Below are 72,089 nucleotides of genomic sequence, written 5' to 3'. Positions count from 1 at the left end.
TGGAAAAGATGCTTTACTGTAGCACACCTGATGCAGAGGCAGGCCCCTCGTTCTCTGCCCCCCCCCCCCCCCCCCCCCCCCCCTCATGTCTGACTCATCTGTTTCTATCTTAAGCTGCATTTCCTCCAATGCCGTACTCGCATGAGTCCATGCCAAAGTCTGCTCGCACCAGAAGAGGGCCATTTTTAGATCGCCGTGATTCATTTCCAGAACGGAGACTGCACCAAAGGAGCCAAAATGTGCAACTCTAACACGCATCCCCCTCCTGCGCCACGGACTCGCACGTTTAGACCACTCGTGTCCTGCAGCTTCTCCACCTTAATGGTGTGAGTGCAGCGGCGTGCTGAGTGCCGGGCCTGCTGCAGACTGGCCTCCCACTGCAGAGGAAGGTGAACCTGAGCAGCAGCCACCATGACTCTGCAGTCTGCTCTCTGCCTGCATTCTGATCACATAGGTAGATGGGAGATGAGGATTCCAAGAAGAAGTGAATGTGTTCAGAGTTTCCTGCTGACATCATGGATTTAGCCACTGCAGACCAAGGTCAGCTCACTCTGCAGAAGCACTGGAAAAACTTTCACTCCGTGTTCCACTCTCTGTTAAACATGATTATTTATTGATAAGATTTCCTTTCTGCCATAGTTGAGCTGCACTACCCTATGCTGCCTTTGCAGTGTACATTAAGGTGCTTGCTATATTAATGTCTGGATCAAAAGATATGATCTGGGGATTGAACAGGAGTCGTATCTCTCTCTAACGGTTCCATTCGTATTGATGAAAGAGTTGCAGTGGTGGGAATGAACCCACTCGGTGCTCAGATGGATGACATTAGAATTCAATATGTTGGTTCATAGAATGTTAGGGGGACCAATTAGAGTTGAATTTAATAGAGCAGGATCAAGGACACTGTTCTCACACTTCACCGTGTTCCTTTTTCTGTAAACTAGCAGTTGCAGCATTATGGGATTAGCCGACTTTGTGAATCGGCAGCCAGGTAATGAGTGAGGGAGAAGGCAGAGAATAAACCTCTCATGCCTTCAATGCTGCTAAGCTGGTTAAAAATAGAGGCAGAAGAGAGGGATTGAGGCAATCGGGGTGGACAGAAAAGATTGGGGGGGGGGGGGGGGGGGTAGAAACGGCTGATTTGCCTCCAAGCGAAGTAGGTGAGGCGACCTTGACTGTCAGTAGTACCAAACCATGCATCACGGGTCCACGTCGAACTTGTGCGCTGCAGCAGCGGCCTGATGGACAAACACTGGCAGCCTCATCATGTGCATGACGATGATAAGCATGTTTGGTTGCATGCTGTTGGCGTGGATGGTGAGTAGAGACACCCACGCGTTTATAACACAGGCCTGTTTCAGCTCAACGAGGCGGAGGACACCTTGAATGACCTTGAACATCGATTTGAAGAGCTAGAAAATAAATACACTAAAGCTCCCTGTTAGATTTAAATAGCAATTTGACAAACCATACTGACATGAAACATATTCAGTTCAGTGTGGCAGCACCTTTAACCTTTAACAGCCTATAAGGGGATGGAATGAATACATGACCCATGTTGTTTATTTTAGCTGCTGATATTCAGGAAATAAAGTGTGAGTTGTTTGAGAAGACTACAAATGATGTATCCATGATTGTGGTGTTCTCATTGTGACTTTCTCACCTGGTCTCTGCTTAATTTCTCCTCATCTCTCTATCTTCTTTCTTTCTTTTTTTTTGTTTGCATGCCATCATCTCTAAACGGGTGTAATTCTGTAAACACCAGGCCAGAAGGACAAACTGTGTGAGAGGAGAGCCGGAGCACGAGGGAGGCCAGAACACTGGCACCATGCTGAATGACACCGTCAAGACGCCCTCGCAAGAGGGGAGGCATGTGAGTCTGGAGAGGAATGGAAAGAGAGAGAAACTGATAGAGCGGGTGAAGTAGATAAGGGTCACAGGCTGTGAAGGAAGCAGAGAGAGAGAGAGAGAGAGAGAGAGAGAGAGAGAGAGAGGCTTTGGGGATTAAAGAGGAGATGAAGGTAGAGGGCAAACAAGGCCAATGGACAGCTGGGAGAGGCCTGGCTCAGCTCAGATTGGTTCAAATGTTACTTGTTTCCCAAAGTTACACATTGGCTCACTGCTCTGATTAGTTCCATACATGAGGAGTCCGCCCAATGGGCAAACCTGACCGTTTGCAATGACATTGCAGTATTTCTTTGCAACAGTAAAAGGTGATATTTAAACGGAGTACGATCACATGATGTGTGAAGCAACGAGCAGACAAACGGTGTCATCCAACAGACAGATAATGGTGCTCCAGTGGTATTCAATAGTACAGCACTTTGCTGTCTACATGCCCGAGGCCTCACCAGCACTGACGTATAGTGAATTCAGCTTCAGCGTGTTGTCTATTTCTCTACAGAGTGAAGTCATTTACAATATCACATGCTAGAGTCCGAGTTTGAACCCCATTTCAATCGTTTTGTCCAGGAAAAGGTGACGACCATGTTTACAGAATGATTGCCGTCATGAAAGAATCCTTCTCAAAAGTTGCACAGATTCACTACTAAAGTCAAGCACTTCACATCTGTTTTATGAAATAGATATTTGAACAAAGATGACCAGGATAAATTATCTCTAATGGACAATAAAAGTGAGCCAATAAAAGGAGCGCCACTCTGGCCACAAATGGTAATTACAGAAAAATGGCAAACTCTAGGATTTATTCAGTAGCATAAGTAGGCCAGAGTCACAAAGCTAGTGATCTGTCTAAGTAAGTTAGTTCCAAAGAACATTCCATCTAAACTGAGGGAACAGTAGCCAACATAAGGTTGTACCAGACCACGTTGCCTGAGCAACCAAAGCTTGCGTGTGTTGAATTGTTTAAATGTTGATCCATTAAGCTTTGACGTTTTTCTAAGAGGCAGAATGTGTCATTTCAAGTTCCATAGTCACCCATTAAAATTATCATTTTTTTCAGTTACAAAAAGTTTTTTCAGTGGAAAGTATTACTTATGTATTAAGTAACATCAAAGATTATGAAAACATTGAATCCAGATCTCAATGTTGAGCGATGATGTTGCAGATAGCAGAGTATTGTGGATAGGGAGTGTTTGCTGGTGCAACCATGTGTCTGTGTGACATTTGCAGCCGTTATTATGCCAGGTGCTTTAAAATGATGTTTACTATTTAATGCTGACAAGTCAAGTTGCATCATGTCTCTATCTTCTGGGGGACTCTTAACCGTCTCCACATGTCTTCATATAAAGGGATGGGCTGTCCATCGACTTCCTTGCCGGGCTCACAGCCAACCCACAGAGGATTCTTCCTCTAACTCGCTGCTCAGTTGTTGTCAGCGTAGTGCTGTTGCTGTGTGCAGGACTCCATCGTCCCGTGTTGAAGTGTGTGAGAGGATCGTGTGACAGATGGAGAGTGACGGAGAGGTGGCTGTGTTACATTCCACATTCTTCGCCTCACTCTCCTCTGTGATCTGGAATGTACCAACAGTACTTTCTCCTAGCACCTCCCAGTTTCCCTCTCTGTCTTTCCATTGTCTCTTTTATTTGTGCTTGTGTTTACTGAAACAACTGTTATTTTCCTTAATCTGCTCACGTTGTGCTGAGTCCTAGCTCTTGTCCATTCAAACAGAGGAGTGTCCTCTCTCTCCTCCAATTCCAGCCTTCAGGGCTGCCTGCAATTGGAGGCAGTGGGGTGCAGCGCACACATGTGGACGTCCTTGTGCATGGCTGGCAGGAGACCTTTAGTCCTCATGACGTACACACATGTACGATGAAGATGTCGCAGCTTCAGTCAGCGGGATGAGACGGCAAACGACGGGGTCACACTGCTCCACTTTAGCTGTTCAGAACCTGGGACGGTAATTCATCCTTGTATGATGATCAGTCATATGCAATAAAACCTGACACATGTGCTAAAGTGCCATAAACTCTGGACTGATCCAGCATAAATCATTGGTGTTCTGTATATTGCAGGATGCTAACATTGTCCAGATTTACTGGTGGCATATAATCAGATAATGGCCACCGCACTGTAGTGAGGTACCATTTATTAAGATTGAAGTTTGAACTAACGGCTTTATAAATGCTAAATAAATCCTTTTCTGTTGTTGATGTTTGAGCTGCTAGGCTCCTGCTTGACCTTGGGAACACGTATTTAACTCTCAGCCCACTTTAAAGCTTTTTCCTCCAGAGCTTTGGGTCGTATCGCACTCCTTAAGAGAACTCTGGGTGTAAAACCGCAGCATGGAGGTTCATAGTTGGTCATTGTGCTTGTTGCATGTGGATCTGTGGATGGAAGCTATATCTCTGCAGTAATGTATTCATCCTCATGGAGCTAGGTAGACGAATAATCAAAAGAAAAGCCACTGGAATCAGGACCCAAATCAACTTCTACACCACAGTCCATCGTGGACGAATAAACGCTGCAGTGAATCTGTGAATATAAAAAAAGTTGTGTATAATGTAATCAGGACGACTTCCAATAGAGGTAACCTGCACGTCGACGTCACTCTGTGCTTCATTATGTGTGTTTGCGATTGAGTGAGTAAAACCAGCACAGAACTAGATGTTTCATTCCCCGGTGATGATGACACAACATCGAACAACCGAGTGCCTCTTGGGTACTCATCCCCCCTCCCCCTCATTTGATTCAATCCAAAATCACATTTTCTGGGCACATGTGCGACCTCGCCATCTCATACGCAAACACACACACACATTCAAGCGGCTGCCGTGAAGAACGAGTTGCTTCCTCTGAGTGATGAGTGAAGAGTCAGAGTGAACACGCTGTGATTTAGGAGCAGGACGTGTAGCATGTTGCATGATAGCGTGCTAACACGTGGCATGAATCATGACTTATTTGTGTGTTAGAGCTACTCAGGTTAATGAGGTGTGTGTGTCCAGATGTTTTGTTCCTCCGTAATCCTCTCAGCTCACGATGTTTGAAACATCAATGAAATCTAGAAGCAAAGTCTGCAGATGTCACAAGGACACATAGACTTCTATCCTCATCACATTCCTGTCTGTCCCTCAGTTCTATTGTCAAGTAGATTGAGTTCAACCTCTTAGCATTAGTAGTCTGTAGATCAACAGTATGTAATACGGCAGTGCTTAATCCTAATTGACCTCTCACCTCTGCCTCAGGCTGAGTAATGTGGCTGACGCGTCACCATGAGACAAACAGCTGGATTGTGGCGAAGTAACTGTTGCCAGGCGCGCCACACGGGCTGCATGCATAGGTCCAGTCTGGAAAATATGTTTTGTAATGTCGCTTATTAGATTGGACCTTTCATTGGTGTCGTATGGTCTTCATGGAGATGGCTCTGTTGTCTCCTCAGCTATTTCCAAATCCAAAATGAATTGCCATCATCATCATTTAAAGACTTTCAAACTACATTGCAGTAAAGCCATAACAATGGCACAATATGTTAATGCTCTGATATTTGGTTTAGAGCTGACAATGCCAATTATCTTTGAAATGAAGTAATCTGTAGATTTTTAATTTAAAGTTGTTTATGGTCATTTTAGATTAGTCAGAAAATGTCCAAGAAGAAGTACAAGGATGAGTACAACCATATGTTCAGTGATCATGTTTGAGAACATTGAATCATTAAAAATGATTAAATAAAGATATTGCTATTCTTAATAATAACTATTGTTATTATTCTTAATTGATTATTTCAAAAGAGGGCTGCACGGTAGTGGGTAGCACTGTCGTCTCACAGCGAGAGGGTCCCGGGTTCAATTCCCGGGTCAGACCCAGGTTCCTTCTGTGTGGAGTTTGCATGTTCTCCCTGTGTAAGTGTGGGTTCTCCATCCGGGTTCTCCGGCTTCCTCCCACAGTCCAAAGACCTGCAGTATGAGGATAGGTTCATTGATGACTCTAAACTGCCTGTAGGTGTGGATGTCTGTCTCTACATGTCGGCCCTGTGATAGACTGGTTACCTGTCTGTCTCTACATGTCTTTAAAATGCTGCATTATGCTGCATTTTCCATTATGAATGAAAGGAATGGAAGCCATTTTTCACTGCAGGGAATCGCGCATGCGCACTGGCGTCATTTCGAAAATTCGAATAATACGTCATAATACACAAAAAATGTTTACATAACTTTTCGTACGTTTCCATACGAAAATTCATGAGAATACGTTGGTTTGGGAGACGGCAATGAAGTAAATCGTTGGTGAGGGAGCGTGTCCTATTTCCAAGTCCGGACTCCCTTACCGATGCAGGATACTTGGCAGCCCGGTTCTGGAAAGCTGCAGGCCCTCGGTAGATCGCCTCTTCCCGGAGCTGCTCCGTAACGGGCCCCCACAGTGCAGGATCCCCAGGGAGTAGAGGCGTTGAGGTACAGGGGCTGCTCGCAGATTGACGAGCGGCTCAGATGGCAGTGAGACTCGAGACCCATCACCACTTCCCTCAACGGTCGCACTCGCAGCAGAATCTGGGCCGTCGGTTGAAGATGCTAGCTCTTCGCTCTCCAGGCTGTGAACATTAGCTAGCGCCGGCAGTGAAGAAATGTCCTGGCTAGCTGAGCTGTCCTCGTTCACGGAAGCTGCCTTAGCAGAACAGTTGGTAACTGGAGTGAAGAAATTACCTATTTTCGGTATATACATTACATTTTCTGCGTTTTTGATGTCCTTCTCCTTTTTTAATTCCCGTTTGGCGCTCCCACTTAGCTTCTCCATGTCTGCATTTTTTGTGTTGCGTAGAGAGGTGCCTGACGTCATGCAACCCGCTCAGTGCACGTTGATTGACATCACCTTTGACCCGCCTCATACGGGCTGACTGTGACTGTGACAGGCAGGGGCAGGGTCTCTGTGCAGCGCAACGGCTCCGGCGGACAGTTTAACAGCGAGAGATAACCAGATATTTTGCTTGTGCCCTCACTGCCCTGGGCCCTTTAGAGGTCGTGGGCCCCCTGGGCAATTGCCCAGTTGCCCATATGGTTAATCCGGCCTTGATTACGGCAGGTAGGTAATCAGTCAAGTCAAGCCAGCGGAAACAACAAGGACCAGTAGTAAGACAGGAAACCACAAAAACTACAAAATAAAACAGGAAATTAACCAACGGAAAACACAGATCATGACAATGGCAGTCTTAATGTCTCTACATGTCGGCCCTGTGATAGACTGGTTACCTGTCTGTCTCTACATGTCGGCCCTGTGATAGACTGGTTACCTGTCTGTCTCTACATGTCGGCCCTGTGATAGACTGGTTACCTGTCTGTCTCTACATGTCGGCCCTGTGATAGACTGGTTACCTGTCTGTCTCTACATGTCGGCCCTGTGATAGACTGGTTACCTGTCTGTCTCTACATGTCGGCCCTGTGATAGACTGGTTACCTGTCTGTCTCTACATGTCGGCCCTGTGATAGACTGGTTACCTGTCTGTCTCTACATGTCGGCCCTGTGATAGACTGGTTGCATGTCTGTCTCTACATGTCGGCCCTGTGATAGACTGGTTGCCTGTCTGTCTCTACATGTCTCTCTGTGATAGACTGGTTACCTGTCTGTCTCTACATGTCTCCCTGTGATAGACTGGTTACCTGTCTGTCTCTACATGTCTCCCTGTGATAGACTGGTTACCTGTCCAGGGTGTACCCTGCCTTTGCAGCTGACAGCTGGGATCGGCTCCAGCCCCCCCCCCCCCACCACCTTAATAGAATAGCCCTGAATAGAGGATAAGTGGTAGACAATGGATGGATGGATTATTTCAAAAGTGATTAATTAATTGGTGTTTCAGCAGCATTTTGTTCAATACTCAAAAAATAATGTTTTTTTGTTTGTGGTTTAGTCCCAGCATCCTCTCTGTTCTCACCTTGTTGCTCTGAGGATGTTAGTAACCTGTGATTTACCGCTATAACATGTCTGCAGCACTTTATATGGAAACATGATGGTCCCCCGGGTTTTCTCAAGGATACCATTTTGCGTGTGTGCGTGTGTGTGTGCGTGTGTGTGTGTGTGTGTGTGTGTGTGTGTGCAGTTGTGCGAGCTGCATATCACCCCCATGTGATGGCATGCATAACCTTGGGAGTCTTCCCTTCCTCTAAGCATCATGGGACGGCTCAGAGGACAGGGAATTAGCCAATGAGCTGTTAGGGTCACCTCAGTCACATTATGCCACTCGCACACACACACACAGATGTTCAAAGTGGAAATGCATATGTAAGACGGAAACATCTAGGGCAGAAAAAAGTCGAGTGTAAGTGACGCGTTACAGCTAAAATTAGACCATTGAGTCGGCATGCAAGGGAGGAAGAAGGGAAGGATAGAAGAGAGAGAGAAGCCAAGGAACGGAAACATGGGAGTGTGTTGAGGACAGATGTTGTAAAAAGGACTCGTGTGTTGTGTAGCATTTCTGCACAATCGATATTTCTTCTGGGGACTCTAACAATAATAATAATAATAATAATAATGTAGGCGACATTTAACTAAAAGTAAAAATGTCAGTTATTTTAAGAGCAAAATAGTCAGCAAAATAAATATGCAATTAATATAATTAAGCCTGTTCCATAAATAATGCCCTCCTAAAAACTGCTACTGCTGCTCATAGATGTGAGCATGTTCATTTAGCTCTCCTCACACTTACACATCAGTAGTCTATAACAGTTATGGCCGAGTTATCGGAGGAGATCGTGGTGTACTCTGATTAGCATCCAGGCTGGGGGCTGGGGCTGGAGGCTGGGGGCTGGAGGCTAGAGGCTGGGGGCTGGAGGCTAGAGGCTGGAGGCTGGGGGCTGGAGGCTAGAGGCTGGAGGCTGGGGGCTGGGGCTGGAGGCTGGGGGCTGGGGCTGGAGGCTGGGGGCTGGAGGCTAGAGGCTAGAGGCTGGGGGCTGGGGCTGGAGGCTGGGGGCTGGAGGCTAGAGGCTGGAGGCTGGGGGCTGGGGGCTGGAGGCTGGGGGCTGGAGGCAGGAGGCTATGGACTGGGTGCTGGGGGCTGGAGGCTGGAGGCTGGGGGCTTGGGGCTGGAGGCTTTGGAGTGGGGGCTGGGGGCTAGGGGCTGGAGGCTGGAGGGTATGGAGTGGGGACTGGGGGCTGGGGGCTGGGGGCTGGAGGCTGGAGGCAGGAGGCTATATGGACTGGAGGCTGGGGGCTGGAGGCTATGGACTGGGGGCTGGAGGCTGCGGACTGGGGGATGGAGGCTGTAGGCTGAGGGCTGGAAGGTGGAGGCTGGAGGCTGGAGGCTGGGGGCTGGGGCTGGAGGACGGGGGCTGGAGGACGGGGGCTGGAGGCTTGAGGCTGTGGACTGGGGGCTCCTGGCAGTATTCTAAAGCCATAGTACATTGCAGTGACTCCAGCCTTAAAGGAAAACACCACCGCATTTCCATACTGAACTATGTTCTGCTCTGATCTTAGACGAGGTGATACATACCTCCCTCTCCTCTGTGCGTGCACTCAATGGCTCTTGCGCGCACTCCGCGCAGCGCTAATTTGCTAGCATGTAGCTTGTCCCAGTATATTCCTTAGGATCCAAAGGGGGGTGAAGTTAGAAGCGACCAAGCACTTCCACTTTGTCCCTATTTAAATACGGTTACGTGAGTAGTTACACGACCCAAGTTTGGTTACACAAAATGAAACATGCCAATTTTTCTAAGCGGATAACAAGGATAACTATATAGTATGGCGGAATAACAACTGGAAGCACTTCGACGTCGGCGCAGTAATATCATCACTCCCCTCCCCCTCTTACTTCTGTCAATAGAACCTACGTGACCTGCACGCCGTCGCCTGCACTACCTGTAGTAGTTTGTGCACAGTTGAGGAAGCATCAGGTTGTAGTAAGATAGTTTGTGAAAAATCAAACATCATGGTTATAACGTGCATCGTACAGGGTTGTGAAAACAAGCAGAAGGTATATAGTCCCGTCATGTTTTGAGTGATGATATTACTGCGCCGACGTTGAAGTGCTTCCAGTTGTTATTCCGCCATACTATATAGTTATCCTTGTTATCCGCTTAGAAAAATTGGCATGTTTCATTTTGTGTAACCAAACTTGGGTCGTGTAACTACTCACGTAACCGTATTTAAATAGAGACAACGTGGAAGTGCTTGGTCGCTTCTGACTTCACCCCCCTTTGGATCCTAAGGAATATACTGGGACAAGCTACATGCTAGCAAATTAGCGCTGCGCTGCGCGGAGTGCGCGCAAGAGCCATTGAGTGCACGCACAGAGGAGAGGGAGGTATGTATCACCTCGTCTAAGATCAGAGCAGAACATAGTTCAGTATGGAAATGCGGTGGTGTTTTCCTTTAAGGAGACAAATGGAGCCACTTCTCTGCATCAGGGAGAAACACGTTGGAATCTAGTTTGTTCTTGAGATGATAGAAGAAGGTTGCACATAAAAATTTGATGTGAAATGCATACATGATCAACATCACGCCTTCCCTCTCCTTTCCCCTCTCTTTACCTTGCAGCTGGAGGTTTGGGGGTTTTACTGACTGTACCTTCCATACCCGTATCTCACACACAACCCCCGGTCTTGTGCAGATGTGTGTGGCGTGTGTGATCGATGAGTAATGTGACGAGGAATGGAAGGGGGGAGGGAATGAGGGAGGGGAGCTGCTAGTTGCCAGGGCGACCTGCTGCATTCTCCAGGGTCACTTGACGGGGGTGACTGACAGCTAGCATTCCCTTTATTATTCAGTACTTCACCTTCTGTGGATGTGGAGTAACGAGTGTTTGTCTTATGATCGATGTCATATCCTACAGTACCTGTCATACACAGGACACAGGACACACTCACACACACCAGCACGCTCACACACACCAGCACGCTCACACACACCAGCCACTTCCATGTGGGCTGCAGCCTGGAACGGTATGTGTGAGTGCACACAGAGGGAGCAGAGCAGTGGCCAGCGGAGAGCTTACCCAGTCACACACACACACACACACACACACACACACACACACACACACACACACACACACACACAGGGAACAATGTCTGCCAGTAAGGAGCACACAGCCTTCTCTTTCTGTCAGAATGGAGCTAAGGAGAAGGGCACGGATACACATCCAAAAGGCCAAGCCTGTGGGACGGAAGGCACTGAAACACACACGCACACGCACATACACACACACACACCCACACACACACACTAAGCTAAGCTAAGCTAAGCTAAGCTAAAATAAGCTAAGCTAAGCTAAGTTATGCACGCCCAGCTGACATATGCTCAGAAGACAAATTAACTGCTAGAATTAGCGTGTTGAGGCATATTTCTTTTTCTGCATTCTTCATCTTTTAGTGTGTGTGTGTGTGTGTGTGTGTGTGTGTGTGTGTGTGTGTGTGTGTCACAGTAGAGAGGGGCGGTGGGGCGAGCCTACGTCCCACGTCTGAGGTGACTGGGTGCAACGATAATGAAAACATTGCTGAGGTTGCCGAGCTAGCATAGCGTCGGGCTAGCACTCCATCACACTGACTCATTGGGCACAGCAGCAGGAGCCGCCGCCCACACACACACACACACACACACGCACACACACACACCCACACACACTTCTAGTCCCACAGCTGGATGGTGCACACAGAAATATGCTGACGCACACAGATGCCAACATATTAAGAAACACTGGAGTCTTTATTTCTTTGGTACTGGTCTCTCACTTAATATAAAGACACACACACACACACACACACACACACACACACATACACACACACACACACACACACACACACACTTGTGCGTACTCTCACTCTATCATCTTGAACAGAATGGGTCCTCAGGCTTTTGTGGAGATGATCCAGGTTCTAATCATACACGAGAGATTTTGGCGTTGATGCCTAAAGTATATTAAGTGCTGTCAATCTTCTCATTCAGCTCTCAGCCAGACAGTTGATAAGAATATTCCAGTTTCACAATTTCTCCAGTCCCAATACATCTGTGACTCCCTTCTCTCCTCTCCCGACTTCAAGCACAATATTTCGCGGCCGCATTATTTCTGCACCTAAATCTGGGCCGCCTGCCTCTCTTTCATCCCTTTCAGAGAAATTCTTATGCAATGTGAGAGCGTGGCGTGCTCTCAGTTTAATCTGGACAGGATGACGTCTGCACGTCTGTCACACGGGAGAAAGAACGAGACCGAGGTGGAGTGAGGCAGAACTACGCAGCTGAACTTTTAATCCTCTTAGTGTCCTCGACTATCTGTCTCTCATTCATCTGTCTGCATCACACTATCTCTCTATTTATTGTATCATCCGTCTCTTACATGTCTTAGCAAATATACATTTGTGGTAGAGATACATTTACATTGCTGTGATTCTTCTCTCACTGCTTGCGTCCTCCATCTTCCCTGTGCTCTCTGTACCAGCCCCCTCTCTTACTCTCCTTCACATGCCCCTTCAGTGCGCTCTTCCCCCTCTACCCGGTCTCCATCTCTTGGCCCCCCTGCAAGGTCGTTCCCAAGGACGGCCTGCTCCCAGCATCCCCTGCTTCATTGGCTGACGGTTATTAAAGGGCCAGTTCCCTCGCAGAGCACATGGCTCAATTCCAGCTCCACTTCCTCACTCACCGTTCCCGTCACTCGCCAGGCTGCTGGTTGTACTTGCAACGCACACGTTATCAGCTCACATGGACATGCAGCGGCCAATCGAAAAGCCTGCTCAGCTAACACACGGATGCTGACAGAATATGTGAAACATTCATAGAATTTCCTGGGTGCTGCTCGCCGTACTCTGCATGACAGGTCACTTCTCTCAGTGGTAAAAGACTTGACCCGCGCTGCGAGCCAGCACGTCTCAGCCTTTCACCGTCAGTGAGCGTGACACACTACGAGCTGGCAGACCGACACAAACGGAGCAAAGCGCTTCAAAGCAGCTCGGCAGATAGACAGTCAGTAAAATGGCTACCTCAGCGAACACTGGTGCTCTCTGGTCTGAAATGACGATTTAAAAGATTAAAAAAACAGGTTTTACAGAGCCCATCAGTCCCCCATTTTAGGTGAAAAGCTAATCTGCTGAATATCATCGTACTTACAAGCTATTCGTGCTCATCCTAGTGACCTCATTTCTAAATCAGTTTGACATCTGGGCATTAGATACAAACAGCTGTGATTTGTGACTTCAAGAATTGTATATCCATATGAACATCATTTTTATATGAGAACAACTTGGCCAACCATTAAAATCAGAGTCAAACTTCACCACTGATGGAAACATTTGAGTTTGAGCCTTTTTTGGACTGTTTCTGTTGTTATTGTGCCACCGGAGGAGCTTCAGCTTTCTCTCAGTCTGATGTCAACAAGTAGACTTTTTGTGGGATACACTTATTCCCCTTTTATAGAGTTGGTAATGAGGATCTCACACAGCTCTTGTCCCTGAAAATTGAACTGTTGATTAAGAAAGCGAATAGGTGTATTTCTAATATATATATTTATATATTTTTTTTTTCCAACTGCACATGATCAATTAACCATTAATACAATAATACAAGGATGTGTGTGTGAGAAATAAGGTGTTAAGAAGACTTGGTTAGCAAAAAATGCAAAACATGAGGTGAAAATATGACAGAGCATCAATTCAGCCGTTTAATCTCATGAACAAACAATATTTTACTCAATAACCTTGAAGATTTTCAAGGCATTGCTCATTTCCTTGCTGTGAGGTGAAAACAGAGGTCATTTCTTTATCTCTGAAATCATGTGTAGTTACAATAATAAGAATAACCTTCAACATCAATGAATTCACCTCCTTTCAAGGTCCGAATGCATAAACTTCATTTAATACATTTTCAAGACAGACCTGAGAATAGGAAACTTTCACAATCAAACATGAGCACATAACCATCTAATATAAACAACCAATATAAAACTAGACAAACACATTTGACAAAAACTATGTTAAAATATCAGATAATAAAGATTTATAATGGATAAGAGGAAAGAAAGACTATCTTGAGGGCAGTCAGCAGTACATTCCATTTCCAAATAATAATAATTGTAATGAATCAGTTCTGCATATAGTTGTATAGTTGCAATATTGAAATGTTACGTCGTTTGGCAGCTTTTCAGGTGGAGATTTATAGATATATTATATATAGATATATTTTATAGATCCATCCAGCTGTGTGAGACGGAGAGCAGGGACGAGTATGAAGTAATAACTGAAGCGTTGATAGGCAGAGTGACAGAAAAGAATATCTCCACAATCAAGTACAGACATGAAAAATAGGGCTAACTTTAATTCTACAGAAAGTCAAATGTTAAAGTACCAACCTTGAATCACCGTCTGCTGTTCAGCCAGATGCCTGATTGTTTGTATGACTCGAGATTATGGTGACTATTTAAAAACTCTAATGGCAGAATATTAGCAAATTAGCGTCTGTGAAGTCTTAATGGAAATGTACTTTAAGTGCATACCAAGAATAAATCCCTCCTAAAAGGCAACTAGAAAATTCCCCCGCTGGAAATTGTGAAAGGGCCACGGGGGCTACTGCCGGAGTGTATACATTACGATGAGATTCTTCAAGATTTCAAACGGGACAGAGTTGTTTTAGAGGCAAATACAGAGACTGCTTGCTGAAAAACTGTCCCTGAAAGGAACACGCATCAGCAGTTTTGCATGAATTTACCTCTAAAATGGTTCTGTCTCGTAACGTTACATTATTATCACATAGCGTGGTGAATTTGCATGTCACAACTTGTCCACAAAAGCGTTTTGGAGTGGCGTTGGATTGTGTATTTGATGAGTTTGATGAGTTTGATACATGTCACCGAGCTCAGCTGTCACTCAAGTACTACCGAGTACTACCAAGTACTACCGAGTAGCCTACTACTGAGACTCAAGTACTGAGAACTACTAGGTACTATGTATTGTCAACAGTTGAGTGCTTCGCAGTGCTTCGCAGTGCTTCGCAGTTGAGTGCGCCAGTGCTCGGTGCGATTGCCCCGTGGCCCTAATAACAAAAAAAGGAAAACAGGTGGGTGGATGTTGCCTTCATGGCCTTGCAGACGGAGAGACTTCATTAAATTCCTTTTAGTTTCCCTCGTGAATCTTTCAATCAGTTTATAAAAAAGATATTATATTGAAACCGCTGGCTCAAGTACAACACTCAGCAGCTGAGGATCTGAAAAGCACTGAAAGCACCTAAAAGCAATGCATATTTCAATAATCGAGTCAACTAGGATGAGTATATGCTGATAGTTCACATTACGAATTTGATGTTTCCAATTCTTTATTTGCTGTTAGCAGAGATTACTCCGACTGGCGTGTACGTGGTGTTATGTAGCTAAGAGGTAGGTGGAGCAGTGGGAAAAAAAAGAAAGCCTAGTTTTAAAGGGAGAGTGGAGCAGGTTTTGCTGCAGTGGGGTGGTGCTGAAAGGACAGCTACAGGAGGAAGAGGGGAGGAGGAATGTATTTTGTCATGTCATAGCTGTAATTAATGACATAATGAAAGGCTCTGTTAGGGGTCCCGGGCCTCTGTGTAGCGCATGCTGGCTTGGATCAGTAGGTGGCATGGAACCGTGGTTAGTTTGCCGGTAACACCTGCTATGATACGTGAAAAGGGTTAATTTGAATTCGGGGCTGTTGCCATCATTTCATTATTATGGTCACAAGTCTCTAAAATGTGTGATTTGACCCCACGACCACACACACACACCGGCCGTCCACACAGATCCGGCATTTTCAGTACTGAAAACACACTTTTTTGAAATCAGGTCCCAGGGTGAAAAAGGAAAAAACACTGCCCCTCTGTTTCATCTTCGTTTTTGTGTAGATGGCAAAAACACATACGATGATGTCATCGACCCTCTAGCCTGACTTCTTCCCTGTGACGTCTCATAACGACAACAATGGCGGCCTACTTGCTCGTGATTGTGCTGCAGCAGATATTCTGCTCCTTTGTATGACGGCAATTGGGGCCACAGTACATCAATGGGCCTTTTTCTCACCTGCCTGACCTGACAGGATGGTCATAAATCAACAAAAGACCTCTTTAAATATTATGTTTAACCTTTATTTAAGTAAAATAATCTGGAGTTTCCCAACCAAACTTAACTAAAAGAGAAGCATACGTACATTTTGTTTTAATACTTGCCTAATCGGGCAAGCGAGTTGCTAGATTTACAAGCCTGGAATTTTTACTTAGTGAGCTTAAACTACTGAGATTGGGCATATAAAACACTCTCCATGTGTCTACTTTCAAGTGAGCAATGTGAACTTGCTGCACGTTTATGAAACCCCGGATTTTATCTGCAGTCTTCTCACTACATGAGCACTCACTCAGACGACTTCCAGGGATAACATCCTGATTTAAAGCTGTGGTGGGTTCCTGAGCCTGAGACCATGTTGTAGGCGTGGCCTCCAGTACGGTGCAGATACACCTACTGACCTCAGTGTCATCAATGGTAGCTACAGCTCTGTTGGGATTGTGCTTTATTGGCACTCTAGTTTGTATAAAGTAAGTGTCATATTTGGCTTCTTGAGGAAACATTGCACATTGCAATAGAGTATAGTGTAAGAAAAAAAAAGAAACATTGCATGCATTTTGTATGAAATAATGTTCAGCAGCTGGATGTAATAGTAATGGTGAAAACCAAATAAGAATAGTTTAGCACAGTGTCATGTGTTGTTCCAATTGTCTTTCCTTTAAACTGTGACCTGTTTCTAAATCGTCAGTTATTTCTTCTTATTATATTGATAGAACTGCTAAATATAAATGTGTTTTCTCTTTCTTCCTAGTAGCCATTTATCTGCCTGTTCTCTTCGTCTGCACACAGAAATAGATTTTGATTTCAAAACAAACCCACATTCCTTTTCATATTGACACATTCCTGTTTCCCTTCTGCTTTCTTGAATTCCTCATCTCAATGAAGACTCTGCTCGACCATCCATCCATCCATCCATCCATCCATCCATCCATCCATCATCCATCTATCCATCCATCCATCCATCCATCCATCCATCCATCCATCCATCCATCCATCCATCCATCCATCCATCCATCATCCATCTATCCATCCATCCATCCATCCATCCATCCATCCATCCATCCATCCATCCATCCATCCATCCATCCATCCATATTATATGTGTGAATGTAAGAATATATAATAAGAGATATTACAAAATATACTGTCTGTATAATTAATATAAATCAGTGTTAATATGTTATTATGTGTTGGTCACTCACTGTCCCTCAGGTTGTGGCATGCTGATATATATTGGGCAGCCAGATCTCCCAGGAGTAGTTTCATTTTGACTGATGTCATTCAACTCCTTGAAGTCTGAGATTTGAGAGTTGAATTTTTTAAAACAAATGTTCCTTGTTTCTTTGAACTTTTTACATTTTAGGAGAAAGTGCATCTTTGTCTCAACCTCACCTGTCGAACCGTGACCACACTGTTTTCTTTTGGTTGCCATGATTTCTTGTGCCGGCCTGTACTTATTATCTGTCTCTGCTTTCTATCTCTGACAGGAGAGAGATATTCTGCTAATTCATAATCTCTTTTTAGGGTTAGATAACACTCTAATCTGCTTTGGCTTTTAGTTTCTTCTTTCAGGTGTTCCAGATAGGTTTCTTTGCATTGTGTTATAATTTGTTTGACTCTGATTGGTGTTTGGAGAGCAGTGTGGTTGTGAGGCTGGTCAGACTGCGTCTGAGAGGGGGCAGTTAGCCTCAGTAGCAACTGACATAGGGGACTCTTTTCTGGGCTCTGTCTGTCTGTCTGTCTGTCTGTCTGTCTGTCTGTCTGTCTGTCTGTCTGCCTGTCTGTCTGTCTGTCTATCTATCTATCTATCTATCTATCTATCTATCTATCTATCTATCTATCTATCTATCTATCTATCTATCTATCTATCTATCTATCTATCTATCTATCTATCTATCTATCTATCTATCCTATAACACATATGCTGACTCTATTTTAGTCTTGCCGTCACATATTTTCCTAAACCACGCAATGTCCATGACACTTAAACCTCATGACATATGATATTCATCAGCAGCTCTGACTCATAGCATGCTCTCACACATGCACATGGCCCTCTACCTCTCTGGGCTGTTCCCGTACGGGACTCAGCCTACGATCAACACATCGGCTTCATGGAAATGAGTATGACAGGAACAGATCCATAGAGCCAGGATCCGTTCTTTCTTCCTTTCTTTCTGTCTTTCTCCTATTCTTTCCTGCCTGCATCCCCCTCACACATCCGTCAGTTTCTGACTCAGCAGAACAAGTCGGAGACAAGGTCATCTGACTGCTGTTGCCGTGGAGACGGAAAATTGGGGGATTTTTTTCCTTCCCCTCCTTTCTTGTACTGCAGGGCAGGGAGGTGTGTGGTGATGGGGGGCAGGAAGGAGTGAGAAGCATGAAGGTATTACAGAGGTTAAGAAAGGATACTACTGGCAGCCATTTTGGTTGAAATGAGATTGAAAAGAACTTTATTAGCAGCAGCAGCATGGTGACAAAGACAGCCTGACAGGCAGCACGCAGGCTTCAGAAATACATTCTATAATGTTCATCCTTGTTTCCTGTATGGTATACATGTTTCAACATTTCTATCATGCACCATTTTATAAAGCTTTAAAAATCAATATGTATTAAATAAATTAGTTGACGGTCACAGAAAAACAGTCATATTATAGACATAATATGACTGTGGGGCAAAAGAATAGAAACACTTGGCAATAAAGTTGCACTGTAAATATGCCATCCATACATCTGCAGTCACAACAAAACCCCAACATTACGAGCTTCACCAAACTGCTTTTGTTGAAATCTTTGGTGTTTCTGTTGTCCTTCGTGTAGCTTGATTTAACCTTTTTAGTCCACCTTAATTGAAGCACTTTGACTATTTTATTTTGTTAGATTCTTGCAATGATTTTGGTAGTATTGTCTCCAAAGAATCCCTGACAGTGTTGTGCCACCAAAGTGCTTTGAATTTAGGAAATGCTTCAGCTGTGCGATAGCGTTACAACAAACGATTTTCTTGAAAATGACCAATAAGACCTAAGAATACAAGTCTGTTAATACACACTGTATATCACGTCTGGATATTATTTGCATGTCTCGGTACTAACATTTCTACATAGTGCTGTAGCACTATGTAGACTCTCATTTAGAGAGCACTATGTAGACTCTCATTTCTGTAAGCTGTGCAAAGTGATGTTTAGAAAGCAAACATGGGTATCACAATAATGTAAAGTCAAAGTGTCAACATTTGCTTTACATCCTCGGAGCGCTGCATGGGTGAGATCTGCCACCCTGGTAACAGAACGTGGATTTGAAACTTTACTCCACCCATCTGGAAGCAAGACAAAGACAACACGATTACTCAATGCTACATGTAATTAGTCATCTGCAGTATTTCAGACAGCTTAACAAATTTAGAATCCATGTTTGGAGACCGTTGTGGCTGACTGTCCTAAGCTAACTGCTCTGGTGCTCTGGGCTTCCATGGTGCTGCATGGTCACGGTCAGGGCCTGCAGCACGGAAGACAGTGAGGCATGGCAGCAATCTGCTGCAGGGACAGCAAGTGTGATGCTCAGCTTTCTCTTGCAAATCAGGCTTCACATGCATGAATGTGCTCGCGCTGCTGCATCGTCCCTCAGCGAAACGCAGAGGAGGAAACGTGACCAAAGGCCTGCAACAGCAGCTCGCTGCCGCACACCCTCCTCTTTCTCTCTTGAACAGTCTTTGAACTCCTTTAGCATTCTTACAGAAAAATAGATGCTCAAATTACCCATTTTCTTTCCTGTCCTTATTTTTTGTTCTCTTTGTCCAGACTTTCCTTGCCCTTGGCATATCTCCTGTCTCCTTTCTATAATTTCCGTCCTCTCTCTCTCTCCCTCTCTCTCTCTCTGTATCTCTGTCCACTGTTCAAAGACTGTCGGATTTGGATGACTTGTTCATTCCTGTCTCGTTGTGTTTGTGAGCCTTGTTGCAGCTGTCAACAGTCGATAACATTTGTACAACTCCCCTCATAAAGACCAAGAATCCCAGCTAGCTTGCTGAAACAAGCTAGCTGGGATTCTTCACTTCACCTCCACCGAGGTACGCCCATGTCAGTGATTTCACTTCTGCCTCTGAGTGCAAGTCTCTCCACATCAGCTAAGACTGCGGACTCTGCATTGTCAAAAGTCAACACCTGCTGATGCTCTCACTCAGGTTGCAGGTGGTGTGACAGCCGACAGTCCCTGACATACAGTGATGCATGGATGACTGGACTGTGAAGTAATAGGCTTACATATGACTGACTTATCTGCATCGCTCTCTCTCGCTCTCTCTCTCTTTCTCTTCTCTCTCTCTCTCTCTCTCTCTCTCTCTCTCTCTCTCTCTCTCTCTCTCTCTCTCTCTCTCTCTCTCACACACACACACACACACACACACACACTATTCACTATGACTGTATTGCTGTGGTATGGAGGTGCACAACATGCTCATAGAAGGACCAACACGACCAATGAGACATCCAAAGGTGCTTATAACATGCATTAATGCACACAAATCCACTATTGTATGTCACATGAATACATGACATGATGCACAAACACAACCACGACAACTAGAATCTAACCTTGCGCGTCCATTTTTATAAAAATGTCAGCCTAGAGACTCGCGACGCTGCTGGCTGCAAGCCTCGGAATTCTGCAGTAAAGCAGGAGGGGCATAACGGCCTTTCGATTGGCCCGCATGGAGACAGCGATCAAGCCAATTGGTCCGCGATCCCAACACCGATGAGACGCTCCGCGTTATTATTGGCCAGCCGCGTGAGCGTTGGGCGGGCGCAATAGCCCCCTCGGCTCGCTCATTTGCTAAGGCGGCGCCTACATCCGCCGGCGGAGTGGTGCGGCTGGAGGAGTACTGCGGTAACCGGTAGAGCCGCGGAGGGAGATCGTGTTCTCAAAAGGTAGCAGTGCGGCTCGTTAGTTCCACCGGTCTTTCACCGCAAGTATCAGAGAGCAAAGGAAGGAAGCGCATCCCCGCGTGATGCTCCGCTTGAGACCGCAACATTTCATTTGAAAGACGTCTCACGGGGAAGAGATTGTAGCCGCACCGTTTGGAAGGTTTGAGAGAGCGTTTATTTAAGAGCCCCAAAAGAGATCATTTTATCAGATTCATAGACAAAGGCTCCCCGCTCTCCTGAGTATTGAGTATTCTCTTGTATTTTTTCCAAGGCATTTTGATCTAATTCAACGCGAGGGGCTGACACCTCTCAAGCCGTGCATCACCTGAGAGGAGAAGAGTGACTGCGCCAACATGGGGGTAAGGCTGACCATTCCAACTTTTGAACTGCGTTGTTACCCGTCTGAAGTGGCCGAGAAATGAGCGCTGTAGCCTCATGTTTGACTCCTGGCGGGGGACGGCTGACGTCATCTCATTTCCCCTTTATGAAAACCTCGTCTGTCTGAGTGACATTGACTTAATGCGGAACTGTGTTGAGCCCGCTCTCCTAGACTGCGACAAAACTGATGGAGTCCACAGCTCCGGTCTGATGCGGCTCCGCGACGCGGTCAATCTTACCGAATACAATCATTGTTTTTATATTCGAATAGAAAGAAAAATGAAAAGTCCTTTTCTCCGAATGACTGATAATTTGATATAGAATGTGAATGGAGACGGATTAGGTGAGTGTGGTTTAGAGGTTGTCCGTGTCGGCCTCACTGGGACTATAACCTTGTCAGCCTTGGCAGGCCTAATCGGTTTACTCTTACCAAGAGCTCTTCTGGGGGAGAGAGGGTGGGGTGATGGAGGAGGTGGGGGTGCACTTGATAAACACCTATTCCGTTCACCCATCATTAACCTGATATTCCGTTTGAAGGCTGTGTGGTTATGCTCTAGAACGTTCTCGTTGATCAATGAACAGGATGTACTGTGACCTCCTTCATGCCCTCGCTGCCCCCCCATGTCCCCTTTAAACCCCGCTGGCTCTGCCCCCCTCCGGCCTCGTCCAGCCCCAGGAGAAGCATCTGGCTGAGGCCATCGCGTCCTCCTCACGGAGGAGTCTCATCCTCGGCACCTCGATGACCCGTGCGTCATAATGCGGTTACCGGGAATAAGCGCCTCGCCAGCTTATTTCCCCTTTAATTTGTGACATAACAGGGACTCTATAATCACCACCAGTGAGCACTGATGTACACTACAGATTAAAGAAACGTTGAGTCCAGTAGGCCCGCACCAGGAGCCGCTATCAGAGCTCCCATCTGTTCACTCGCATCTGTCCTGTTTCCGGTTGTCTATGCATGTCAGAGTCGTGTGGTGGAAACACCGCGTCCCCGTGCAATGCGCATTTGTGCATTTGAGTTCTGATGTTGAATCTCGGAGCGCGGTCCGTCCGCTAAATGAAGCGGGGATGACGCGACAGACCGCGGAGCCGAGGGCTCTCACCGCCGCGGAGGCAGCACCAGCCGATGGCATCGCAGTTACACAAGCATCCAGAATGCATCTGCCGGGAGAGACGTTCTAGTTGTAGGATTCGGGGGGGGCGGGGGGCGGGGGGAGCTAACTCGGCAGCATTAGTGGGCACTGCGTCAAAAGGGATGGGGTGCAGTGCTTACGCATGAAGGCTCCTGCTGCTGTGTGGAACGGAATGCTGTCATTCCGGAAGATGCCGCAGCTCTCCAAAGATCGGCATTATAACACAGCGATGTGCGCGTGCCTGGCTGCTTCCTTGACTTTCATTCTGAGGTCACCCTGAATGAGAACGGGATGGATGGATGGATGGATGGATGGATGGATGGATGGTACCGATTAACTTGCGATCAGGCGTCGCTGGTCGACCGCACTTCGTTCTCGCTCTTTCTGTCTTCCCCCCGAGAATCTCGGACTGGCGCACTGTGGGTGCCATTGCCAGCTGTCCTTTCCCAAGGCCGCGGGGGGCATCGCTTGCGACGTGCCTTCTGCGTCAAACCGGGGGCGGGGCTTCTGGCGTGGAAATTCCCTGCAAAGAGCTGTGATAGGCTGGCACACGGCGCACGCAGGAAGGACAGCGCTTAGAGACAGCGGTGATGCTATAGAACAACGCTGACCGTGTCAGGGATCCTGGAGAGACAACCAACACATATTGTCTGTCATGAGGGATGGATGGTCTAAATTTGTCCAAGCATCTCTAAAGAAATGTCCCTTTGACTCACACACTTCATTCTCGGTTCATTCCCGAGAATAATATACATGACGATGCTGAGGAGACTATAGGAGGAGATGTTCACCTTCAGGCACGTGACGCTGATGGGGGAGGGTGTTGGTGCTGAGAGAGCGAGAATGACAAAGAGAGAGGGGAGAAGGGCAGATCAGTAGTGGCTGGTCTGCAGGTGTAGAGAGAGAGAGAGAAAGAGAGAGGGATTTAAAAGGACGATGGGGGAGGGCTGCTTGGCTCTATATCTGGTTACAGGATAATGACCCGCAGCTCACATTACCATGGCTCCTGTTTCCTTTTGCTGCACATTGTGGGATTGGTTGTCAGGGGGACTTGAGGCAGATGGGATGGGGAGGTGGTAGAGGGTGGCGGATGTTCATAGGACATTGAATGCAGGTTGAGCGTGGTGTGGATGGTGTGGAGAGCTTGCAAATGTGTGGTGGAGGTGGGCTTGTGCCCCAGGAGAAAATGGGGGATTAAAGAAAGATGAAGGTGTAGTTGTGGCATCGAGGATTCGTCAGAAGGTCACGCAGGCTGGTGACAAGGGGTGTGGTTGAGCTGCCTTGAAAGCATTACGGCAGAGGACAAGTTCCTAGTGTCGAGATCCCTATTAGACTTTAATTAAAGTCACTAATGACCTATGCGACTGTATTAAGACTCCTAGAAGAGCCGGTGTGTGTTTAGAGCGCTGGTGGAGGAGAAGTTGAAAGGTGTCGGTGGAAGGTAGTTGAGGAGTTGGATGCGTGTGGCCTCTGCAGAGGCCCAGCCCTCAGTTTGGTGCAGAGTGCTGCACATCCCTCCCTGCTGCACCTGCTGCCTGATGCTGATAGGCTGCACTGTACCACAGCTGATCTATCCCATGCATCGCAGGAACCAATACAGAGAGCCCGTCCATATAGGATCCAATAAACCGCATGATCTCTCTGACCGCACGGCCAGCTGGGATTTCTTTGCCCTGTGGCCTAGGGGTCAATTAAGGTCAATATGGTGACCTTTAAAATGCCCCTCCGTTGTCCCATGCAAGCCTCTTGTAGGTCTCTGATCAATAAATATCCAGTGTAACGAGGACATGTCCTCAGTGGGAGTGCCCCTGAAGGACAGAGTTGGAGAGTTAGCCTCCTCGCTAGCTGTGGAGTAACAGGACAGAGTCTGACAAAGAGCTGTGAGCTAATAGCAGCTTGTGTAATGCTCATAAAAGGTAAAGGTCAGCGCTGTCTCCTTCGTACATTACTTTACAACAGGACTACAGTAGACGCGGTGGTTGGCCGACAGTTTTCCAACATTAACGTGTCGATGGTCTCCCATTAATAGAGCGATTCAGGGGGTTAGGTTGCCTGACGACCACCAAATGACTGATTCAGGGTGTTGTCCTGGAGATGTGTGTAGGTTTGTGAAGTGTGTGTGTTCTCTGTGTGAATACGCTAACGCACAAAGTGTAACACTGGGCTGCCGATGGACAAAGGCTTGTTAAATCAAAAACTAATCTTCGTCTTCACACACTTTGTGTGTTTGATTTGTGGTCTGTCACCACGTAAAAAGTGATAAAGTGAGGAGATATTCCTGAACGGTGAATTATTTTCCATTCAGTCAGACGTACTGAACACATCAGGGTGGTGGAGTTGTCCAGTCATCGGCTGCATGTATGGAGACATGTGGACATATGTGTTCACTACAAGCAGCAATGATTTACAATGATAATCTAGACCATCCACACACACACACACACACACACACGCACACACACACACACACACACACAGGCCAAGACACACAAACTACAGTGCAGATATGAGCCTCACAAGAGTGGACAGTGCTCTTTATAGAAGTACAGATCTGTTGTAGAACAGTTGAACTATTGTCTCTGGGATGAACAGATGACTATGATGATGTGGCGGCCGGATGGATAGAGTGGAGGGGGAGAGGGGGGGGGGGGGGGGCAGGAGGGTGTTACAGCTTCAATTGGAATTTGGTTATTGAATTGAATTGAATTGAATTGAGTTTCTTGTTTTTGATTACTTTTAGATATTTGGAGAGAGAGCACAACAGAGTTGATCTCTCTGTCTCTTTATGTTTATGTGGTTTAAAGATTTTTCTCTCCGTGCTTTTAAGCGGCCACAATCTTTTCATTTCTCTATGTACGTCTAGTATTCCACTGGATGGACGTTACATGGACATGTTTAATTTGAGCTGCCACACAGAGAACGTCCCCCGGGAGAGAAAGGATTTTACGTCATCGTTTCCCTTTCGTCTTCATATCTGATATCTGGAATCTCCTCTATTTGATGTCTGCTCACTTTGTTCAATAGAAAGATGATAAGGTCTTCGTATCACTCTCAAGGCTGATACAGATGAGCGAAATAAATATCTTAACAGTCTCTTTTACAAGGCACTCAAATCCTAATCATCACAAAAAAAAGTACCCATCCAATCCACTTGCTTACTCAGCTCAGTTGGAAGACATTTGCCAAATTATTATTGTGGCCCGAGAACATATGATAAATGTGGAGATTGCAATCATATGTTTGATTCTCCTGAGAGAGAATTGCAGAGAAAGAAGCGTGATTGAGAGACAAAGAGAGGGCGAGGCACAGAGGGCTAATCCAGTGTAGTAATCAGACTAGCTAATCCCAAGAGCTATGTCTCTCGGTCCACAGCCTGAGCCCCCCCACTGTGGCCCGGAGCCCGGCCATCCTGCTGCAAGACACAGCAGATGGCCCAATGACATTTCAAGGTCACACACACACACACACACACACACACACACACACACACACACACGCACACACACACACACACACACACACACACACACACACACACACACACACACACACACACACACACATGCACACATGTAACAACACGCCACATTCATGTTGAATGTGCTTGGGTCTCTCTCCAAGACTGACAGATGCACATTCACAAATGCAGCACATCACTCTCTGTTTGTCATGAGCAGAGCAACAGATTGACTTTCAGACTGAAGACAGAGGGCCTTCAGGCGTCACCCTGGACTACTGGGACGATGACTTGAACTAGACCCAATACCCATCTCATATCACCTGTAAAGACGGCTACAAGTACAGCATGGCTCGGATTCTACACCCCCATCAGACATTTTGTAAAACAGTTCCCACAAGCTCAGAGCACACGTGCAAAGACCAATGAGTCTCAGCTCAACTGTACATTCTACATCCTGGTCATCGTGAACGCCCACAGGAATCCACGGTGGAGCTCTCACGTGGTCAGTGCAGAGGAGCTGGTGGGATCCGTGCATCTGTATGGACAGGAAGTGCAGATTTGTCTTTTGCCATGACACGTCTTTTGCCATGACACACTGGGTGCTGAATGATAAAATAGAACAGGTTGGTGTTCCTTCCACCTACTTAACCACTTCGTCATTTCAGTTCCACATTGAGAGAAACAAACAATATATAGTGTGTGTGCACAGGGGTTCTTCCTGCTACAGGTCATGCGTGCGTTAAAAGGAGAAGACAAAGACACTTCAGTGCCAGTCTCAGTGTAACCCACCCTGGTGGGCATGCCTGGACCTGCCTCCTGAACAACACACTCAGGTGCCACTCCTCATGTGAACAAGACGTTCTCCGTCCACGATGAGGGCAACAGAACAAAGTTCTGTCACTTGATATCAGTCTGTTTAAAGGAAGGACAATGGTATACTTTTATGGTACATAAGAAGCCAAAAATCACAGTGAACATTCACATCACATGACTTTCTATACCTTTTCAGTCGTGCCGTCGTATTTCACAATCACTTGCTCTCTCTCTCTCTCTGTCACATCCTCCCTCTCTCTGCCGCAATGCGTGTAGACGCTGCACACAGACTGTAGCCAACACAGTGACTCACCTCTGCACACACACACACACACACACACACACACACACACACATACGCACACATACACACTAATGCCTTGAATCAATTACCTGCCTGTGTTATGCAGCAGTGAATACAGTGTCCAGTTACAGAAGCATCAATTATTGCTTGTCGCCGATCACATCGGTGTATCCTAGGAGTACTGGGCTCCGTCACCATGGTTACCTGCCCTCCAAACACACTCAGTCATCGAGGGGACAAAATGTAAAGTTAAGTTTGGTCAGCCAGAATATTTATGCTCAAATCAAGCACACAAGCAGATACACGAAGCAATCAACTTAATTGAATGATTGATACCTGAAGTGGGTTTTAATACGCCGCCATGTAGCTGGATGTCAGTTATGGTACTGTTTAACGCATGGAGAATCAGCTGACGGCTCCGTTTCCTTGACGATGTCAGGGATGTGTCTGTGTGCTCGTGGGAGAGCAAGCGTCTGTAATTCCAGCCATGAGTCTCTGTTTCCTTACTCAGGACAGAGGGACTCATTCCATTACAGAGCTGTGGAGACCGCCACAGACACACAGACACACACACACACACACAGACACACACAGACACCCCCCCCCCCCCCCCACACACACACACACACACACACACACAGACCCCCCCCCCCTCACACACACACACACACACACACAGAGCCACACACACACACCAACACACACTCAAACACACACACACACACACACACACACACACACACACACACACACACACACGCACACACACACACACACACACACACACACACACACACACACACACACACAGACAAACACTTTATTGTCTAATGCAGATGTGGAGGATACCAAAGAAACACAGAGAGACTCCATCTTTCTCTGCTGAATGATGAAATGTGGAGTGACATACATCAACATAAAAATGTGGACCGAAGTTTAGTGGGATGCTTTTACCCCTCGTTTACTTGTGCTGTAGGTGCAACAAAGACACATCTTATCAGGTAGCAGGGTGTGTGTGGAGGAGGAAGAGGAGAGGCTAACACACACACACACACGCTATCTATTAGAGTGGGGTCACTGTGGGCCAAACACTGACACAGAGCCAGCAGACAAAGACTGCTGGTCAATATCTAATTAGAAGCATGAGGGAAGGGTGACAGCAGCTCACTCACTCACTCACTCACTCACTCACTCACTCACTCACTCACTCACTCACTCACTCACTCACTCACTCACTCACTCACTCACTCACTCACTCACTCACTCACTCACTCACTCACTCACCCACCTGCCTCTGGCTCTTCAGCTCTCCTTGTTTCTCACCTCCCACTCTCGTCTCGTTTCCTCCCTTTCCTTCTCTCCTCTGTCTGTCATCTACCCCTTTAACATCCACCTCTCTACTTTTACTCTACTCCTATCCATCTCCTTACCAAATGTCTGGGCGTGTGTGTGTGTGTGTGTGTGTGTGTGTGTGTGTGTGTGTGTGTGTGTGTGTGTGTGTGTGTGTGTGTTTGATAGGGAGAGAAAGAGAAAGACCTGTGTGTCCATATGTATGAAATCAATGTGGGTGTGTATGTGCTCAAAGGAGCAGGTGTGCCATTGAGCAGACAATGCTCCCTAAATGTGTATTTGCAGCATCCGATGGCTGGACAAACTATCCACAGTATGAATATCATACCAACAAATGAATTCTTTACACAAGTGCCAGTCTGTCTTCTTTCAGATTATAGTGCTTACTTGACACCTGATTAGAAGTTAAATCTCTAACTTTCCATTTTATTCAACACCCTCGATTCATTCACTTTATCAGAAAAGAATAATATGGCGTACATATATGTATGTGCCAACACACACACACACACACACACACACACACATACATCCAGCATCTGTCTCAGAGGGAATGAGCAGCAGTACTTTTCCACTGCATCCGTTTCTTCTTGATGCAGCCGCGGCCTCACCAGACCTGCCTGGTCTTGCTGGGGCAAAGAGATTTGCTCACCTGCTCTTTTGTTGCAGAACTCTGTGTGTTTGCATGTGTGTGTGTGTCTGTGTGTCTGTGTGTGTGTGTGTGTGTGTGTGTGTGTGTGAAGGGTGTTTGCAGTCAGGTGAATCAGCTTTTTCCCACTGCACTGACACGCTGCTCTCCACTTGACATGCTTGAAGGTTTTTTGTCCATGGTCGTTAAGTGAGTGAGAGTCGTGCTCCACACAGTCTTGTGAAGCCCTCTTTATTACGGAGACCAACCAGAAAGACAGGTCTTGTTGCCACATCTGCATTCAGTATGAAAGACATGGTTTCACATGACTGAAGTCAAGTGGAAAATAGAGTGGCATGTAGATCTTTGTTAGTTGGATTGGAAGTGTGTGTTCTGGTGTGGTTTGGGTGTGGGAGGTTTTGTGGTGGACGTAGACTGTTACTTCATACTTTCTCACTGCTGCTTTTGTAAATGTTTACTGAAGTGTATTGTTGCCAATGTATTTGAAAGGAAACCTACTTTGGGTCCATGTTAAAAATTAGATCTGTTTGTAGTTCATATTTGTACGATGATATCGGATGCAAACAAAATAGTCCAGCGACGGTTACCTGTGCATTCTGCACTCCTGATAATGTTACTACCTGTTTGCACCACTAGAGGGTGCTTACTCCACTTCTTTATTGAATTTCTGCACACAGTTGGTTTTCTTTAACTAACAAGCAGCCAGTACCTCTTATCTAATGTAAGTTATCAGTGAAATATTAACCTTTGACCTCAGTGTTGACGCACATACCTAAATTAAGAGGATTGTTGTCCTTGATTATTAGTTGATAGGTATTGAACTTTCTGTCTGATTCAGAATAAATGACATGGCTTCCATATCAGCTGGACTTTGCTGCACTAGCATCATCAATGTATATCTGACCATCCTAATCGGCCCCCAAGGGCCATTTCTTTGATGACTCGGCTGTGTCAGAGTAGGGCCCGACCTCTAGGACTCACTCCTCCTGAGAGGGACTCTCTCCATGTCCCCTCGGACCTCTGATGAGGGACATCTGTGTTGATGTGGGCCAGTATTCAAGCCGCTCTCTTTCCGGACAACAGGCTCACCGTTGTAGACCTAGAATAACTAGAATGTGCAGTGCTGTAGAAAATCTTTTTATAATTTATTAATAATTAATAGTCCACTTATGTCTAGTTTAACAACATAAGCCAATTACTGACGGGGACATTAAAATAAGGAGAGTGCCTGGAACAACAGCCAGTTTAGGAAGCAGACGGAAGAAGGACATTTGATGTATCCGTGTGTGCGTGCATGCGCTTTCATTTTTAATCTTTTACATCAAAGTGTCCCTGATGTATCTGGTCTAATAGTGTAGAACATAGGATAATCTAATCAGAAAGCCTTTGATGAGTAGAAAGCCTGTTTTTTTGCTCACTCTCTCTCCCTCTCTCATGTCCTTGCAGCTAGATAAATGAAAAAGACCAGCAGGCGATGAGTTAGAACCTCCCGGTGAAAGCGTTTGATTGCGTGTGGATGTGACAGTGGAGGTGTCCACAAGGCTGTTGTGGACATCAGACCAAGAATGATTTGATCAATGCAGACATCAAATGGAGGTGGCAGAGCAGACAGGAGACACGTGCTTTCATGTGTGCTGCTAGTGCACTCGTAATGGTGGACCAGATGGACCAGCGCAATGCATTTATCTTTCACATCTTCAGCCATTCTTATAACCACGTTTCTATGTGCTCTTCATCTAACGCCGTCCTCTTAATACTGAGACTATTGAAGAAATACAGGCAGCATCACGAGGCCACTTCACAAGGGTACAACATTGTTGACTGTGTAGTGAAAGAGAGAAACCTCAAGGGCAATCCAGTAAAACCCGCCGGCTTTATTGCAGTGGCAGTCAGTTACTTGTAATCAGTCTAGTTTTACGTTGAATTAATGTGCATATACAAGCCCAGAGTACAGCTAAGATTAAACCCGAAGGTGAACAGGCTATTATCTCCTTAATGTAGTCCGAAGGCATGTATAAAACATATGTGTGTGTCTGTAGTATGGGCGGTCAGACAGTTACAGAGTTGCCACCACACAGGACAAAGATGACCGATCCCCCAAGAAGAAGAAGGGGGCCAAGGACATGGATGACCTGAAGAAGGAAGTGCCCATTGTAAGTACAGCCTTCTATTCTCTGTGATCTGGATCCTTGTAGGACTGTATGTTGGCACACATGATTAATAGCGAGACAAATCCCCTATAATCATGTCAGTCAAATGGGAATTCATATGACAATTCCCTCATTATTTCAAAATATGCATCCTTGCATGTTAAAGATGTGAGTAAATGATTTTGGACTTTTAAAGAACATCTTTTTTTGAGGATAAAGCAAAATTAATTGACACCAACTGTGTTGGCGAGAAGAGAAGTCTTTCTCATGCAGGCCGAAAAACAAAATGTATTTTTTCTGGTAAGAGGGATTGACTTGTTATCAGGAGGTCGTCACTTTGATCCCACATTCCAGCGCAAGAAACAGACACCTGGTCGCCATATCTGTTACTCTTATCTCTCAGGTGAACTGCATGAATAGAGTCCATTCCTTTTCTTGTCATTGAGTTAATTGATGTTCTGACAATGCTAGAAAAAAAAGTTGTTTTCCTTACATATTAGCATAATTATTGATTAAATGGGGACTATTTTCTATAAATGCATGCACAAAATGGCAACTACTAACCATACTGAACTACACAGAGAATAAATCATCTCTCTATCTCTTTTTCAGACGGAACATAAGATGTCCGTAGAGGAAGTATGCAGGAAATACCAGACTGACATTGTCCAGGTGAGCTGATTAAATATATTCATATATATATATATATATGAATATGTGTGTGTGTGTGTGTGTGTGTGTGTGTGTGTGTGTGATTGAGTTGAGGCTACTCTGGCAACAATTGTTTGATTGTTCTGTCAGTCATGTACAGCTATGATTTGAGATTGTTTTTCAAATTGACTCCAAAAATAGAAGAATGGTAACAAAGTGAAATCAAGTTGTGTTTTTCTTGCTATGATAACGACACACCCCGTCTCTGTGCTCCCTCCAGGGCTTGACCAATGCCAAGGCAGCAGAGTATCTGATCCGGGACGGTCCCAATGCTCTCACCCCTCCTCCCACCACCCCGGAGTGGATCAAATTCTGTCGCCAGCTGTTTGGTGGATTCTCAGTCCTGCTGTGGACCGGCGCCATCCTCTGCTTCCTGGCCTATGCCATCCAGGCAGCCACTGAGGACGATCCTGCAGGAGACAATGTGAGCGTCCACACACGTATCCACATGCAGCCCATCTACACCTCATTAACGCACCCATCACACTTCTCACAGTACAGACGGAAATAACACCTCGGCAAAGCCATTTTAGCACCACGCATGCTGTCTAACGTGCCTTCCCACAGACCACACACATGTGTTTGACTTTGTCTGTCTGTCTGTCTCTCTCTCCAGTTGTACCTAGGCATTGTGCTCACAGCTGTCGTTGTCATTACTGGTTGCTTCTCATACTTTCAAGAGGCCAAGAGCTCCAAAATCATGGAATCTTTCAAGAACATGGTGCCTCAGGTGAATATGTGTTCGCTATAAAGACACCAACTTATGTCTGGATGCTTATTTTCATTCCCTCTGGAAAAGGGGAAACTGACTATATAGGCTTGGAATATAGGAATTCTGGGTCATACATGCCCAGTTAATGTGAATTAGCAGAACATGCTGTTGCCTCTATTCATATACAGTTAGCCTTCTGAATACTGTACGTTTGTGTATTCTGCCTGAAAACAGTTATACATACAGTGTGGTTTGTTTGAATGAAAGAATTTCTGATAACGATATCTTTAGTCAGGCAGGCTTTTCACACGAAGGCATGGAAAAGGTCCTTTTGTTTACTGTAACATTGTTTCTCTCAATGGTGTCCACGTATGTGTGTGTAATCTCTAACCATCACTGATACCTTGTTGCAGCAAGCTTTGGTGATCCGTGAGGGTGAGAAGGTACAGATCAACGCTGAAGAAGTGGTGGGCGGAGATCTGATCGAAGTGAAGGGAGGAGACAGGATCCCTGCTGACATCAGGGTGGTTTCTGCTCATGGCTGCAAGGTACACACACACACACACACACACACACACAAAGCCTTGCTTCTTGTTGTAAACATGCTTTCATTTTCCTGTTTCCCGTCGATAGGTTGATAACTCCTCCCTAACGGGAGAGTCAGAACCTCAGAGCAGGTCACCTGACTGTACCCATGACAACCCCTTAGAGACCCGAAACCTTGCTTTCTTCTCAACCAACTGTGTGGAAGGTAAGGTCACCATGGCAAATGCATGACATGCTATTAATAACCTGTGTGCCTGTGCTTCGATTTAGAGCCAGCAACTTTCCTCTTAGACTCAAATGTTGTACCTCATTTTAACGGATCAGAAGTGTCTTTGTCGAAGGCTATGATTATATTTCATAATCATGTATACTTTTCCCAAACCAGGCACAGCGCGTGGCATTGTCATCTGCACTGGAGACCGCACAGTCATGGGTCGCATTGCCACTCTGACCTCTGGCCTGGAGACCGGCAAAACCCCCATCGCCAAAGAGATCGAGCACTTCATTCACATTATCACGGGCGTGGCTGTCTTCCTGGGCGTCACCTTTTTTATCCTGGCCATCATCCTGGGCTATAGCTGGCTGGAGGCTGTCATCTTCCTCATCGGCATCATTGTGGCTAATGTGCCTGAAGGGCTACTGGCCACGGTCACTGTACGTGGACACATAATGACATTCATTACATACTTTGGTATCTGATGGTATTTTTGCAGTCTGTTGTTGTTGCTGTATTTTTGGACACATTTTCTTTATTCTATTTCTTTACATGTATATATATATATATACATACATAATCTTATTTCATCATACCATGAGCTCACTTTACTTCAAGAAACAGAGACATTCTATCCTTGCTTTGTAGGTGACACATCCCAACACAGTGATAATGAACACTATACCTGTGTTTGTCTGCAGGTATGTCTGACCCTGACTGCCAAACGTATGGCTAAAAAGAACTGCCTGGTGAAGAACTTGGAAGCCGTAGAAACCCTAGGCTCCACCTCCACCATCTGCTCGGACAAAACAGGCACCCTGACCCAGAACAGGATGACCGTGGCCCACATGTGGTTTGACAACCAGATCCACGAGGCCGACACCACCGAGGACCAGTCTGGTGAGTGAGGACGGGGCGTACGGCCACCACGGTCACTACTGTCCAAGGCACAAATGAAGGTTAATGATACTCACTCTTCTCGTCCTGCTCCAGGTGCCTCTTTTGACAAGAGCTCAGTGACGTGGCTGTCTCTGGCTCGCGTTGCTGGTCTGTGCAACCGCGCTCAGTTCAAAGCAGGACAAGACTCGCTGCCCATCCTGAAGCGTGACGTGGCCGGTGATGCCTCCGAGTCGGCCCTGCTGAAGTGTATTGAGCTGTCCTGTGGCTCTGTCAGGGCGACGAGGGATAGGAACAAGAAGGTGGCTGAGATCCCCTTTAACTCCACCAACAAATATCAGGTAATAACAGGGCCTGAAAACCCCACGTATGCACATGCCCCGTTCACTGCAGCAAATGAACCGCCTGCTCTCCACCTGTAGCTCTCAGTGCATGAGACAGAGGACCCCAATGACAACCGTTACCTGCTGGTGATGAAGGGAGCCCCTGAGAGGATCCTGGACCGTTGCTCCACCATCCTGCTGCAGGGGAAGGAGCAACCTATGGATGAGGAGTTGAAGGAAGCTTTCCAGAATGCCTACATGGAGCTGGGAGGACTGGGGGAGAGAGTACTAGGTAAGGAACTGGGGAGAGGTGATGAGAGATGGATGTTCACAGTGACAGTGTAAGAAGTACAGACATGACCTGAGGTTCAAAAGGAGAAATCAGGGATTTTATATTCTCACATTGTTTACTAATTCTTGCAACATTCCATACAAGTCCAGTCGTGAAATGTCCTCACTCCTAAATATTCCACAGTCAACTGTCAGTGGGATTATAAAAATGTGGAAGTGATTGGAAATGACAGCAACTCAGCCAAGAAGTGGTAGTCCACGTAAAATGACAGAGTGAGGTCAGCGGATGCTGAGGCACAGAGTGCACAGAGGTCACCAACTTTCTGCAGAGTCATCACTACAGACCTCCAAACTTCATGTGGCCTTCAGATTATCTCAAGAACAGTGTAGAGAGCTTCATGGAATGGGTTTCCATGGCGATCAGCTGTATCCAAGCCATACATCAGCAAGTGCAATGCAAAGCGTTGGATGCAGTGGTGTAAAGCCTGCCGCCACTGGACTCTAGAGCAGTGGAGACGTTCTCTGGAGTGACGAATCACGCATCTGGCAATCTGATGGATGAGTCTGGGTTTGGTGGTTGCCAGGACAACTGAGAGCCAGGCCTTCCCTCCAACATCAGTGTGTGACCTCACAAATACACTTCTGGAAGAATGGTCAAAAAGTCCCATAAACACACTCCTAAACCTTGTGGAAAGCCTTCCAGAAGAGTTGAAGCTGTTATAGCTGCAAAGGGTGGACCGACGTCATATTAAACCCTATGGATTAAGAATGGGATGTCACTTAAGTTCATATGTGAGTCAAGGCAGGTGAGCCAATACTTTTGGCAATATAGTGTATCTCCAAAACGAAAAACGGACCCTTTCTTCAGCTTTGTGACAATGCACTTTTCATATTGTCTTTCATTGTTTTTTGTTTCTTTCTGTTACATAAGAGATAGGAGACTTTTCAAGTCAAAGAGAAATATATTTCAATATGAAACATTTTTTTTTATATCACTCAAATCAAATGTGGAAATATGTGTTTTTGTAATTGGACAGCAACGGGACATTTCTTATTGTGGTGATTGGAATTCAATAATTTTTCCAAAAATCAGCTCAAGATCATACACAAAGCTTCTTTTTATCCAGCTCAGGATATGTTGATTAAAACCAGGCAGTGTTGAAATTTCATTTTCTGAAGACTGAATATTGATAGTTATGTCAGATATGACAAAGCAAACACCAAATCACACATTTCTTTTCCCTCTAGGGTTCTGCCACTTCTTGCTACCTGAAGACCAGTACCCCAAGGGTTTTGCCTTTGACACAGATGATGTCAACTTCCAGACAGACAACCTTTGCTTCGTTGGCCTCATGTCCATGATTGACCCTCCCCGCGCTGCTGTGCCTGATGCTGTCGGCAAATGCCGATCTGCTGGTATCAAGGTGAGTTTTGTAATATATTATGTCTTTATTCCTTGAAGTCTTTTAAAGTAAGTTTCTGTATCATAGTGCATGATTTTTTCTGTTGCTCTTGTTAGGTCATTATGGTGACTGGAGATCATCCAATCACGGCCAAGGCCATTGCCAAGGGCGTGGGCATCATCTCAGAGGGCAACGAGACAGTGGAGGACATTGCAGCTCGTCTCAACATACCTGTCAGCCAGGTCAACCCCAGGTAAGGATCGCTGCAGGGAAAACCAACACACACTCATATAAAAGAAATGACAGTCAATAACATGAGCCACATCAACACGTGTCTGTGTTCAGGGATGCCAAGGCCTGTGTGTGCCACGGGACGGACCTCAAAGATCTGTCTCAGGAACAGATGGACGACATCCTGAGGAATCACACAGAGATTGTGTTTGCCAGGACCTCCCCACAGCAGAAGCTCATCATCGTAGAGGGCTGCCAGAGACTGGTCAGCACAGTTAGAGATGACTTTATGAAAAGAAAATGCCTGATGGAGATTACATGTTTGGTGTGATTTGAATGAATAGTGGGCAAATCTCAAATCCAAGCAGTGTTGCCATGCTTTTATTGGGGTAAGATTTCTAAGTAGCATTATACTTTTGCAACAGCAGATGGCGCTAGTTATCTGTAGAATGAGGATTGCCCACTAATACATAAAACATGGTCATGTTGGATTACATTTGAAATACCAAAAGGATTTCATTTGTTTGATTTTATTTGAATTTGATTAAAATTAGATCAATTATATCTAAAACATGGATATATTTTTATTGAAACGTGTGTTTCATTAAAAAAGGGTGTTTTGTATAGACACCAAAACCGTTTATTCGTGAGATATTGACTTGTTTAATAATCTTTCGATCGTATGAATACTTATTTTTTAAATAAGTAAGCCTGTCTTGAACTCCAGACACCGAGAGAAATTAAAGCTAGATACATTTAACGAGTATAACTTTACATATTTCTATATTTCTGCCATATTACCTCATCCTCACCATCCTGCTTCTCTCCCAGGGTGCCATTGTAGCCGTGACAGGTGATGGTGTGAATGACTCTCCTGCGCTGAAAAAGGCCGACATTGGCGTTGCCATGGGAATCTCTGGCTCAGATGTGTCCAAACAGGCCGCAGACATGATCTTGTTGGATGACAACTTTGCCTCCATTGTCACGGGAGTGGAAGAAGGTGAGAAGACCCAAAGGGCAGAAGTGGAACATGTGATCCTTGAGGATGTACAGGTAGTTCCAGTGAGCAGTGTATTCGGACTGACTACATGATGGTACCTGTTTGTTCTCCCTTCAGGCCGTTTGATCTTTGATAACCTTAAGAAGTCCATTGCCTACACCCTGACCAGCAACATCCCAGAGATCACCCCCTTCCTGTTGTTCATCATCGTCAACATCCCCCTGCCACTGGGAACCATCACCATCCTCTGTATTGACTTGGGAACTGACATGGTGAGGAGAGACGAATGCAGCTTCCACTACATCTCTGTCTGAATACATCTCTGTCTGAACACTACCCCTGTTGATAGGACACGTCATAATGTAGTCAAAGTTCACATTTCTCCCTCTTCTCTTAAGGTGCCTGCCATCTCACTGGCTTACGAAGCAGCTGAGAGCGACATCATGAAGCGTCAGCCCAGGAACCCATTCAGGGACAAGCTGGTGAACGAGAGGCTTATCAGCATTGCCTATGGTCAAATTGGTAGGTGAAATGAAGACAAATAATGATCCCAGCTCTGATTTGTCTGTGATCTGGATTTGAGTTTGATCCCGGTTACTAATACCAACATTAACAGCTGGATTAGGACAGTCCTCATCTGTAACCTAATGGGTGTGTCTCAGGTATGATCCAGGCTCTGGGAGGCTTCTTCTCCTACTTTGTCATCTTGGCTGAGAACGGTTTCCTGCCCACCCGACTAGTAGGCATCAGGCTCAACTGGGATGACCGCACTGTCAATGACCTGGAAGACAGCTATGGGCAGCAATGGGTAAGTGTCTAGCATGTGTGTGTGTGTGTGTGTGTGTGTGTGTGTGAACTTTTTGGTGTGTTTGGTTACTGTATCTGACTGTGTCTCTGTTCCTTCTTTGCCCACAGACATACGAGCAGAGGAAGATTGTGGAGTTCACATGCCACACAGCCTTCTTCGTCAGTATTGTAGTCGTGCAGTGGGCAGATGTCATCGTCTGCAAGACCAGACGTAACTCCGTGTTCCAGCAGGGCATGAGGTGAGTCCAGCAACTGTGACACTCACGTTCATGTGTCCTTTAACCAATTTATCTGTTTGCCATGAACAATTCACATAATGTGATGTCAATTACTGTGACATGTATTTCCATTCTGCTCTTCAAAATTTGTTGTGTTTCTTAAACCCAGGAACAAGATCTTGATCTTTGGCCTGTTTGAGGAGACGGCCCTGGCTGCCTTCCTGTCCTACACCCCAGGCATGGATGTGGCACTCAGGATGTATCCTCTAAAGTGAGTGGGCCATTACCACATTTATCACATGGACACATATGCACGTCACTTTGATATTGAGGTATGTGGTGTCATATGTTTGTTTTTTTCTTTTTTGAATCCTTATTTTCTTTCTTTCTCGCCCATAGGCCAAGCTGGTGGTTTTGTGCGTTCCCCTACAGCTTTCTCATCTTTGTCTATGATGAAGTTCGAAAACTTCTCCTCCGTCGGAACCCTGGAGGTTAGTATGTTTGGTATTTTGTGTAGCATTTAGGGGGATATTTGCAGAAATGGGATAGAATATGAATGAGTAGGTTTTCTTTGGTGTATGAACAGCTGATAATAAGAATCATTGTGCTTTCTTGACCTTAGAATGAGCCGCTTATAGCCGTTCTACAGTAGCCCAGAACAGACAAACTTAACACTGCCTCCAGGCCGGGCCATTGGTGGTTTCACTTTCTCCCGTCGTCCACTGTCAAATCCTTCACACTGCACCTTTACACTAAAAGAGGCTGTGGTTTCATGCTGGTTTCTTGGCTTGGTGCACTAACTTCCTGAACTCTCCACTGGTTCCCTGGCAAACTCACAGCCACGACAGGACTTGAGGAAGTCACCGCACCCGGCCAGGAAATAGTCCAGCTCATAATTGCCCTAAAAGCTCAACATATCGTTTTCAAAGCAGATGCGTTAACAATGTAGGAGACAGATGTTGTTCTCTTTGAGCCGAGCAAGGCTTGCTGTTTCCCTCTGTTTCCAGTTTTTTTTTCTAAGCTTAGCAAAGTGGCTACTGGTAGTACCATAGTAATCAAAATGGTGAACTAGTGACTTGAAAACAAAGAATTAACGGTGAACTTCCCTGTTTTTCTTTCTTTTACTTGCACTCCAGGTTGGGTGGAAAGAGAGACATACTATTGATCGATGGAGCATCTTTGCTCAATCCCCCTACATCTACCACTTATCTCTCCCCCCCCCCCCCCCCCCTGCCCCCGCCCCCTCCCTCCCCTATCACTCCATCCCTGGCAAGACACACCTTCAGATGCCCCCATCCCCCTAAAGACAAAAAACGCTTTGAAGCAATTTTCATCACAACTGCCCCAAAGATTAAAAACAGCAGAAGCACCTTTACAACTTTCTACATTGACCTGCCCCCTTTTCTCCACATCTCCTATGATACTCTTTGCATGTGTTCTCTCACTGCTGTGTACATAAACCAATATATCTACCAAACGGCAGCTGCATATTGTGTATGTAGATTTGAATGAGCTAAGGATACAAAGGGAGTGTCTACGCTCTGCAAAAAAGGGCCATCCAGCTCCTTCCCCCTCCCCCGTTCTCCCCCTGCTACCTCCCCCTTGTACGTCTCTATGCCTTCGTTCCTCTCTCTCTTTCCCCTCCTCGCCAACCCTTTGCTTGTCCTCCAATCACACAAAGATGTAAAGATCACACAGTGAGATCCCACCGTCGACACCACTTCAACCTCTGGCCTCCGTCCCCTGTCTGTGGAGGACCAGCGCCCCCATCTGTCTCGCGGCATTTTCCTTCTATTCCGTTCTCAACGGCCACATTGTTGTTGTTTTTTAATATGTGGGGTATGAGGGGGGGTTTCGATGATTTTATTTGTCTTTTTTTATTTCCAAGAAGGGAGGGGCGGTACGTGAGAGCTGCTTTTCCTCATTTAGGCCTAACAAAGCACACCCCATGGCGTCCTGTCCCCTCTCTCTCCCCCTTTGTCTCTCACACCCCTCCCCTCCCCTCCCCTCCTGCCCTGTTTGTCTCTGTTTGTGTGCACTGTGTGAACCATTGTCCTTGTTAATAACTATTACAGTACACTCCCCCCCCTTCCCCCAAGTTGGTAAATACAACTCAATCTTTCTGTGTGCTCTAGGAAATCTATATAATTCTATACTGAATTTAAATGAAACAATAAAAAAAACACGTTGAAAAACGAGAGAGACATGAATAATAATAACGTCAACATTATTGGTGAAATAGGAAAAAGCGAGAGACGTGTCTCTGGTTTATTTCTTTGTTTGGTTTCAGTTACTTTTTGCTGGTTTTTCAGGAGGCTATTCTAAAACGGTAACAGCAGAGCAGGTTTTAGGTTGTGTTTTTAGCAAAAGACACGAGCCATCAACCACGGCTTTCAGGTTCCTGTCACTGCAGGTGTGCAAGTATGATGTGGTGCAATGTGCTGTGATGTGGTGAGTGGCGATGATGAGACCCAACGCACCTGAATTACCAGATCGGCTCCAGCTCTGGTTCAGTCCAGATCCTGGTATGACCCATTCTGGAGGGCCAGCGGTCTCAGGCTGGGTCTATCTCAGATGGCTGCAAATGATGAAATTCAAGATGAAGAAAAAAAGAAAAAAACCCACAACTAGTAGAACATGTGTGTCAAATAAATGAAACCAACACCAATAAAACATCTAGAACATTTAATACAACCTAGACCTGTCTGTGTGTCTTTCTGTCTCTGTGTTTACTCCTGCAACACTACACATATCTTTTATATTATTTTATATGTTATGGCTCTTTCTTGCATATTGCAAAAATAAAAATAATTCAATGACATACCTTATTGTAAAGCTGCAACAAATACTGCCTTAAAAGCCTGTTATATGTTACTTTTTTTCATTTCATCACACTTGGGTTCAAATTAGTTGAATTCAGTCATAGGAGGCGAACAAAATGAGAAAGTAGAACTATGAGGATGGGATGCCACCTAGTATTGTGAATGTACATGTACTTCAACCTGCAAACTGCGTAATGTTAAAGTGCCATAGGAGGCAGGCTTGGCAGCCGCCCAAGTTAATGCACCAAACCTGTGGAAGTGTGTCTGACATCGTGAGCTGATGGATGACAGCCGCCGTCGGGGGGGAAGAGACTTCCAAAGGGATCAGAGCCCGAATATTTCCCCAAGCTTTTCTTCCAAGACTAGAAGGAATCAGGAATGGTAAATGGATGATGTGTCCAGGAAGGAATAGCAACTTTTAGGATTTTTAAGTTATTTTCAAAAGGTTACATTCCTGTGAATAAAGTGACAGTATATCTTATGAGAGCAAACTGTTAACTGTGATACCTGACTTAGTCACAAGGGTTATCGATTTTTAAATGGACCCCTCATTGTGCACCTTGAACAAAAATCAAATAAAACACACACAATATACAGCTTAATTTCAGACATGAACATTTGGTGGGCTGAGAGGTCACTTCCTGTCAAAATGTAAGACACGACCCTTTGAGTGGGAAACTTTCTAGCCCCGCTCCGCAACACTCCAATGACAAATGCAGTGTCTCCTGCTCTCATTCACACAGACACACAGACACACACACACACACACACACTCTCACTGACAAACACTCACCCTCTCTCTAATTTCCCCTGGGCCTCTGCAGTGAGCTCACTGCAGTGCGACTTTCCTTGCTCCCCTCTTCGCCTCCCTCCCCTCCTTGCCTCCCTCCCGTCCTCGCCACTCTCCCCCCATCCTCACCTCCTCACCTGCCTGCCCTCCCCTTCCCACCTCCTCCATCCCATCACCTTACCTCGCCTCCCTCTCCTCCTCACCTCCCTCCCTTCCCCTCGGTATAATAGAATATCGATCGCTAGCCTTTGCCGCAGTGTGTGGATGAGTGTGAGTGACTGATGGGGCCCTCCAAGGTCATCGCCATGGCAACCTGAGCATGGGTTCCTCTTGCTGTGCTGTTAAGAGCACAGGTCACAGGGGTCACATGAAATAGGGGACAATTCAATTTTATTTATTTATAGTGTCATATCACAACAGAAGTCATCTCAGCACACTTAACACATTGAGCAGGACTGGAACACGCTAGTATTTATGGGTGAGTTTGGTGTACTGATGTACAGCAGAGGAACTGATAATAGAAATCCTGGAAATGGTAGTCCTACTCCACTGTGTATTCAGACCCGACCAGAACAATCTGAAAATGTACTATGACTAAGTGCTGCGGCCGTTCAGTTCAGTACAACTCCTCACCATTGATGCACAAACAGGAGCAGATTTTTGTTTTCATCTAATAGAACAAACCATAACAAAGAACTGGACATGAAGCTGTCTTTACATCAGGGCTTTATTGCACTTCCAAAATACAATTTAAATACAAAAAACACCAAATTTGCATTGAAAAGTAAACACATGAATCATGAATTTCAGAAAAGAAATATTTCAGGCTTACAGAAGGACCTTCAGATCTAAATGTTGTACGCAGAGATGATAAATATGCAGACGTCTTTAAAGGAGCATATCATCCACACAACAAAACACCATCACCATGTGCTGAACTTTAAAGACGTCTTCTCATCAACCTTGTCTGATCAGCACCCCGTCTGAGACACCAGATTCTTTTTTCTTTCCTCTTAAATAAAACATTTAGTTGTCTTTGTGCATGATCATGATAAGAGGCATATTTTTAAAGCTCTAAATGGCACTTTTCCTTTGGAAAATTAAGATTTCTTTAGCAGTTTAGAATTGCAAACATTAATATACTGCATACACTACCTTTACATAAGAAAGCAGTCAGATGATTTGGCCCAAGAAGATATTTCTGAAGGTATCTACAGCAGAGAGATTAGAATGTTCAAACATACATCACTGACGTTGCAGGGAGCTGTTGGACACAAACAAGAGGCATCCAACATGTGAGAAAGGAAAATCATCTGTATGATGATGTGCTTAATTACTTATTAACACATTTGTGCATGTGGTGTATATCAATGTGTTTGACTAACTGTCTGTAACAACTGTTTTGGAAGCAAGACAAGATGCTTTCTAGTGAGAGAACAGGGGAAACAAACAGCCAGGGAGCAAATCCAGGAGCAGTTCTCCACCAACCCCTCTGGGCCAACTTGATTACAGGATCAAAGGGAAGACTGATCACCAACCAGCACCGGCTGAGGGTTCAGCCAGCTCTTCACACAGGCTCCATGAGGAGCTCTTCCATGTCTGACCCCTCCAGCTCACGGAACGCAGCGTGAGAGCCAATCACAAACAGCGTTGCTCCTGAGAGGAGAAGTGACAAATGAAGTGAGAAGTGATGAGTCACAATGAGGAACAATGAGGAAGAAGGTTTTTCTCAGACAACGTGAGCATTTACAATTACATTCAGGTCATTGGGCTGACACGCTTACACAGATTTTCATTGAATGTGATAATAGAATATCATTTAAAACAGAAATTGTTTTCTGATGATCATCGTTAACAAATATTCCTGCATGCCTACAATAACAACAACAAATGTGGTTCACATTTAATTGTCAACCAACAGTTAGTCCTATTTTAAGTTTGTTTGTCTTTTAAATGTGCATTGGTTGTTTGATAGAGGTGTAACGATTCATTCGATTAATCGATTGTCAGTCCTATAGATTCTACTAAATCGATCTGCTAAAATATATAAATAGAATGAATCGTTTTGGCTTCACCAATAATCGATATAAATGCATTTAATCGGATGAATCGTGATTCTTACTTATGATTAATGTTTTAATACGTTTAAAACACTCTCTCCACTGCCAGCATGTAGTCTATTGAAAAATGTTCAAAATAACTGAGCAATGTTTAATTACATTTTTGTATTCAGCATAAAATATTATGCAGGACTTATTTTTCACCTTTCAGAAGAATACAGATTGTCTCACTTTTATTTCATGGATATAGAATTTTGGTTACAAGTTATTGAATCGAATCGTGGTTTACAGAATCGAATCGAATCGTTACAACAACAAAAAAAATTGTCCTTGAATCGAATCGCCAAATACTGTATCGTTAATCGAATCGAAGTGAAGCCAAAGATTCAGACCCCTATTGTTTGATGTTGAGTCTTGTAAAAAGAGAATTTCTGTTGCTTAGTTAAAAGCCTAAAAGCCTATTAAGGCAGTTTTTTCTCGCCACTGTCGCTGTAACGCTTGCCCCTGGGTGTTGTTGGGACTTTGAAATTGTGTTGACTCTTGAAATTTTGAGCGTATTCTAGTCCTGCTCAATGTGTTAAGTGTCCTGAGATGACTTCTGTTGTGATTTGACACTATAAATAAAATTGAATTGAATTGAAAAAGACAAAGTTGATCTCCACTCGTCTTACCTAGAACCCAAAAGACTGCAGCTCCAGCTCCAGCCAACCAGAACACAGGTAGAGAAACGGCTCCAGCCAGACCCATCTGGTGAGGGACAGTCAGCTCCCTGCCTGGTTGCCAAGACAATTACACATTTAAGGAACACAAACATAAGGCAGGAGATTATACATAAACTCCCCAAAAAAAGTTTGGAAACGTTATTTCGGTTGATTATTCTTCCCCTTTAATAATACCAATTGGTATTGTATTTTATATCATTGGAAAGCCTGATTAGTCACCTTTACAATGAGGTACAACTTATAAGGATCATGCATTCATGAACTGAGCAACACAGCTAATCGTGTGGGTAGTGGTCCAAAAAAAATGTGCCAAAATCCCCTGCAATATTCTTCTGTTGGTATTCACTCTAATTTTGAGCTTCAAGTGCTGGCAGGTGTATGCCAGTCACAGGTGTGTGTTATTTGGCAACAGCACTGGTCCCATTTCCAAATTTAGGACCAAGGTCCGTGAGGCTGGTCAGAGACAGACCACGAAGTTGCCGTCCCAGGAAGACAACACCACAAGAAGACCAGTTCCTCACCCTTGCTTCACTGAGGAAGCGTAGGCTTTCTTCCAGAGATTTACAGACAATGGGGAACCTGCTGTTGTAGGTGGGGAAGGTCCTGTTGGAACCTCCAACTGTTGTCTTCCTGGGACGGCCACTTCGTGGTCCGTCTTTGATTCACCAGTCTCACGGACCTTGGTCCTCAGTTTGTAAATGGTACCAGGGCTGACACCAAATAATGCCGCCACTCTGCGTACCGGATCACCAGCTTCCACTTGCTCTATTGCACAGGCCTTATCCTGAAGGGACAAACGTGGCATGTTTATGCTGGAGCACACAAACTCAACAAAGTTGCAGGACCCATGCACACAAGTGCTGTCAATTAGGTGCACCTGTCAGCACTTGAAGCTCAAAGTGAGAGTGAATACCAACAGAAGAATATTGCAGGGGATTTTGGCACATTTTTTTGGCCCACTACCAACATGGTTAGCTGTGTTGCTCATTCCATGAATGCATGATCCTTACTATAAAATACAATACCAGTTGGTATTATTAAAGGGGAGGAATACTCGACCGAAATAACGTTTCCAAACTCTTTTTGAGGAGTTTATTTATTGCGTCTCTTGCAGGTCTGGTCAAGTTGACTGGTGATAAAAAGGTCATGGATATATTGATTTGCCTATACCGGCGACAGACATGCAAACCACTTGTTTTTTGTATCTGTCAAAATCACAGAGAGGGAATATGCAACGATTTCATTTTCAATTACAAGTGTTTCATATAGTTTAGTTAATCTGGGGATGCTCGACGTATCTTAGCATACGCGCACCAACACAAAGACTCATATCAGAATATGGTGCCTAGTGATTTACAGAGCTCACTATATTTGAGCTGCATTTAACATGTAGGTACATAATACAGAGCAAAGCTGGCAGCCTTTCTCACCAAGAATAACCAGTTTGGACTCCAGGGACTTGAGGTGAATTATGTAGAAGGCACCAGCGAACACAGCCAAGGCAATCAGTAGCATGGGAGAGCTGATACTGGGGAGAAAAGGAACAGCAACATACCAATCAATTTGGTGTTAATTATTGCATTTTCAGATTTTGTTTAATCTCGGTTTTAAACTTAAAGGATTGCATACTTTTAGTTTTGAATCAAATCTCATGCAGATGGAACTGTTTCTCTATTCTAATACACTCAGGGGCCAAAACTCTCCAAGAATGTTCCTGTGTGTACTGGGTACAGACTGTGTGAGTATGAGCTGATGAGATTCCCACTGATGAGACAACAATAATGATTTCCTCTGTGTTAGCCTTACATGCAGTAGAGGATTAGACCCAGGAAGATGAACGTATAGTTGCTGTTGAATGTGTCCACATTTTTCACCACTCTCTGACACAACTCTCCAAAGTTGCGAGGTTTTGAAAACTTGCGTTGGTCCACAAAGCTGGCCCACGGTCGGATGGAGACTCGACGCCTGTCAATCCACTCTTTAGCCATACTGGCTGAGAAGCCTTTGGGGAGCCAGAGCCTACGAAATAAGACAAAGACCTGAGTACAAGTATTAAGAAATTCATAACCAAGCCCACAGAGACTAGAGTGGAAGTACCTGTAAAGATCCTTACAAGTTTGTGGGATTATTTAATATATGTGGTCTGCATTGCAAGAGATTTCACTATCGTACATATCATTATCATGGGAATATATAGGCCCTTACTTTGCCAATATTCCAGCTCCACCTGAGCCAGTTGGATGAGCATCCTCGGCACTGAACAGATCTCCAGCCTTGCTGTCCATGTCTACGAGACAGTTCTCCCCTGAAGGAGCTCCAGATGGCATCTACAATCTGTCTGCTGCACGGCAATAGTTACAAGACAAACAGAAAAATGATTACCATTTTCCAATTCTAACAATTCTTATTTGTCTGCAAAGTTAGGTAGGCATGTAGCAGATGCTTTTATCAGGCACCAACAAATAGCCAGTTAGAATACTGGCTATCAAATGAAATGAGATTATTCTAGAGCAGAATTTGGTAATTGAACTTCCTTGACTAATCAGTTTTCTCATTATCAGATAATCAAAACATTCAATTCAACAAAGTAACATTCACATAAATAATTAATCCATTAAGACATGTTTTACATACAAAAGACAAAATGTTTGCTTTCGAAATGTCAATCAGCTGTATCGATGGAGCAAATGATTATGAATGATTGATGACAATTTGAAGGGTAAAAAAAAAGAAGAAAAGAAAATACAAACAGTAAGTGTAAGTAGTGAGCAAGCGTTTTGTTCTTAACCCTCTATGGTACACATTATGATATGAATGAGGAAAAACATGTGGGATATTTTTCCTGCTTTATATTGGACACTTTAAAAATATCAATATATTTTTATACACACACACACACATATATATACACACATATACATACAACAGAAGAATCTGTTTTTAATGCATTACACATTTCATATTTAATAAAAAAGTAACATGTTAGATCCAGTTGTTGCTCTCAGTCTCAGGCAACATTGTACCATCGTGGAACACAAATATATCCAAATCATGTGATCAAGTTATATCAAAACCTTGCAATCAATTTGGTTTAAAGTGAAAACATTTAAAATCACCAGAACTCCTTATCCGTATAATCACATACAGCAGTCGGACACTGCCACAGTGCTGCAGTATTTTGGTTAGTGGTAGTGGAAAACTAATCAACGAAAGGGCTTGGTCGCTGCCACGTCACTACGGTACATGGCTGTTCAACACAGACTGTCGCAGCTAGCTTCCCCGCTAACGTTCACGTCCAGTAAGGTTACACGTAATGATCGCGTGGCCAGCGGCAGATGTTTTCACACGTACAGAGAGACCTGTGTGAACCCTATGAACCCTCTAGTCGTGTAAAGGACTTTACTCACAGCAGAACGTTGACGTTCCTGTCTCAGACCCTTTGTTGCCGTTCTGCTTCACGGATGTGATGAGTGGATGATAGCTGACTTCCTGTTTAACGGAAGCGCACACCATCGCCACCTAGTGACCGCAGTGGGGACTCGCTATCTTTTGTTTTTTTTTGCTCCAAAATGATTGGTTGACACGTTGATCCGACTAGAGTCCTTAAGAGAGAGAGTAGCGACAACGGAAGTTCAAAACGCCGGCCGATCACGTGGTCCATGTAGCCTCCAAAAGTTCCCGGAAGTGCTTGGCGGGCAATTGAAAAACAATAGGAAAACCACGACGATCGGTAAATAATGGTCAATAAATGCTTTGCGTTGCAACATGTATATTCTTGTGTTAATTGATTTGAACTCCGTTAAGTTTATCAACTTAAATTTACTGTACAGTCGTTGAAAAGTCGTAATATTTTCTCTTTTTCTTAACTTTCAGATTTGAGTGAGGAGAAAGGTGACTAACAAAGATTTGCCCATTGACTGCACATTAGGTCTGGACTCGTAACAACATTATGATAACTGTATTCTAATATGAAATCCATGGCAAATAAATTACACTTTGATTTGAATTCACTATAAATCACTATTTCTATCACTATGTGTTAACTATTCTTCCTCATCTCAAACTTACTCTACTCAGTGATGCACAATAAATCACAGTCTTGTTTTTCCCAAAAGCACTTAATACCACAATAAATTCCTTAAAACAGTATGTAAAGAAGTGAAACAGATCAGCATGTTAAGCTGTTTGTGTCCTTTTCACTATGTAGTCCTGACAGTCTTCACGATGGTGTGCTGTGCTGCGTGGGGATGCTCCAATCGCTCTGAGAGGGGTGTCCACATGTATGGCTTCCCCAAAGACAGGGACAGGCGAAAAGCATGGGTGGTTAAAGTTGGAAGGAGCCATTTAACCACCTACAAAGACACAACTAACAAAAAAATATGCGAGGTAATCATATTCAAACAATGCATTTGCACTTTCGCACACTTTCAAATACCACACCACTGGGAAGTTTAAGATGTTTTTAATTAAAAACAGAACAGAGAACAGGAAAAACAATGCAAAAACCAAGGGAAGTTACGTTGTAAATGTAACGGGGAAGAAAAAGAAAATGACAGGAAAAAACACTTGAAGGCCATCTTGGAAACAAGACCCAAACCAAGAAGGTGAACATCGGGCAACCCAAGAACAGCTGAATGTGCTTCAGGACAGTGCTGGACAAGGGTAGAGCTGAGCACAGAGACAACAAAAAATATTTTAGCTCCTAAAAGAAGTCCCACTTCAAATCTCTCTTTTTCTGTGTCTGCACTCTGCCTTCCTCCTGCAACCTGGGAGGGTGCAGTCTAGTGCAGGAAATGCAAGGCAGAGGGACCTCATACAACAACCCAATCACTTTCAGTTATAGAGATTCACATTTTCTAATCATCAACAGCTTTTCCTGCTCATGGTTAATTAAGTATAATCAGCCACTGATGTGTTACACATTTTGTCAAGTTGCCTCAGGAACTGGATGTGTTTTATGTGTGCAAAGATTTGAAACATATCTACTAAGTGTAATGTGCCATCTGATAGTGTGTATTCAACCACTATGGGATATATGCTAGACATGTTCATAGTGCCGGATACAAGTGAGTTGTTGAGTGTGAGAACTAAGGTGAAGTCACTCTGCAGGCACATTTTGAGGCTGACCAGTTTTTGAAGACCAGCAAGGGCAAGACTAGGCTGAGAGAAGATGCGATACCCACCATCTTTGTGCATCGGCCAGTAGTCAGAAAGAGGAGGGCCCCTACTCCACGATGCCCCCCTTCACCTGCAAAGACAGGGTTCTTAGCTGCAGATCACAGCTACTGTATTTTAAGTGACACAGGTAAAATGTATATCAAATCTTGATAAATATACAAATATTTCTTATTTAAAGTGAAACTCTCGCTAAATGCAACCTAGGCTTTTTTTGTGAATGTATACGAGTCAAACCTTTGTGTAAAAGCATAATTACGATGAAAGAGGCCCTTTTAAGATTTACCGTATTTTCGTTTTTGGTTCAAACTCATTTTCAATGGGAGTGCTACAGACACTTTCACACTAGCATCAAATCGCTATTTTTAAAACACACGCAAAACACACAAAGGTTTGACTCAAATTATACATTCACAATTCAATATTTGAAAATAAACAGTTAAATGGCTTCTACTTACACCAGATTCCAAGACTGAGGAAAGAAAGGATGAGCAGAGTGAGAGAAGGGAAAGTGAGATAGAGGAAAGAGAGGACATGGCAGATGAGGAGAGACAGGGAGAGCACACATCAGCCATGCAGAGCAGGACGCCACCGCTGACAGAATCACAGCTCCTAAAACAATTGAAACGACAAGAAAATCTAATTAAAAAAACCAGGGCAGCACTGAGAAAATTAAAGAAGGAAAATGCAGTTCTGAAGAGGACAATGAAAATTAGGGACAAAAACATCAAGAAAATTTTAACAAAAGATCAAATTGGAGCATTAAGCAGGCCAACCACAAGAGGGATGAAATGGAGCAACGATACCGTCAAGAAGGCGTTAAAACTTAGGTTTGCTGCTGGTTCCTCTGGCTACAAGGCCTTGCAGGACTTGCAGATTCCCCTGCCAGGAATTAGGACCCTGCAGAGAAGGATGCAGTCAGTTAGGTTTGAGCCTGGTATTTTGACAGAGGTGTTTGACTTCCTCAAACTGAAGGCAGATGGCTTTACAGACCTGGAGAGGGAGTGTGTGTTGACCCTGGATGAAATGGCGATAACACCAAGTGTGGAGTTACACATGCTGTCAGGAAAGCTGTATGGGGATGTGACCTTGCCGGGTCACACAGGGGTAGCAACACATGCGTGTGTGTTCATGTTGGCTGGAAACACAACACGCTGGAAGAAAGTTGTTGCATACCATTTCAGTGGCAATTCTACCAAGGGAGCAGTATACAGGCCAATCATTACTGAAATAATTCAGAGGGCAGCATCCATTGGGCTACATGTCATGAATGTCACCACTGACATGGGTAGCCCTAACCAGGCCATGTGGAAAGCCTTTGGGGTCGACCACAAGAAAACATCTGTGACACATCCAGCAACACCAGACAGGCAGCTCTTCTTCATGCCTGATGTCCCACATCTGGTGAAAAATCTTAAAAGTGCCCTTATCCGTGGACAGGTGTTTTCCCTTCCTTCGGATGTAGTCCAAAAACAGAACCTCCCCTCTAACGAGGTTTCTGTGCTCCCAATTAAGGACTTGATTCAATTTCAGGAAGGAATGGCATTGAAACTCGCTCCTCAGCTGACAGCTGCAGCCATTGGACCAAGTCATTTTGACAAAATGAAGGTTGGGCCAGCTCTGCATGTTTTCAGTAGGGCAACAAGTGCTGGGCTGAAATACATGGTGCAGCAAGAAAACCGCCCTGTATCCTACATGACCACAGCATGGTTCCTGGAACAAATTGACAAGTGGTTTGCTCTAATCCAATTACAGCCTTGAGCAAGCTCAAGATTGATGAATATGACAGGGCCATTACCTTCCTCCAGGACACTGTCCATTTGTTCCGGGGCATGAAGATTGGGCCAAAGGGATGGTGGAAGCCTGTTCAGTCAGGGGTGATCATGGCAACCACATCAATTCTGGCCATACAGGAGGAGATGCTAGCAAGAGGACACAGGTTTGTGTTAACGTCAAGGTTCACTCAAGACTGCCTTGAAAATACATTTAGCTGTGTTAGATCAAAGAATCCTGTACCAACTCCGGTGGAATTCCACCATGCCCTCAGGCTCATATCCGTGTGGCAGTTCCTCACAACCATCAAGTCAGGCAGCTACCAGGAGGATGACAGTAGCTTCTTGGCAGACTTCCTGGACCAAGTGGAGCAAAAGGTCACTCCGTCAGTTAGAGTGGAACAACTGACAGTGGTGGACAGAGCAGCACCTGACCTTACAAAGAGTGAAAAAACTATACTCTTCCATCTTACAGGCTACATTGTCCACAAGATCATCAAGTTTGCCAGCATCTGTGAAAACTGCAAAACTGCAACACAGCACAGTGATGACAATCCTGTGGGAGAAAACAGCATGTTGTTGAACTTTAAAGAGTTCAAGTCAGGTGCCCTCTGCCACCCTTCCCAAGAAGCCTATGATGTCATTCACCACATCGAGGAACTGTTCAGGACGAAGACTGGTTCCTCCCTCATGGAGCTTCCAAACGCAGTGGGTGTGTTGGAGAAGGAAGCTCTGACATTCTCCAGCAGGCTTCCATCATGCTGTGAAATAAAAGAAAAGATAATCCGGCGATTTATTAGGTTGAGGTTGCGGATTGAAGCAAAAAAAATACAAAATGACAGGAAAAAACAACACTTAAAAGATGGCCATCTTGGAAGCAAGAGCCAAACCAAGAAAGTGAAAAAGAACAGTGGCCTAGGTTCAACATCAGCCAACCCCGGAAAAGCTGACAGTGTTTCGGGACAAAGCCAGCATCACTGCCCCTCCACCAACATAACCCCAGCCACCCTCAGTAATCCCCCACCTAACTTCACCCAACCAACAACACTAATCCTCTTCCTACCAGCACCCAATCCACATCACTCCTCCCTTACTATCCAGAACCCAGACAGCACCAGGATTGCTCCACCTACAAGCACCCAACAATCACTGCTCCTCCACCCACCAGAACAAAGCCAAGATAATTAACACTCCATTTGACTGCATCCACCTAGGCTTACAAATCCTCCACCTACCTGTACCCAGAAAATATAACTGCCCCTCCACCAACTACTAGCCCCTGCTATATCACTGCTCCTCCCCAGCCAACATCACGAATCCTCCACCTCCCTGTATCCAGCAAACACCACTGCTCTACCAACTACCAGCCCCTGCTTTATCACTGCTCCTCCCCAGCCAACATCACGAATCCTCCACCTCCCTGTATCCAGCAAACACCACTGCTCTACCAACTACCAGCCCCTGCTATATCACTGCTCCTCCCCAGCCAACATCACGAATCCTCCACCTCCCTGTATCCAGCAAACACCACTGCTCTACAAACTACCAGCCCCTGCTTTATCACTGCTCCTCCCCAGCCAACATCACGAATCCTCCACCTCCCTGTATCCAGCAAACACCACTGCTCTACCAACTACCAGCCCCTGCTATATCACTGCTCCTCCCCAGCCAACATCACGAATCCTCCACCTCCCTGTATCTGGTAAACATCACTGTTCCACCAAGTACAAATCATTAACAAGAGACATGTAATATTATAATTGCATGTAATAGTAATATTACTAACATGTAATAGTAATATTGCAAGGCAATACCCATCTAGTATAATGTATAATGCCTGACTATTGTGTTTTCAGTCTCACTGTGGTCCACTCAGTACTCCTGGCCTGCAGCATCACTGACGCTCCACTACAAAGTGCTCCTACTGTAGGTTCCCAAATATACGCAAGATGATATCACCTGTTAGGGACATTTGTTTAGTATGACTGCTTGAAAAACATCACATTATGTCTTTTCAGTCTCACCACTGTCTGCTCAGCACTCCTGGCCTGCAGCATGCAAAATTAAGTTATGAAGAGGCAACACTGCTTCTTGACCACACAGCACCAAGTGCAGGTAACTGATATACACTGATATATATAGTAGATATATCAACATACATGTATGAAGAGACTGCTATGGTGATCATTCGCTGTGCATGCAGGCCCCCCCCCCTGGCAAATAAATAGTGGGGGTTACTTTTCCAAAATGTGTACACACAGGTCAAAATCAACTGGAACCTAACTAAATAAACTGGTAAACAGTGGCTACTTGTAGTTTATTCTTACCTTAACTCCAAACGCTTAATTTCTCCTCGCTTTTCCCTTTGCCTTTTCCTCTGCTCGACTGCTCTGAACTAATTAATCAATTAGGGACAGCTGCAGCTAATCGTGGCGAAGGATTGAGTGGAGAGGAAAGCTGCGTGCACAATGAATGATCACGTCAGGAGTCAACATAATACAGTCTCCACAATATTCACAAGGAGAATTAGTAACATGATACATATGCATGAAAAATATAACCATGCCGGTATAAACCCAGTTTGTGTTCTCACCGTCCAAAATCACAACAGTAGACACACCAGCTTTATAATATACACTATACTCCTATCAGCTTTTTGAAAAAAAAAAAAAAAAAAAAAAAATCAAGTTGCCCAATACACACGGTAATTATATTAACACAACCAGAATCACCCCGGTTTTTTTTTTATTATTATTATTTGCAAGAAAGTTTACCACCATCAGGATCGGCGGATGCAGCTCAGTTTGAATTTAATATTCAAATGTGAACTTTTTCACCCCGCACTCAAACCTATATATATATAGCCTCAATTATATTAAATTGATGTTTATCTACAATCACACTCCCTGCACATTAAGCTGGCTATTGGTATAAATTGACAGTGTTCGATTAAGTTATATTTAGTGAACAGAATTTACATGCGTCCGCCTGTTGCATGTGTTGCTATCGTTATCCAGCGTGCTAGCTTAAACTTTTATCCGTTAATATTCTCTAATCTTCTAATCTAGACGGGGACAATCCGCCAACATATTTAATATAGCTAATTACTCATGTCAATTTAATTCCAATGAACTACTGATGTGAAAATGTCATTCTTTAAACATTTTACCTTGATCAAGTGTTGCTCCGACCGTGTGCTCCATAAGAATTACGTTGGGCGGAAGTTAGCTAGCTAACTTCCGGGAACTTTTGAGGGTCTCCATGCTCCGCCATTGCTGTGAAAAAAATTAACCATTGCAGTAAACGTAGGTGGCGCCACTCTCTCTCTTAAGGACTCTAGATCCGACTAGAGTCCGACCTTACCAAATACGGGTTTTCATGTGTGTTGATGTAGACCAGTAGACGGTGTATGGAAGGCAATAGGCTCGTTGCAGATGAGCCAGGCCAGAATCGATCGCCGGTACTGGCGCTTAGTTTTGTGACTGCGGTCAAGCCAGCCGACACTTCTTCTTTTTCTTCGTTTGGATTTCCGGCATTTAGACGCTTCTAGGCGTATTACTGCCCTCCTCAGGAAATCACTCTAAGGATAATATTATTGCTTCAAATTTTCATATACAGCCCTGTATCTTGTAAAAACTGTAATACTACTTTAGCAATCAAGTGGTGATTCTCATTTTGACCCAATAAAGATTTAACTGAAAAAGACAGAACTCCCAAATCTGATACTCTCATATATAAAATGCTCCTTTCTATGGTATATTTGTTACATTTCAATAAAACATGTTCAACTGTTTCAGACTTTCCACACTCACAAAGCCCATTATGATGCTTTCCAATAACATACAAAGATTGATTCAACCCACAATGCCCAAGTCTCAACCTACAGATTTTAACAGAGTCTCTTCTGGATCCATAACAATGCCTGGCTTTTTTAACCTGAGACTGCAAAGATTAATAATGTCTCCCCTTGGTCTCTTCTTCCCATAATCTTTGCCATTCCCTTTCAATACTTTGCTTATTTTTTTCTTTTAGTTACACTCTTCCCAATAGTATATTTATATTTGTCTCTGACTTCTTTAAACTTGATTTTGCTAAACAGTCCACTATTTCATTTCCTTCAACTCCAGCATGCCATGGGACCCAGCAGAACTTGATATTTCCACCAATCTCTGTAATTCTAAATAAAACAGCTAGAATTTCATTTATAATATCAGGACGGGCTTTTGATTTACCTCCTTTCAAGGCCATCAGGGCAGCTACAGAATCAGAGCAGATTAAGGTTTCACTGATTTTCACATCCTCAACCCTCCACAAAGCCCAAATAATTGCCAGTAGCTCTGTTGTAAATACAGAGCTTCTGTTTGTAATTCTTTGACTGATCCTAAGGTCCAGATGATTTATATATACCCCAAAACCTGCTTTACCACTCTCTGGTTCCCTAGCACCATCTGTAAACATGTTCAGATATGACCCCATACCACTGTTCAGATTTTGTTCCAATGTTAAAGCAACACAAATACAAAAGCCACAACACAAATACAAAAGCCACAACACAAATACAAAAGCCGCAACACAAATACAAAAGCCGCAACACAAATACAAAAACCACAACACAAATACAAAAGCCACAACACAAATACAAAAGCCACAACACAAATACAAAAGCCACAACGGAAGTAATCCACAACGGAAGTGACCTCAAACACATTTCATACTACATTTTTTTTTTTTTTTACTTTATTGACATCTCATCCTCATCTTCTCTCACTTAACTGAATCAATTTCGGTTCTAGCTCCCGTTTAATGGACATTACTTATCAAAATATAAAGCAGGATTAGTATTACACTTAATTAAATATTTCAAAATATTTTTTCAGTCAAACTACCATTGTCAAATGTTTTCTACAGTTTTATATTTTTGCGCGCTCTCACGCTTTCGCTTTCATCCTCTTACCCGAGTAGCTGCTTTCACTCGCCATTGATCGCGACTATTAAGCAGCTTTTATCGATCATTAATGTTCATAGATTGTATAATTCTTCTGACCACGGGACACCAGCACCTTCACCACGGAGATGACGGAGGCAATCAGCCGTCGGAGGAGCTACATTATTCACATACATAGAATTTGAATTTCCCTCTGAAGTAAGTAATATCACTTATCTGGTTTAAATAAGTTATTTTATTATTTGATTATCAATAGACAGGCATATGCATGCATAAACAAAATCAACAGACATGCAGGCTAATATAAGCCGTTTTAATATCATGTACGAGTTTGGTGGGATAAAAAACAAGTAGTGGGCTATTAGTGAATAATTTGTTAGACAAATAATCCATGTTATAAATACAGGTTGCAATACGTGTATGATAAGAAATAAGTACTGTTCATCAACAAATTAACAGGAAAACATTCAGAATAAATGTAATATTTTGTGTTATAAGAATTTTGTATAACCTCATGTCTTAAAGTTTTCTTTGTTCAGGTTACAGCTTTATGTGTTGAACTGTTTTATTACTTTAGTATCCCCATGGCTGACCTAAATGTTATCACAGGCCTGGTAGTCATGATGTCTTTTTCTACATGAAGGTTAACTGTCAGTGACGCGTTATCTCCTGTGCCTATAAAAGACTCAAGTCACAACAGTTATTTGAGCACTTCCTCTGTAGCATCCTCACTTGTTGTTGCATTGTAACTGCTCCTCTTGTACAAGATTAAAGTCAGACGTCGACTTTACTTATGTCTCCGATCTCCTCCTTGGGTGAATTTATTCGTTTACGGGAAAATTCTTTTAACATTTGGCGCCCAACGTGGGGCCCAATATCTGTTTCTCTTCTCCAACTACCGGACCTGAACACCTTGCAAGGCTGGCCCGGCTGGAGAGGAGAGCAGTGACGGGGTCCGAACGAAGGAGGAATCTGAGGCATCAAAAAGAAATAAGGGAGAGTATTAACTGAATCAGATAAAAAAAAGGTTTGCTCAATATATAAAAAAAAGGGAAAAAAAGAAAAAAATCCTGAGTGAGGGGTGTTTCCACCATTCGGTAAAATATCCGAGATCTAGAATCTCGGAGACTGTGTTTGTAACCGGTAGTGCAGCTAGGTTTAAAGTCCGTGGGTTTGACGCCCGAAAAACGCTGTGGAGCTGCCAAGGATTGCTAGGTTTAAAGTCTGTGGGTTTGAGGCCCAAAAAGCACCGTGTAGCTGAATCCAGGATTCTCAACTTGCCGAGAATGGTTTTACCGAATAGGATGGAAATGTTTTCTACTCATTTAGCAAGACACAGAGAACTGTGTTGATGACAGTCGACCAGTTACAAAAAAAAAGAGAAAGGAGGGATTCTCCTATCGGGGTAGTTTTGATTAGGAGGGAGTCTTGCTAAGTCAGTAAAAAAACCGAGGTCAAGCACCTCGGGATACTGGGTCTGAGAACAGTATAAGGGACGTCTTTGGAACGACGAGACCTACTTTGATCCCTACCTCAAAGTACTGGGTCTTGAGGCCAGTATAAACGTCTTTGGAACGACGTGAACTACTTTGATCCCCCTGGCCGCCTGAGTTATCAAAAAAAAAGGAAAAGCGCTATCACTCAGGTAAGACAAACTTAAGTTTTTTTTTCCCGTGTATTTTTTTTATTATTGTTAAAGTTGTTTGTGAGTATATATACAACCTATATAGAATAAAATAGAATAGAGTGAACTAGATATAAATAAAATATGATGGGTAACAGCCATTCATGTTGAGGCCGGAACACGGAAGCTGAGTATACGGGAGATAGAAAGTAGAACAGGAAAAGCAAGAGGAGGTAGATAGAAAGAAACAAATTAGAACAGGAGAGGCAGGAGGAGGAAGATAGGATTAAGAAAGTCGAACAGGAAAAGCAAGAGGAAGAAGATAGAAAGAAAAAATTAGAACAGGAAAAGCTGGAAAAGGAAGACAGGAATAAAAAACTAGAGCAGGAGAGAAAAGAAAAAGAAGTACCCAAACAGACAAATTCTAATCTTTGTCTTGTTCTTTATTCTCGCCGAGAGCAACGGAGAGATGATGACGAAGTCCCTCTGGGTCCGACGCCTGTCCCTCCCCCTACCCGGATCGGCCTCATCTGCGGCCACCTCCACTCCACCCCAGGCCGGCACATGTTCCGGCCTCTTCCGAACCGCCAGAAGCCTCTGCTCCGCAAATACCAGGGCACCCATGGGACGCAGAACAAGTGGGTAAAACCCGTAGCGGTAAGACATTCAATCCTCTTATTTCATCACATACACAGAAACAAGGGAAAGGAGGAGATAAGTGACTACTTTGTTTTGATGATGATGATGATGATCGGAGGAGTGATTGCAATGTGTTTTACCGAGAAAGCGGGGTGGATGGCGGAGAGGAGGAGGAGAAGGAGGGAGGGGGCGCGGAGGGGAGCAGATCGAGAGACAGGAACGATGTTTGCTAAAACTGGACATTGGGTGAGAGGCTGCAGGTCCGGAGGAGGACGAGGAGGAGGGGCAAGAGGCAGAGGACTCAGACGGCATCGAGACTCATCTCCCCGGTGCCGAGAATCACCACCCGCATGACTATCTCAGCAGACAGGTCGTACTGGCACACACACACGCACACACACACACACACACACACACACACACACACACACACACACACACACACACAGCACACAGGATCTCCGCACACACACCCACACACAGGGAGCAGACACAGAGGCAGATACGGTCCTTTCAGTGGTAACAATAGACGCCTTGTTAAGCCTAGAAACCGTTTGTTACATTAAAAGTAAACAATCGCAAAATAAAATTCCTGTGCGATACCGGAGCATGCAAATCAGTTGTGCGGGAGGAAGATGCTGGGGGTCTTATTAAATCAAGGTCAGACGGACTCAGAGTTAAATCAGCCACAGGGCATGTGATGATCGAACCAATGTGCGACCCAGTGTGGATCAAGGATCCTAACACCAAAAGAAAAGTACAAACATCGATGGCCATCTCAAAACTATGCCCAGTTAACTTATTGGGGAGGGACCTTAAGGCATAGGAGTAGTTCCATCTGCTGATGGAATGAAAGTATGTAGGGTAACAGAAGGACGCCAAAAACAGGAAAACAACTGCGATGACGACATCGATGGCCAGTACGTCATAGAGGGGGGCAGGTTAAACTATTGGTACAGCATAGATCTCACAACAACAGGTCCCAGCTCCATCACTGACCAACTCACCCAATTAGCACGCGACAGAGTGCAGTCGGACAGTCAGACCTCCATGATCCAAGTGAGTTGCACTGCACAATGTACTATGACCACTACGGGGTAAAAAAAAAAAAAAAAAACGCAAATATGAAGACATGTTTTTCAAAACCTCGAGTTCACAATTGAAATTGACAAATTTATATTGGGACAAAATGGGGAATTGTGGGATAGCGGTAAAACTAAGCAGAGAAGACATAAAGCTACATCGAAACGGTAGCGCGCTACACGTGTCTATTTCAAAAGAAGCTGGAAAGATCTTGGCCACATAATCACCACAGCTTAAGAATCGGGAGATCCGTGGGAAGAGAAAGGTGGGGGAGTTAGCTTTTTACCCAAATTGGAGATTTATATCATGCAGCTAAATTGGGTAACAAAACGGTACAAAGGCTGTTCATCTAAAAGGGGGGAACAAACAAAACATGGCAGAATGATACCAGTTAACTGAAGACAAGAACATAAGTTAACAGGTGTTCCACTAATATTATGGTCAACTGGGTCTGCAGATGTGGGTAAAATAAAAGATATAGAACCGATAAAAATTACACCAAAAGGATCATTCAGACCATATCAACGTCAGTATCCACTAAAACCAGAGGCCGAAGCAGGCATAGAACCAATCATTAAAAGATCTGGCTAAAGCAGGGATCATCATAGAATGTCCTGATTCACCCTGTAACACACCTCTGTTTCCAGTCAAAAAGGCAGCATCATCTACAGGATGGCGCATGGTTCAAGGCTTGCAGGCTGTCAACAGAGCTGTGATACCAAGGCCGCCCCTAGTGCCAGATCCACATACGCTGCTAAATGAGTTAAGTCCACTGGCCAAATTCTTCTCAGTTATTTATCTAGCGAATGCTTTCTTCTCTATTCCAGTGCACCCAGACTCACAGTTTTGGTTTGCATTTCAATACAGAGGGAAAAAGTACACTTACACAAGGATCCCTCAGGGATATTGTGAAAGTCCTACCATTTTCTCGCAGGCAATGTCATCAAATCTAGCCAAATTTAACCCACCAAAACAAATTCTGTTGTATGTTGATGATATTTTGATAGCTTCAAAAACTCAAGCGGACTGTAAAACAGACACTCTGGCGCTGCTGAAGTTTTTAGCTGAACAAGGTCACAAAGCAAGTAGAAACAAACTCCAGTTGTGGAAACAAACGGTGAAGTATTTGGGTTTTAACATATCTCAGGAAGGAAAACATCTCGATGACAAACGCAAAGAAGCTATTCTGCAAGCTCCAAAACAAAAAACAAAAAAACGAATTATGTCGTTCTTAGGCATGACAGGCTTTTGCAGGCAATGGATTGCTAACTACGCTGAATTAGCACAACCACTGCAGGGTGTAATCTATGATCAACCTATTGCAGCCGGAGATAATATTATTTGGACACAAGAGGCAAAACAATCCTTCAAACAACTAAAACAGGTTTTAGTGAGCACATCAGTATTAGCACTCCCAGACTACAAAAAAAACTTTCATCCAAACATGTGACGCGAGACAAGGTTTCATGACTAGCGTTCTAACACAGCCTTTTGGACAAAAACTACGACTGATAGCTTACTACTCTTCTAAACTTGACCCCATAGAGCTATGCCTCCATGCTTGCAGGCAGTGCAGGCAGCAGCTATTGCTGTACAAAGTTCAGCTTCACTCGTGTTGTTTGATATTGAAGGTTTCACATGCGGTTTCTGTACTTCTGATGCAAAACAAAGTAGCTTTCATGTCACCAGCACGGCATCTCAATTGTATGACAATACTAATGGCGCAGCCACATTTGACAATCAACGCTGCAACACATTGAATCCATCTACACTTTTGCCACACGAACAAGACGGTGATAAACATGACTGCTTAGCTAAAACTGAGAAGATTGTTTTACCGAGAGCAGACTTGACTGATACACCACTCACACATCCAGACATAACAATGTTTGTTGACGGTTCCTGCAGGAAAAATCCAGATGGCACGAATGCCAGTAGTGTGCGGTGGTGACACAGGGGAGGGTGTTGAAATCCTCACCTTTGCCATCACATTTCTCAGCAGAGATAGTAGCTTTGACGGAGGCATGTAGATTGGGGGAAGGGAAAGCTATCACAGTCTACACAGATAGCCAGTAAGGCATTCTCCACACTGCATGTTTTCAGTGGAACAGTGGAAAAACAGAGGCATGGTAACATCTACAGGCAAAGCTATTCAACACAAAGATTTGATACTAAATTTATTGGATGCTATTCTCCTACCAAAAGCAGTTGCAGTCTGTAAACGTGCAGCGACAGAGGGACAGGGCTGAGATTACATTACATAGCTGATAGCCCCTCCTTCCTAAAACCCTCTAAAGATTTGCAGCTATTTTGAGCCATGGAATTACACATGTCTCAACAGGAGGGATGGTGGCAATGATAAGTAAATGTTTTATAACATATGGATTCCAAAATTACTCTAAAAAATGTTTGTGCATCCTGTTTGATTTGCTCCAAGCACAACTCACAAGGAAGAATGAGACCTAAAAGAGGAGCGTTCCCGAAAGCTGAATATCCTTTCCAAACAATATGCATGGACTTCATCGAACTAAACAAAGGGGAAGAAATATTGCCTGGTAATAGTAGATATGTTTTCAGAATGGGTTGAAATCACACCAACAGCAACAAACAACGCTATAGTGGTAGCAAGAATCCATGCTACTGTTATTGCACTAAGATTCGGATTCTCGGAAACAATTTACTGTGATAACGGTCCACATTTCAGAAACCAAGTCATGGCTAAGTTATCAGAAATGTTTAACATCCAACTAAAAGTTTCATTGCAGTTATCATTGGTATCACTGGTCATCTCCTCGCTGGGAAGGTCCATATCAGGTTCTGCTATCTACACCGACAGCAGTCCACATCGCTGAGAGAGGAACGTGGGTTCATCTGACACACTGTAAGAGAGCATACAGCATTCCAGGGGAGACAGATAAGTAAAAGCACCACACCATGGCCGACAGACCGTGGAATCCATACCGAAGGACGCGATGCGGTATGAGAGGAACATTGTGTCTAATCAGTCTGATAGCAGTTATAGTGGTAGTTCCGATACTCTGGTTACACGAACTCCAGTCTCAACAATCGAATGGCAACAACAATCGCACCGCAGCTGAATCACTGATTGTAAATTCGACACTAGCCAATACAATGCTAGCTAATTCAACACCAGCCAAATTAAGAGCTAAAAGAGAAATCGGACCGCAAATTGTATAACTTTGTGTCTCTACCCACTGACAGGAACTGCACCACTGTACACCACTTGTTTCCCCCTGTGCCAACTCACACGCGGCCACCCTGGTTTGAGCCATATGACGGTTAGCGAAGGAACTTGGCTCCCTGTAATCTAACCCTGAAGTTATCAGCAGGAGAATGCGGGTGTGCAGGATGCGCGGGTGAGAAGACAACTTGTGGCCAGGGCGGACATCTGGTGGTTCTGCGGTGGTAAGACACTTAGACCAACGTTAACAATTGATTGGATTAACTATTTGTATTATAACCAACAGAGGTTCATCAATTACACCAGAGACGGCATCAAGGGGTTATCTATACAATTAGATAGGACTAGTCTCATGGCATGGCAGAAACGGCTGGCGCTGGACATGCTGCTGGCCGAGAAGGGAGGCGTGTGTAAGATGTTTGGGGATATGTATTTGCACTTTCATTCCCAATAACACCGCCCCTGACGGCAGTGGGACTAGGGCGCTGGCAGGTTTGACGTCGCTATCCGAGGAATTCGCAGAAAACTCAGGTATTGATGAACACCCTTACTTTTCATGGATGGAGAGCATGTTCGGGAGGTGGTCAGGGCTCATACAATCAGTTCTGATAACCATAAATATAATGACCATAATTATGACTACGTTGTGTTGTTGTTGTGTTCCATTCCTGAGAGACTTAGTTCAGAGGCTGATTGACGTTGCCATGAACAAGATGTTACTGTACACCAGAGTGCCGGATGAGGAGGATAAAGGTGATGCAACATCATATCTATCAGATTACAGTGACGATGAAATAACCCCTGTGAAGTGTGCTTTCCGATTCCTAGGTGACCAGAAAGTTCCAGGTGATCTGGAAGTTGAGGACATGCATGGGGACTTGGAGGATTTCTATGGTGACACTGGAGTTTAAATAAAAACATCAATTCCACAGTACAATGATGTATTTACAGAAAATCCCCAAAAGAAGATGTAAAAACTGATAAGCATTACGAGTGAAGCCTAAGAGAAGGATGTTATCTCCACTATATATATATATATATATATATTAATGACATGATGGAAGGAAGTTTTTAATGTTTTATTGTTTTCCACGAGTCCAGGGTGAGATTTCCTAGGCAGGGTCAGGTTCAACTAACGGGATCGATGGGTTGACCAGTGTTGGGGTTGTAGCAGGAGCAGATTTGGTTATCAACAGTTAATTATTAATATCAATATGATTATCGGTATTAATAATTATATTTAATATATTATCATGATATAATCATGAATAAACGGGGCACCACCCTGGGATCAGGGAAAAGATAACCTAAAACTGTATTCAGTCTCAATATGAAGGTTTTATACTCACATGCCAATCATCGTGATCATTGGCATAGGAGTACAAAACCAATCGAACAATTAAAAAGGCGTGAAATTCAAGCACTAGCCTTCACAACCTGCTGTTATCCAGTGACACATACACAACAAGCACAAGAGACCGCTAGTTATAATATAATAAGATTTATTAAAATCAGTAATAATGATCACAATCAATAACACTGCAATTAACAAAGCCTTATTACCTAACTACCTAACACACAAAGCTAAGCTTAAACAAAGGGAGATACACACGTGGAGTGTGTGTGCGTATGTGTGTGTGTGCGTGCGTGTGTGCGTGCGTGCGTGTCGAGAGAGAGAGAGAGAGGGAGAGATAGCTGATGTGCGGCCACCAGGTGGAGCTATTCCTCGCAGCGGTCAGGGGCGGAGCCACTGAGGTCTGACGGAGTAGCGAGAGAGAGAGAGAGAGAGATAGCCGTATGTAGCCACCAGATGTAGCTATGTCCCTAGCGCCCGCCGGGAACAGCTGGCTTAGGACACGTGTGTGCGGCGTGTATGTGTGTGTGTGTTAGCGGGTCACAAACAAAGAGAGAGAGGATGCGCGAGCGATATTCGGAGGGACAGAAAGCGTGCCGTTATCACACGGGCTCGCGTGAATGAACTGGTGTTTATTCCGCGAGACCTGTCTTTTAACTGATAGTAGAGGCTTTCTGAGCTCGCGAATATGGCGGAGGTTAGTCGAAAACACTGTTACAGAAATCAACCCCGCTGCGTGGTACACAATCAGTATTCAAATACAGCAGCACATGAACCAACGGACTCGGCGGTCCGCGATCAGAACTTAAAACACATTAACAAGAATTACAAGCATATCCTACACTATCACTTGTGTCTCTGCCCAGACTGATAGCCTCTTACTGGTATCGTTGCGTAAGACGATGACGGCGTTCCGTAACGGCGGTGGTTCGTGAGTCCCCGGCGTCTGCGGGGGACGTGATGAGTCGGCTTCGTCCAGACGAGAGCAGAGCGGGTTTCCTCTCGTTGATCAAACTCAAATAAAGAAAACAGTCCGTGTTTCTTTCTTCCACGGACGGCGATATAATCGCGGCTTGGCGATTTAGTCAGCTTACTTCAGACAGCGTCTGGTAGCTGGACGGCAGGAACCGGCTTGGTTCCTCTTGTTGCAGTGGTGCGCTGCGGGAGGGGGTCGCCTCCCGTTGCAACGTGGTGTTGCGCCGGTTGTAGGAAGAGGCCAGAGTAGGAGTCGGAGTAAGAGTGAATAAGAGAGCGTTCTCCGGGCGGCTTCGGTTTATAAAGCTCAGGCCGCTCCAGGGGACCCCCTGGGGCGCCCGTTGTGACGTCACATTCCTCACCTGGGTGAGAAGTGAAACTAAAATGGCGGTGTAGTTTTTAATCCCCTTTGTCCCTTTGTCCTGGCCGCATGTGTAGGCTTCTGTAGGCCGCATTGTGTAGTCCTAACGGTTAGGTCCCAACAGTCCCCCTTTTGGTCTGAAGGTTGAGGTGTGGGACGCAACCTTCGGAGCAACATAAGGGCCGAACCGTCCATGTATTCCTTGAAACACGTGGGAGTCCAAACAGTCTGTATATTCCATGGAAAAGAGGTTAAACAGTTCATTCAGGTTAAAGTCCATAACTTGATGGAGGCATTGTCTGGGCAGAGATTGAGGCACGGTCTGGGCAGAGATTTCTAACAATCTAACCTATATCAAACATCTGCTAAGACACAATTTTCACAAACATCAACATTGTCATTACACTCAGGTAGTTTCAAACAGGACACACCCCAACTATGAAAACGGAACGAAGGAGGAAAAGGAAAACGAGGAAAAGGAGAAGGGGTTAGTGGTCGTTTGGTTTACTCCTGGAGAAGATTTAAGTTAGCCATATTTACTATGTTGTGGCTCAGGGCTGTAACGCTCCATGTAGCCAGAAACAGAGGAAATGTCAGAGGCGCTGTCATTATCTGAGTTGTCATGTTTGTACACTGCTGGTTCACGTGACTGGGACAGAATTTCGGAGTAGGGCTTCCTACTACTTCTGTGTGAATGCCCATCTCGACGCAGTTGGTGGGCATGTCGGTGATGCTCAGTATCCCCACGCCGTCTCTTACCAGGCTTCTGGGGGGAGTTTAGTGATGGTTGGGTCGAGTCACACCATAGCGCTATCGTTTTTATCAGCTTCTCGATCGGGTCGCACGGATCCCTATCTTCGTCAGTTTGGGAGTTTGTCTGATTCCAGGGGCGTGCTGGCCGCTCACCCCCTTTCGCGCTGTTATGAGGGCTCTGCTTTAAGGCGGCGGATGTTTGGGAGTTAGTCTCGTTCCTGGGTTTTGTCTGATTCCTGGGGCGTGCTGGCCGCTCACCCCCTTTCGCGCTGTTATGAGGGCTATGCTTTAAGGCGGCAGACGTTTCGGACGCAGATGTGTCGAAGTTAGCGGGCTGGCTTTTAAGTTTGCGCGCTAAGTGGGTTTCCCAAGCCATCTGTGCGTAATTACGAATCTCTTGCATGGAAAGTCGATGTGTCCTGAAGTGTATGGTGGCATCGTAGCGCACACTTTCGTGTAGGTTATGCAGGAAGAGGGCCTTGAAGGCAGGCTCTTCCTCCACTCCTGGGGAGTTACGGCCCTGAGCATAGGCGGCCCTGAAGCGCCAATAGTACTCCGTGGGTGATTCCTGCTCCTCATGTACGACGGCGAGGGCACTGATCGTAGCGGCGGCGGGATCCCAGTCCCGGCTATACTCCTTCCGGAGTGCTGCACAAAGTCTGGGGTATCGGTCCTGGGTTCTGGGTGCAAGTGTTCCTATGAAACTGCGGACATGTCTGGTTGTGGTCTTCCCGACTAGTCTGAGCTTCTCCCGTGAGGAGGCATGGGGAAGGTCAATCAGGAGTCTGTCTAACTCTCTCAAATATTCGTCAATATTATGGTTCGAGTTGTCGGGATCAAAATGTTGAATATCTTTAGCCATGCTCTCAAGCTCTTCAAAGCGGAAGCGCTGTGACGTCCTTCCTGGTGAAGGCGAGACTAAGCTAGGTTGAGGAGGCGCGTCGCAAATTACAGGTTTGTTCCAAAGATAGGAAGATTTTGGAGGAGAACTTGTGTAAGTTCCACTGCTGGTTTCTTCGCTGTCTGTGTCGGAGCAATGGGAAGCTGCGTAGCCGTTACCGCTATCTCTCAGTGGAGTTTGTCTTAAGGACTTTGTGTCCGCTGGTAACTGTTCCCATCTTCTGCATGGCGGGGGAGTCGTATTTTCACTACAAAAAGAGTGGGAGTCGGAGAAGCCTGAATCACACTGACTGGCCGAGTCGGCTGAGGGAGGACATTCTGGTTTAGACTTCGACCACCTGTTCTTGTAGGACAAAAACTGGGACTCTGTGGTGTGCAGGACATCTAAATAACGCATGGCTCTCATGTCTGCTGCTTGAGCGTCGTGGAGGCGACACGCACTTTGCTCCTCTAGTACTACCACTTTTTTCTCTAGGGCAGATTTACTCTGAACCAAGAGACAGGTTTGTTTGTAGAAAGTCAGTAGCAAGCATTTTAATAATGGACCCTTGGATGATATTACTTCATCAGATCTGCTGTTCAGTAACACGTTGATCTCCTCTTGGCACTCACTGAGATTTAGTTTCTGCAAAAACTCAGAGTAGCCTGTCTGAAGGCTCTGTGCCACAGATGAGATGAACTGTTCACAAAAGGTCTCCATTGTGTCTGGAGAGAAAGGAGGGGGGTTATGCAAATCACCTGATAAGGTGACTGGCGGTTCTCTTTTAGAGAGGTCAGCTTCCCGCTCTAATGATTCTATACAGCAACTCAGACTTACTGTAGGCTGCTTACTTAATTCTTTGCCAAAGGCACGCTAACTGAAATGCACGGCAGGAACAGTTAGGGAATTATTTTGAAATTTTAACTCGAGCTAGAACCCGTGGTGGAAATAGCAAGGTACAATTTCAACGTTCACAGAGTCGGTGCACTCTGTGGCTCTATTCTCTGCTCTACTTCTAGTAAAGGGAGAATACGGTGGCTTTACTTGTTCGGTGCTAATCGCAAGAAAAAAGAATGTATTTGTTGTTATACTGATGTGGGTGCACAGGTGAGCTGCGTCGACCTGTGACTTACAATGGAAATGTTAGTACTCTTCTACAGCCTGTGGACTGTCAATGAGGTGTCTCTAGCACCTCTGGTGAGTAATAACAGTGTTATAACGCGTCTTAGTATCCCTAACCCTGTGTTTGTTAGTATTGTTGTCAAACAATAAATGGCTAATCACAACATGCATATGCAACCCTCGACTGTATTTGCTTGGCAAATAGTAACAGGGAGCAAACAAATCGATCCTTGAACATCGATTTCTAAACAATGATATCAATAACAACAATTCCTATTATTGTTATTATTACTATAATTCTCAGGTTATTGTGCATAAATCTCTGGATAAAGCTGGTTTAAGAAGCCCTCACACGGGGCACCATTTATGTTGGGGTTGTAGCAGGAGCAGATTTGGTTATCAACAGTTAATTATTAATATCAATATGATTATCGGTATTAATAATTATATTTAATATATTATCATGATATAATCATGAATAAACGGGGCACCACCCTGGGATCAGGGAAAAGATAACCTAAAACTGTATTCAGTCTCAATATGAAGGTTTTATACTCACATGCCAATCATCGTGATCATTGGCATAGGAGTACAAAACCAATCGAACAATTAAAAAGGCGTGAAATTCAAGCACTAGCCTTCACAACCTGCTGTTATCCAGTGACACATACACAACAAGCACAAGAGACCGCTAGTTATAATATAATAAGATTTATTAAAATCAGTAATAATGATCACAATCAATAACACTGCAATTAACAAAGCCTTATTACCTAACTACCTAACACACAAAGCTAAGCTTAAACAAAGGGAGATACACACGTGGAGTGTGTGTGCGTATGTGTGTGTGTGCGTGCGTGTGTGCGTGCGTGCGTGAGAGAGAGAGAGAGATAGCCGTATGTAGCCACCAGATGTAGCTATGTCCCTAGCGCCCGCCGGGAACAGCTGGCTTAGGACACGTGTGTGCGGCGTGTATGTGTGTGTGTGTTAGCGGGTCACAAACAAAGAGAGAGAGGATGCGCGAGCGATATTCGGAGGGACAGAAAGCGTGCCGTTATCACACGGGCTCGCGTGAATGAACTGGCGTTTATTCTGCGAGACCTGTCTTTTAACTGATAGTAGAGGCTTTCTGAGCTCGCGAATATGGCGGAGGTTAGTCGAAAACACTGTTACAGAAATCAACCCCGCTGCGTGGTACACAATCAGTATTCAAATACAGCAGCACATGAACCAACGGACTCGGCGGTCCGCGATCAGAACTTAAAACACATTAACAAGAATTACAAGCATATCCTACACTATCACTTGTGTCTCTGCCCAGACTGATAGCCTCTTACTGGTATCGTTGCGTAAGACGATGACGGCGTTCCGTAACGGCGGTGGTTCGTGAGTCCCCGGCGTCAGCGGGGGACGTGATGAGTCGGCTTCGTCCAGACGAGAGCGGAGCGGGTTTCCTCTCGTTGATCAAACTCAAATAAAGAAAACAGTCCGTGTTTCTTTCTTCCACGGACGGCGATATAATCGCGGCTTGGCGATTTAGTCAGCTTACTTCAGACAGCGTCTGGTAGCTGGACGGCAGGAACCGGCTTGGTTCCTCTTGTTGCAGTGGTGCGCTGCGGGAGGGGGTCGCCTCCCGTTGCAACGTGGTGTTGCGCCGGTTGTAGGAAGAGGCCAGAGTAGGAGTCGGAGTAAGAGTGAATAAGAGAGCGTTCTCCGGGCGGCTTCGGTTTATAAAGCTCAGGCCGCTCCAGGGGACCCCCTGGGGCGCCCGTTGTGACGTCACATTCCTCACCTGGGTGAGAAGTGAAACTAAAATGGCGGTGTAGTTTTTAATCCCCTTTGTCCCTTTGTCCTGGCCGCATGTGTAGGCTTCTGTAGGCCGCATTGTGTAGTCCTAACGGTTAGGTCCCAACACCAGCCTGCGTTGAACAGTTTTGTTTGATTTCTATTCTTCCTTCCTTTTAAACATTAAAGTACTAGAGGTTAGTTTTACTAGATGTGCTATGTATAACTCCAGTCCAATTCCCAATTGGACTGGAGTACCATAGGGCGGTCGCCTGTAGGCAGAGGGGCCGTGAGAGAATTTCCCTGCCCGAATGTAAAGATGGATACTGAAGTTGCTAAGAAGCTGCAGGGTTTTCGCTCTCACACTCCACAAAATGTAACTAATGATTATGCTTGAGATAAGCATAAACAGGAGGGAATGTTATAAGAATTTTGTATAACCTCATGTCTTAAAGTTTTCTTTGTTCAGGTTACAGCTTTATGTGTTGAACTGTTTATTACTTTAGTATCCCCATGGCTGACCTAAATGTTATCAGAGGCCTAGTAGTCATGATGTCTTGTTCTACATGAAGGTTAACTGTCAGTGACGCGTTATCTCCTGTGCCTTTAAAAGACTCAAGTCACAACAGTGATTTGAGCACTTCCTCTGTAGCATCCTCACTTGTTGTTGCATTGTAACTGCTCCTCTTGTACAAGGTTTAAGTCAGACGTCGACTTTACTTATGTCTCCGATCTCCTCCTTGGGTGAATTTATTCGTTTACGGGAAAATTCTTTAACATCTTGTGTTTTCTGTTACAGGTTGGTGCCAGAGGGCTGTACTGCAGGTCAATACTCATGTTCCCCCGCTGGGGAGGGGATTTAAGGAAGGACCTCCGTCTTTCAAGGCGTTCCAAGGAGAACCTCGTCCACTGCTTACTAACAGAACATACCTTATATATAGTTTACGTAATTTCTCCGGCGGCTGAGGAAGTTTAAGGTCTCCCCCTCCATCCTGAGGACCTTCTACTCCGCAGCCATTGAGAGCATCCTCACAGGTTGTACCTCAGCCTGCTACGGAAGCTGCACTGCACGGGACCGAGCTGCATTGCAGAGGGTATCAAGGCATCCCTCACCACACTGGAGGAAACGTACAGCAAGAGGGTGAGGCTGAGAGCCAGGAAAATCGGGCCTGACGCTTCTCACCCAAATGCTGGCCTCTTTACCCTGCTGCAGTCGGGCAGACGCCAACGCTGCATAAAGGCCAGGACAGACACTGAGGAAGAGCTTTTTCCCGCAGGCAGTCAGACTTCTCAACCATGATGGACTTTAATTGGCACTTAATTGCACTTTTTAAGTCATTTTTTATACTATACTTTTTTATCAACTATTTCTATAGCATTACCTTAGGTAGATGCCTGTTTTTTTTAAATACATTACTATTTATAAAAGTCTTAGTTTTTTTTTTTTTTTGCAGTGACAGACAGATTGCTTTGCCCCTTTTAATTTCACTGTATGTAAAGAATGCTGTTTTTTACAAAACATGTGATCAATAAAACTTGAAGAAAAAAAACAAAAAACAGATGGGTTCCATGTCCATAGTTC

General features: G+C 44.7%; 2 protein-coding genes and 2 long non-coding RNA genes across 8 annotated transcripts; 1 reads left to right on the top strand and 3 right to left on the bottom strand.

Moving 5' to 3' along the window:
• The first annotated feature begins 20,821 nt into the window (after positions 1 to 20,821).
• atp1a3b (ATPase Na+/K+ transporting subunit alpha 3b) lies at positions 20,822 to 41,137 on the top strand. Of its 2 annotated transcripts, none has more exons than XM_084027207.1 (23): positions 20,822 to 21,013; positions 21,125 to 21,212; positions 31,019 to 31,093; positions 31,703 to 31,762; positions 32,022 to 32,225; positions 32,418 to 32,531; positions 32,927 to 33,061; positions 33,147 to 33,264; positions 33,445 to 33,713; positions 33,975 to 34,173; positions 34,267 to 34,511; positions 34,593 to 34,785; positions 36,033 to 36,208; positions 36,304 to 36,440; positions 36,533 to 36,683; positions 37,250 to 37,418; positions 37,536 to 37,690; positions 37,817 to 37,940; positions 38,081 to 38,226; positions 38,334 to 38,464; positions 38,613 to 38,714; positions 38,843 to 38,934; positions 39,580 to 41,137. In XM_084027207.1, the coding sequence occupies exons 2-23, from the start codon at positions 21,207 to 21,209 to the stop codon at positions 39,606 to 39,608; spliced, it is 3,030 nt and encodes a 1,009-aa protein (XP_083883333.1). In that variant the 5' UTR covers positions 20,822 to 21,013; positions 21,125 to 21,206; the 3' UTR covers positions 39,609 to 41,137. The 2 variants fall into 2 exon arrangements, with proteins under 2 accessions (XP_083883333.1, XP_083883332.1); XM_084027206.1 differs by having other exon boundaries at positions 30,980 to 31,093.
• LOC311024703 lies at positions 22,762 to 30,973 on the bottom strand. Its single transcript, XR_014598321.1, has 2 exons — positions 26,465 to 30,973; positions 22,762 to 26,419 (listed from the first exon to the last, which is right to left on the bottom strand). It is a non-coding gene; the product is annotated as an uncharacterized lncRNA (long non-coding RNA).
• A 1,627-nt stretch (positions 41,138 to 42,764) lies between the features above and the next one.
• rabac1 (Rab acceptor 1 (prenylated)) lies at positions 42,765 to 48,340 on the bottom strand. Its single transcript, XM_084027229.1, has 6 exons — positions 48,245 to 48,340; positions 47,043 to 47,178; positions 46,644 to 46,856; positions 46,268 to 46,365; positions 44,787 to 44,888; positions 42,765 to 43,711 (listed from the first exon to the last, which is right to left on the bottom strand). The coding sequence occupies exons 2-6, from the start codon at positions 47,162 to 47,164 to the stop codon at positions 43,623 to 43,625; spliced, it is 624 nt and encodes a 207-aa protein (XP_083883355.1). The 5' UTR covers positions 47,165 to 47,178; positions 48,245 to 48,340; the 3' UTR covers positions 42,765 to 43,622.
• A 1,028-nt stretch (positions 48,341 to 49,368) lies between these two features.
• Positions 49,369 to 55,009, bottom strand: LOC311024802. 4 transcript variants are annotated; one of them, XR_014598337.1, is made up of 11 exons: positions 54,954 to 55,008; positions 54,112 to 54,241; positions 52,433 to 52,545; positions 52,258 to 52,340; positions 52,029 to 52,141; positions 51,811 to 51,934; positions 51,006 to 51,725; positions 50,819 to 50,912; positions 50,471 to 50,624; positions 50,021 to 50,085; positions 49,369 to 49,505 (listed from the first exon to the last, which is right to left on the bottom strand). It is a non-coding gene; the product is annotated as an uncharacterized lncRNA (long non-coding RNA). The 4 variants fall into 4 exon arrangements; XR_014598336.1 differs by having other exon boundaries at positions 50,471 to 50,912; XR_014598335.1 differs by having other exon boundaries at positions 50,471 to 51,725.
• Between the last annotated feature and the right edge of the window lie 17,080 nt (positions 55,010 to 72,089).

Source organism: Eutrigla gurnardus (assembly GCF_963514095.1).
Source record: "Eutrigla gurnardus genome assembly, chromosome: 14".
In the NCBI taxonomy this organism is placed as follows: Eukaryota; Metazoa; Chordata; class Actinopteri; order Perciformes; family Triglidae; genus Eutrigla; species Eutrigla gurnardus.
Note: the sequence above shows the minus strand (reverse complement) of the source record. Positions and strands in the feature narration are given on the sequence as shown.

What these genes read in the sequence shown, in the direction of transcription:
- rabac1 (XM_084027229.1), bottom strand. Translation starts at nt 47,164, where the DNA reads ATGCCATCTGGAGCTCCTTCAGGGGAGAACTGTCTCGTAGACATGGAC. An exon ending in GGAGCTGGAATATTGGCAAA is followed by an intron (nt 46,857 to 47,042) that starts GTAAGGGCCTAT and finishes CTTATTTCGTAG; the next exon opens with GCTCTGGCTCCCCAAAGGCT. An exon ending in TGCAGTCTTTTGGGTTCTAG is followed by an intron (nt 43,712 to 44,786) that starts GTAAGACGAGTG and finishes TTCTCCTCTCAG; the next exon opens with GAGCAACGCTGTTTGTGATT.
- atp1a3b (XM_084027206.1), top strand. An exon ending in CTCAACCAACTGTGTGGAAG is followed by an intron (nt 33,265 to 33,444) that starts GTAAGGTCACCA and finishes TTCCCAAACCAG; the next exon opens with GCACAGCGCGTGGCATTGTC. An exon ending in CACCACCGAGGACCAGTCTG is followed by an intron (nt 34,174 to 34,266) that starts GTGAGTGAGGAC and finishes GTCCTGCTCCAG; the next exon opens with GTGCCTCTTTTGACAAGAGC.